At 47.0% G+C, this 72,089-nt stretch overlaps 1 protein-coding gene and 2 non-coding genes across 3 annotated transcripts; 2 read left to right on the top strand and 1 right to left on the bottom strand.

Annotated features, from left to right (window-relative positions):
* Positions 1 to 19,099: 19,099 nt before the first annotated feature.
* On the bottom strand, positions 19,100 to 64,719 carry LOC147085253 (CD180 antigen-like). The gene is made up of 3 exons (XM_085979138.1): positions 64,710 to 64,719; positions 20,363 to 20,970; positions 19,100 to 19,765 (listed from the first exon to the last, which is right to left on the bottom strand). Exons 1-3 carry the CDS (start codon positions 64,717 to 64,719, stop codon positions 19,100 to 19,102), a joined length of 1,284 nt encoding a protein of 427 aa, XP_085835264.1.
* On the top strand, positions 34,323 to 34,404 carry trnas-cga (transfer RNA serine (anticodon CGA)). Its single transcript has one exon. It is a non-coding gene; the product is annotated as a tRNA-Ser (tRNA).
* On the top strand, positions 37,313 to 37,387 carry trnai-aau (transfer RNA isoleucine (anticodon AAU)). The gene has a single exon. It is a non-coding gene; the product is annotated as a tRNA-Ile (tRNA).
* Positions 64,720 to 72,089: the final 7,370 nt, after the last annotated feature.

The raw sequence follows: 72,089 nt of genomic DNA, 5'->3' as shown, positions 1-72,089 counted from the left end.
GGGCAAAGGGACCTGAAAGTCCTTTTGGCCAGCCCTCAGCCAGCAGCATTGGGACAGTCATGAGCATCAAATGGCCATTCGGCACTCTACACTTTGGCCAAGCTATTCCACCATGGGAGGCAGTGCACACTACATCAGGGCTTCACTCTGTCCAAGCTATTCCACCATGGGAGGCAGTGCTCACTACATCAGGGCTTCACTCTGTCCAAGCTATTCCACCATGGGAGGCAGTGCTCACTACATCAGGGCTTCACTCTGTCCAAGCTATTCCACCATGGGAGGCAGTGCACACTACATCAGGGCTTCACTGCGCACTTACAGCCCGTCCTTTCTCTTGCAGGCTAAAGTAGCGTTTAATCGCCAGGCCCGTGCCAGGGGTGGCCGCGCCAAGCTGCAGAAGCTCACTCGGCTGGAGGAGCGCGTGTGTGTGCTCATGGGAGCACGTGTGATTGTCCCCACAGCGTGCGGTGTATCCGACCCTCCACTGCCCGGCAATGGTAAGGACCTCGCCTTTTGGCCCTCTCGCGTCGCACTGGCCCATCCGAGCTACCTCCTTTGCCACTGTCCCACCAATGCGCTGAATCCCACCAGTCCTAACTCCCTCGCTGACGCCGTCTCCTCACTCTGAAGCTACTCTTGTGCATTCCTGCTTTCAGCTGGTGACGACCAGGACCCTGAGGCTGCCAGTGACAGCACCTCCAACCAGGAGGAGGAGGAGGAGCAAGCCGGACCTTCGGGGGAACAGTCACGTCCCGCAGGAGAGGAGGAAATGCTCGACACCTCCTCACTGGACGAGTGCCTGGAGGAACTGTCGCAGGGCAATGCAGCTTCTGGGACCAGTGGCGTCCAGCCACCCAGCAGCCGTGCGCGTGGCCCGCGGCCTTCCCCCCAAAGGGGGGAAGGATCAGAGGGGAGTGCTGCTGCTCGGCACACTCGCCGTCACCAACGCGGCAAGGGTCCCCTAGTTCGGCCCCCTCCTCCCCAGCGGGAGAGTCGCGACTCCAGTCCGGACACCTTCACTTCGGAGGAGGTGCGGAAGCTCGATCAGATGGCCGACGACTCGGACCGGCGCCACACGGAGCTCATGAGCGTGGTGGGGCGCATGCCTGAGGCCATCGAGTCGCTGGCGACCAGTGTGCGCGAGTTCGGGGCAGCAACTGCCGCGACTGGCCGCATGCTAACTGATGCCGTCAAGACCCTGGCGGATGTGATGCGCGCGCACACCAGGACCACAGGGCCACTCACTGCTGCCACACGCGCTGTCTCAGGCAGGCATCGCCAGGGCAGGCGCCGCGCTGGACCATCCCAGCAAGCCGGCCGTCGGCTGATTGCTGCGGATCCTGCAGTGCGGGCCCGGCCGAGTGCCACCGCGCCACAGCACCAGCCAGCGCATCCCAGACGCCAGCTGGCCCACATTGCACCATCCGTCGCCGCCATTCCCCCTCTGGGGCGTCAAGGGCAAGCGGCTGCAGCTGATGGTGGCCAGGCTCAGGCGCGCCACTCAGGAGACGGCCCCTCGAGGCCCAAACGCCGTGTAGGCCGCCCCCCAGCGGCATCTGGCGGAAGGGCTTCTGAGCCTCAGGCGCCTTCCCCCAGCCTCGCAGCAGCCACTGGGCAGAGCTTGCGAAGGAGCAGCAGGCAGGGCAGGGGAGGCAAAATGCTGGCCAAGGTCTCGCCCTCGTGGGCCACTCAGTAGAGGGTGTGGCCAGCTTTCCTTTAATATGGCGGTGGCCATCTTTATTTTGCCCATGGTTGTGCTTTTGGAGGGCTTTTTTTTTGCGTTAGGCCGACGTTGAGGCCCGGTTTCAATAAAGGTGGAGTGGCTCCTCCCCAGTTTGTGGGAGTGAGTCGTTTGTTGGGCTTTTTGTGGGGCCCGTTTATTGTTTTTGGGGATTCATGTGGGAAGGGCTTTTCATTTTTGTTTAATAAAAAATTATCTTTATTCATGCAGTCTCCATGGTTGTTCTTCTTCGTGTTTGTTGGCTTCGCCGGCTGAGGGCTTGCGGAGCGGCTGCATTCATCTTCCCTCATGGCCCCTGGCCATTCCCTGACAGGGGGCTTAGAAGTACCGTGTAATAAGGTGGCGTCGTGCGGCCCTTGGCCCTGGTCGCTCCCTCCTGGGAACGTACTCCTGCTCCTCCTCCTCCTCCTCCTCCTCCTCCTCATGCTCCTCCTGCTCCTCCTCCTGAGGTGCTGGTCCAACGTCAGGTGGCAGTGCCTGAGTCCTGCGGATAGCCAGGTTGTGTAGCATGCAGCAAACCACCACAAATTGGGAGACCCGGTCCGGCGAATACTGGAGAGCTCCTCCGGAGCGATCAAGGCAGCGGAACCGCTGCTTGAGGACCCCAATAGTTAGCTCGATGATGTTGCGGGTGGTTTGATGGCTCTCGTTGTAGGCCTCTTCAGCAGCTGTCCTGGGCGCGCGGAGCGGGGTCATGAGCCAGGTGCACAAAGGATAGCCTTTGTCCCCGAGTAGCCATCCTCTTGGGGGAGGCTGTGCCTGGAACATGTCATGCACAGTACTCTGCCGCAGGATAAAGGCATCGTGGCTGCTGCCTGGGAAGCTGGCATTGACTGCCATGATGCGCTGCTTGTGGTCACAGACCAGCTGCACATTCAGAGAATGGTAGCCCTTCCTGTTGCGATACTGCTCGCCATGCTCCAGAGGGGCCCGCAAAGCCACATGCGTACAGTCAATGGCGCCCTGCACCAAGGGGAATTCCCCGAGTCTGGAAAATCCCAATGCGCGCTGATGCTGGCTCTCCAGGGCCATGGGGAAGGAAATGAATTGGCTTCTCCTTCTGAACAGTGCTTCGGTCACCTGGCGGATGCAGCGATGCGCGCCGTACTGGGAGATGTTTGCTATGTCCCCAGCAGCGTATTGGAAGGAGCCGGTGGCATAGAAGTTCAATGCCACTGTCACCTTCACTTCCACCGACAGAGACGTCCTGCACCTGAGCTTTGGCCGCAGATCTCGGCGAAGCAGGTGGCAGATCTCTGCAATCATCCCCTTCCGGAATCGGAGCCTTTTAACACATCGCGCGGCACTCATGTTTAGGTAGGAGCGCTGCTGGCGGTATAGCCTGACTGGGTAAGGCCTACGTGGCCGACGCCTGTAGCCCCCTCTGCCTCTAGCCAGGGCTGCCCCTCTCACAATACGTCTGCGAGCCCTACGGACATGGAGCTGCAGCTCCGCGTTGGCACCCCATGCAACCCCCATCAAATCCTGGCAAACACTCTAATTTCCAAATGGCCACTTGCAGCGCTGTTGCCTGAGTCCAAAAATACCTGGCTCTTGCTGCTTGAAACCAGTTAGCTATCCTCCTTGTTGTGTCTCCAGAAATGCGTGGCACAAGACTGTTTTCTGAAATAATGGATGGCCTTTATACTGGAGAGGACGTTCCCTTTAATTAGCGCCCCCCGGGGCCCGCGCTGGTTGTGTTGCGTTCCTTTTTCCAAACGCTCCGGCCGCCCGCCGCACAATGGGGCGGTCCGACTGAAGTTTGCAATCGGGGCGGCCAAAGGGCGTTGCACGAGGATGTGACGTCATTTTCTGCGCGCGCATCCGGGCGGGCGCTAAACTTTGCGCCGGCGCTAATGGGCAACTTAATTTGGGGCGGGGCGCAAACTGCGCTGCGCCCGGGCGCTACACGCATAGCGCCCGGAAATCACTTCTCTTAAGGCGCTAACTGCTGGCGCAAGCAACTGAAAATCTAGCCCATAGAGTTTTACAGCACAGAAAGAGGCCCTTCGGCCCATCGTGTATGTGCCGCCCATCCATCCCTGTCCAGTCTAATCCCATTTTCCAGCATTTGGTCCATAGCCTTGTATGCAATGGCATTTCAAGTGCTCATCCAAATGGTTCTTGAATGTTGTGAGGGTTCCTGCCTCTACCACTCTTTCAGGCATTGAGTTCCACATTCCAACCACCCTCTGGGTGAAAAAGTTCCTCCTCAAATCCCCTCTAAATCTCCTGCCCCTTAACCTGAATCTATGCCCCCTTGTTATTGACCCCCCCACTAAGGGGAAAAGTTCCTCTTTATCTACCCTATCTATGCCCCTCATCATTTTGTACACCTCAATCAGGTCCCCCCTCAGCCTTCTCTGCTCCAAGGAAAACAACCCCAGCCTGTCCAGCCTCTCTTCATAGCTGAGGCGCTCCATCCCAGGTAACATCCTGGTGAATCTTCGCTGCACCCTCTCCAAAGCAATCACACCCTTCCTATAGTGAGGTGACCAGAACTGCACACAGTACTCCAGCTGTGGCCTCACCAGCGTTTTGTACAGCTCCATCATAACCTCCCTGCTCTTATATTCTATGCCTCGGCTAATGAAGGCAAGTATCCCATATGCCTTTTTAACCACCTTATCTACCTGCTCCGCTGCCTTCAGGGATCTATGTACATGTACACCAAGGTCCCTCTGACCCTCTGTACTTCCTAGGGTCCTACCACTCATTGTGTATTCCCTTGCCTTATTTGTCTGTCCAAAATGCATCACCTCGCACTTTTCAGGGTTAAATTCCATTTGCCACTTTTCCGCCCATCAGACCAACCCGTTTATATCGTCCTGTAGCCGGAGGCTTTCCTCCTCGCAATTTACCACTCCACCAATTTTTGTGTCATCTGCGAACTTACTGATCATACCTTTTACATTCTCATCCAAATCATTTATGTAGATCACGAACAACAAGGGACCCAGCACCGATCCCTGAGGTACCCCACTGGACACAGGCTTCCAGTCACAAAAGCAACCTTCAACCATCACCCTCTGCCTCCTGCCACTCAGCCAGTTTAGGATCCAACGCGCCAAGGCACCCTGGATCCCATGGGCTCTTACCTTCTTAACCAGTCTCCTATGCGGGGCTTTGTCAAAAGCTTTACTGAAGTCCATGTAAACCACATCCACAGCATTTCCCTCATCCACCCCACTAGTCACCCCATCGAAAAATTCGATCAGATTTGTCAGACATGATTTACCCTTGACAAAGCCATGCTGACTATCCCCGATTAATCCTTGCCTCTCCAAGTGGAGATTAATTTTGTCCCTCAGAATTTTTTCCAATAATTTCCCCACCACAGATGTTAGACTCACTGGCCTGTAATTCCCTGGTTTATCCCTGCTACCCTTCTTGAATAATGGTACTACATTAGCTGTTCTCCAGTCCTCTGGTACATCCCCTGTGGCCAGAGAGGTTCTGAAAATTAGTGTCAGAGCCCCTGCAATCTCCTCCTTTGCCTCCCACAGCAGCCTGGGATACATCTCGTCCGGGCCTGGGGATTTATCCACTTTTTGGCCTGCTAAAACCGCTAACACCTCCTCCCTCTCGATGCTAATATGTTCAAGTATGTCACAGTCCCCTTGCCCGATTTCTATGTCTGCATCGTCTTTCTCCATAGTGAACACAGATGCAAAAAATTCATTTAAAACCACGCCTACATCCTCTGGCTCTACACACAGATTGCCACTTTGGTCCCTAATGGGCCCTACCCTTTCCCTGGTTATCCTTTAGCCCTTAATATACTTATAAAACATCTTAGGATTTTCCTTTATTTTGCTCGCCAGTGTTATTTCATGGCCCCTCCTCGCCCCCCTAATTTCTTTTTTAAGTATGCCCCTGCACTTTTTATACTCCTCTAGGGCTTCCTCCGTCTTTAGTCTTTTGTAACTGCCAAAAGCCCCCCTTTTATTTCTAATGCATTTTTGTATATCCCTTGTCATCCAAGGTTCCCTTTGCTTGTTGGTCCCACCCTTGACCTTTACAGGAACATGTTGGCGTTGTACTCTCTCAATTTCCCTTCTGAAAGTCTCCCATTGTTTTGATGTGGATTTTCCTATAAGCAGCTGCTCCCAGTCCACTTTGGCCAGATCCTGCCTTATCATATTAAAATCGGCCTTCCCCCAATTCAGAACCCTTATTTCCGGCCGTCTTTGTCTTTTTCCATGACCACCTTAAATCTCACCGAATTATGGTCACTGTCGCCAAAATGCTCCCCTATTGACACTTCCACGACTTGCCCGGCTACATTCCCCAGAATTAGGTCCAGTACCGCCCCCTCTCTTGTCGGACTTTCTACATGTTGGCTCAAAAAGCTCTCCTGGATGCACTTTAAGAATTCTGCACCCTCTAAGCCTTTCACACTCTGACTGTCCCAATTAATATTGGGGAAGTTGAAATCCCCCACTATTATTACCCTATTATTTTCGCACTTTTCTGAGATTTGCCTACATATCTGTTCCTCTATCTCCCCCTGACTGTTTGGGGGCCGAAAGTACACTCCCAGCAAAGTGCTTGCCCCCTTTTTGTTTTTAAGTTCTACCCATATGGCCTCATTAGAGGAACCCGCTAATATATCATCCCTCCTTACAGCAGTAATTGATTCCTTAATTAGTATTGCAACACCTTGACCAGCAGTTTCGAGGTTCTAACTCCCTGTGGGGACGGGAGCAGGGACTGCAGGGAGGATGAGCAACCTGGCCACAGCACCGTGGAACGGGGGGCCATTCAAGAAGGGGTAGTAACTAGAAATGTTGTAGTGGTGGAGGCTAGTATTATTAGGGGGATAGATAGAGTTCTCTGCAGCCGAGAGCGAGAGTCCCGAAGGCTGTGTTTCCTACCAGGTGCCAGGGTTAAGGACATCTCCTCTGGGCTGGAAAGAAACTTGCAGTGGGAGGGGCTGGATCCAGTTGTCGTGGTCCATGTTGGTACAAACGAAGTAGATAGGACTAGGAAGCCGATTCTGTTAAAGGAGTATGAGCAGCTAGGGGTCAAATTAAAAAACAGAACCTCAAGGGTAATAATCTTTGGATTATTACCTGAGCCACGAGCGAATTTGGCTAGGATAAATAAAATTAGAGAGTTAAATGCGTGGCTCAAAGGCTGGTGTGGGAGAAATGGGTTTTGCTTCCTGGGACACTGGCACCACTACTGGGGCAGGAGGGAGCTGTTCCATTGGGACGGGCTTCAGTTGGCCAGTGCTGGGACTTGAGTCCTGGCGGATCATATAACCAGGGCTGTAAAGAGGGCTTTAAACTAACTAGTGGGGGGGAGTTTCCTAGAGAGCAAACAATAAAAATGACAACAAAGAAGGTCATAGGCTTAGGTAGCAGTGGGGAAATTAAAAACCAGAGCGTGTCAGGAAGGGGCAGAAGGCATGGAGTAAAAGGTGAAGTAATAAAAAGGGCAAAAGCAGGAACTAAGTGTCACAAAACATATTTGAAAGTTCTCTATCTGAATGCACGTAGCATTCGTAACAAAATAGAGGAGTTAATGGCACAAATAATTACATATGGGTATGATCTTGTGGCCATTACAGAAACATGGCTGCAGGGTGACACTGCCTGGGAATTAAACATACCAGGTTATTTAACGATCAGGAAGGACAGGCAGGAAGGACGGGGAGGTGGGGTGGCTATGTTAATAAAGGAAGGAATTACTGTAATACAGAGAAATGATATTGGGTCAAAAGATCAGGATAATGAAACAGTTTGGTTGGAGGTAAGGAATAATAAGGGGGAAAAAACACTCGTGGGCATAGTCTATTGGCCTCTGAACAGTTGCAACTCTGTTGGACGGAGTATCAATCAGGAAATAGTTGAGGCTTGTAATAAGGGAGCATCTATAATTATGGGAGATTTTAACTATCATATTAATTGGACAAATCAAATTGGCAGGGCTGCCTTGAGGCTGAGTTTATTGAGTGCATTAGGGATGGGTTTCTTGAGCAGTATGTAACTGAACCGACCAGGGGGCAAGCAACCTTAGATCTGGTTCTGTGTAACGAGACAGGATTAATTAAAAATGTCCTAGTAAAGGATCCCCTTGGAATGAGTGATCATAACATCGTTGAATTCCATGTTCAATTAGAGGGAAGAGAAGTTTGGATCTCAAAAAAGCGTGCTAAGCTTGAATAAAGGAGACTATGAAGGTATGAGAGCGGAATTGAGTAGAGTGGATTGGGACAATGGATTAAAGGGTAAGACGACACATGATCAGTGGTGTACATTTAACGAGTTATTTTACAACATCCAAAAACAAATATTCCACTGAGAAGAAAAGGGTGTAAAAGAAAAGACAGCCATCCGTGGCTAAGTAAAGCAATTAAGGATAGGATTCGACTAAAAACAAGGGCATATCAGGCAGCCAAATCTAGTGGGACGATAGAGGATTGGGAAAACTTTAAAAGACAGCAAAAAATAACAAAAAGATTGATTAAGAAAGGGAAGATAGATTATGAAAGTAAATTAGCAAAAAATATAAAAACAATTAGTAAGAGTTTTTATAGTTATATAAAAAGAAAAAGGGTAGCTAAAGTAAATAATGGTCCCTTAGAGGATGAGACCGGGAAATTAATGGTGGGAAATATGGAGATGGCAAAAACACTGAATGAATATTTTGTATCAGTCTTTACAGTAGAAGACACTAAGAATATCCCAACACTGGACTAACAGGGGGCTATAGGGGAGGAGGAGCTAAACATGATCAAAATCACTAAGGAAGTGCTACTCGGTAAATTAATGGGACTCAAATCGGATAATCACGTGGACCTGATGGCTTACATCCGAGGGTCTTGAGGGAAGTGGCGGTAGGGATTGTGGATGCATTGGTAATAATTTTCCAAAACTCCCTGAACTCAGCAAAGTTCCCAGCAGACTGGAAAACTGCTAATGTAACGCCCTTATTTAAAAAGGGCTGTAGACAGAAGGCTGGAAACTATAGAGTGGTTAGCTTCACATCTGTGGCAGGTAAAATATTGGAGTCCATTATTAAGGAGACAGTAAAAGGACATTTGGATAATCATAATTTAATAGGACAAATTCAGCATGGTTTTATGAAGGGGAAGTCATGTTTGACAAATTTGCTGGAGTTCTTTGAGGAAGTAACATATAGGGTGGATAAAGGGGAACCAGTGGACGTAGTGTATTTAGACTTCCAAAAGGCATTTGACAAGGTGCCACACAAAAGATTATTGCTTAAGATAAAAAATCACGGGATGGGGGTAATATTCTGGCATGGATAGAGGATTGGCTATCTAACAGAAGGCAGAGAGTTGGGTTAAATGGTTCATTCTCGGACTGGCAATCAGTAACTAGTGGTGTTCCACAGGGGTCAGTGCTGGGTCCCGAACTCTTTACAATCTATGTTAACGATTTGGAGGAGGGGACTGACTGTAATATATCAAAGTTTGCAGATGATACTAAGATGGGAGGGAAAGTAGTGAGTGAGGAGAACATAAAAAACCTGCAAGGGGACAGAGACAGGCTAAATAAGTGGGCAGAGATTTGGCAGATGAAATACAATACTGGAAAGTGTGAGGTTATGCACTTTGGCAGGAAAAATCGTAGAGCAAGTTATTATCTTAATGGCAAGAAACTGGAAAGTACTGAAGTACAAAGGGATCTGGGGGTCCTGGTGCACGAAACACAAAAGGTTAGTATGCAGGTCCTGCAAGTGATTAAGAAGGCCAATGGAATGTTGGCTTTCATTGCTAGGGGGATAGAATATAGAAATAGGGAGGTATTGTTTCAGTTGTACAAGGTATTGGTGAGACTGCACCTGGAATACTGCATACAGTTTTGGTGTCCATACTTAAGAAAAGACATACTTGCGCTCGAGTCAGTACAAAGAAGGTTCACTCGGTTAATTCCGGGGATGAGGGGATGGACATATGAGGAGAGGTTGAGTAGATTAGGACTCTACACATTGCAGTTCGGAAGAATGAGATGCGATCTTATTGAAACATATAAGATTGTGAAGGGGTTGGATCGGGTGGATGCGGGGAGGATGTTCCCGATGATGGGTGAAACTAGAACTAGGGGGCATACTCTTAGAAAATGGGGCTGCTCTTTCAAAACTGAGAAGAGGAGGAACTACTTCCCTCAGAGGGTGGTAGGTCCATGGAATATGCTGCCCCAAAAAGCTGTGGAAGCTACATCATTGCATAAATTTAAAACAGATATAGACAGTTTCCTAGAAGTAAAGGGTATAACGGTTAGGGGGAGCGGGCAGGAATTTGGACATGAGTCTAGGTTCGGAACGGTCATGGCCCTGTGGGTAGCGGAGCGGGCCCAGGGGCCGTGTAGCCTGATCCTGCTCCTATTTCGTGTGTCTAATTCTGTTAGATTCAGGAGATAGTTCTGTGATAGTAGATTGGCGGTTAGGATCAGATCAACCATGATCTTATTGAATTGTGGAGCAGGCTCGAGGGGCCGGTTGGCCTACTCCTGCTCCTATTTCTTATGTTGTTATGTAAAACGGCCCCAGAAAATCACAAATGACATCCTCTGTGACTTTTACCTTGGTGAACTGTTTTTCCTCGTCCATCTCAACCAGACTGCAGTCTTTGACACGGTTGACCACTCCATCCTCCTCCAACGACTCCCCACTGTTGTCCAGCGGGGTGGGACTGCCCTCTCCTGGTACTACCCTTACCTATGTAATTGGAGCTGGTGAATCGCCTGTAATGGCTTCCCATCCCACTCCCGCACCGTCACCTCAGGTGTCCCCCAAGGATCTATCCTTGGCCCCCTGCTAGTTCTCATCTACATGCTGCCCCTCGGAGAAATCATCCGAAAATACATCATCCTTTTCCACATGTATGCTGATATCACCACCACCTCTCTCGACCACTCCACTGCCTATGATTTGTCACGTTGATATCCAGTTCTGTATGTGGAGGAACTTTCTCCTGTTAAATATTGGGGGGAAAAAAGCCTTTGTCTTCGGTCCCCGCCGCACACTCTCTTCACTAGCTACAGAAGCCAGCTCTCCCCCTGGCCACTGACTGAGGCTGATCCACACTCTTCGCAGCCTCAGTGTCCTATTCAAGCCGACGGTGAACTTCCAACCACAATCTAACATCACCCAACTCTGCCCCCACCTCAGCTTATCTGCTGCTGGAACCCTCATCCATGCCTTTGTTACGTCTAGACTCGCCTATTCCAATGCTCTCCTGGTCGGCCTCTCATCTTCCACCCTCTGTAAAATGCAGCTGTTGTCCGTATCCTGACTGGCACCAAATCCCGTTCAACCATCACCCCCTGCACTCGATGATTTACGTTGGCTCTCCGTCTGGCATCTCCTCGATTTTAGAATTATCTTTCTTATATTCAAATCCCTCTTATCTCCCTATCTCTGTAACTAGCTCCAGTCCTCTGACTCTAGCAAACCTACACGCTGCAGGCCTTTCTTCATCCCACTATTGGCGGCCGTGCCTTCAACCACCTAGGGCCCACACTCTGGGATCCCCTACGCCCCTACACCACCCGTTCCTCCTCTAAAACCCAACGCTTTGAACCCAGCCTTCTGTCACCCCTCCTCATATCTACTTCGACTGGGCACTGATCTAATTTGCCTGTTTACTGCCTGGGGTCGTTTCGTTGTGTTCAAACCGTTGCAGAAATCGAAGTTCTTATTGTAGAGCCGTGGTGATTCTGGGCGGATCTCGAAGTGAGGGTGGGTATTTTGCCCTTGCAGCGCATTCCTATGCAGAGCTAGGCAGATAGCTAACAACTTGATATCTTCCCATAAAAATCACAAGGCTTGACTTTTCTTGTAAACTTTACTGAAAGATTCTTATCGTGCAACTGAAATACAATACAGAAATGGAAGCACACATTAGTACACAAGCACATAACTGATACGCATACACAAATTTAGGTACGCCTGAGCAACACAGTACATTTGGCATGTAACTTAACAAAATACGTGGAAACACAGCTTACTGTGAATGTACATTTAGCAAACTGAAAGGCATTCTCTTACATTCACCTAAAGGAAGGCAGCACAGTGGGTGATCAGGATATCGATAAGCAGGTTATTAGCCAAATTAACAGTGTGTGAATTATTGGTGAGCGGTTTAAGATTGATGACATTATTGATGATTCCTTCCATCACTTTACTATGGATTGGGAGTGGAATGATCGGGCAATGATTTATTCATTTTATGTGGATTGGACATACCCGGGTAATCCGCCATGTTGTAGGGTAGATGAACCCCTGCCCTTCTGACTCAGAGGCAAGTGTGCTACCCACTAGCCACGGTTGACACTTGAGGTAATTTATTCAACAACGGATGAAGCGGTAAATGACTAGTCTGGATATAACACACCCGTGTGTCCTTATCATAGAATCATCGAAATTTACAGCTCAAGAGGAGGCCATTCGGCTCATCCTGTCTGTGCCAGGCGACAAGAGCTATCCAATCTAATCCCACATTCCAGCTCTTGGTCCGTAGCCCTGTAGGTTATGGCACTTCAGGTGCATATCCAAGCACTTTTTAATGGTGATGAGGGTTTCTGCCTCGACCACCTTTTGAGGCAGTGAGTTCCAGATTCTGGGTGAAAATATTTCACCTCAGCTCCCCTCTCAACCTCCGACCAGTTACTTTAAAACTATGCCCCCTGGTTATTGACCCTTCTGCTAAGGGAAATAAATCCTTCCTGTCCAATCTATCTAGGCCCCTCATAATTTTATACAGCTCAATTAGGTCTCCGTTCGGCCTCCTCTGTTCCAATGAAACCAACCCCAGCCTATCCAATCGTTCCTCATAGCTAAAATTCCCCAGCCCAGGCAAAATCCTGGTAAATCTCCTCCACACCTTTCATAGTGCAATCACACCCTTCCTTTAATGTGGTGACCTGAACTGCACACAGTATTCTCGCTATGGCCTAACTAATGTTTTATACAGTTCAAGCATAACCTCCCTGCTCTTATATTCTATGCCTCGGCTAATAACGGAAAGTATGCCCTATGCCTTCTTAACCACCTTATCTACCTGTCCTGCTACTTTCAGGGATATGTGGACCTGCTCTCCAAGGTCCCTCTGATCTTCTGTACTTCTCAGTGTCCTACCATTTAATGTGTATCCCTTTGCATTGTTAGCACTCCCCAAATGCATTACCTCACACTTCTCCGAATTGAATTGCATTTGTCTCTGTTCTGCCCACGTGACCAGTCCATTGATAAATTCCTGCAGCCTGAAGCCTTGTACTGCCCACTCTCCTGTCCAGCATCTCGAAAGGGATACGGCACAATTCAAACACTGAACAATTTTATAAATATCGAGGCAGGGCCTCTTGTGACTGCGAGCTGTGCGTGAGCCACGCTGTAACACTCCCGTCCCGAGATCCCATTGGATCATCGCTGGTCTCCTGCTGTCACTCCGGCAGAAAGCCCAGCGACACTGACGGGGATTGGATGGAGAGACCAGCGGGTGGGACTTCCAAACTGGAACGATGGGAACGTGTTTAAGAATGCCCCAAGGTTTATTACGCTTGTGGCATACGATGTCTGGATTGAGTCAGTTGTGGCTAAATGGGTCGGAATCTCGTTTCTGAGTCAGACGGTTGTGGGTTCATAGTCCCACTTCAGAGACTTAAACATAAAAATCCAGGCTGACACTGCCAGTGCAGTACAGAGGGAGGGCTGCACTGTCGGAGGGGCGTTACTGAGGGAGCACTGCACTGTTGGAGGGGCGGTTCTGAGGGAGTGCCGCAATGTTGTAGGGGTGGATCTGAAGGAGCGCTGCACTGTCGGAGGGGCAGTACTGAGGGAGCACTGCACTGTCAGGGGGGCTGTGCTAAGCGATTGCCACACTGTCGGAGGGGCAGTACTGAGGGAGTGCTGCAATGTCGGAGGGGCTGTACTGAGGGGCTGCTGCACTGTCGGATGGGCAATAACATGGGAGCGCTGCACTGTTAGAAGGAGACTACTGAGGGAGTGCTGCAATGTCATAGGGGCAGTACAGAGGGAGCGATGCACTTTCAGACGGGCAGTACAGAGGGAGCGCTGCATTGTTGGAGGGGCCGTACTGAGGGAGCGCTGCACTCTTGGAGGGGCAGTACTGAGGGAGCACTGCCTTTTCGGAGGCGATACTGAGGGAGTGTTTCACTGTTGGAGGGGCAGTACTGACGGAACTCTGCACTGTCGGATGGGAAGTAGTACTGAGAGAGCGCTGCACTGTCGAACGGAATGTACTGAGTGAGCGCTGCACTATCGGAGTTGCAGTACTGAGCGTGCACTGCACTGTTGGGGGGTCAGTACTGAGGGATAGCCACACTGTTGGAGTGGCAGTACTGAGGGTGCGCCGCACATCTGGAGGGCCAGTACTGAGGGAGCACTGCACTATTGGGTCAGTACTGAGGGAGCGCTTCAATGTCGGAGGGTCAGCACTGAGGGAGTGCCGCACTGTCGGAGGGTCAGTGCTGAGGGAGCGCTGCAGTGTCGGAGTGTCAGTACTGAGGGAGCGCTGCACTGTTGGAAGTGCAGGACTGAGGGAGCGCAGCACTCTCGGAGGGGCAGGACTGTGGGAGTGCCGCACAGTTGGAGGGTCAGTACTGATGGAGCGCTGCACTATCGGAGGTGAAGTACTGAGGAACCACTGCACCGTCGGAAGTGAGGGAGTGCCGCACCGTAGGAGGTGCCGTCTTTCGGATGAGACATTTAACTGAGGCATTAGTCTGCTCTCTCAGGTGGATGTAAACAATCCCATGGCCACTATTCGAAAGAGATTAGGGTCATTCTCCCTGGTGTCCTGGGCCAATATTCATCCCTCAATCAACATGACTAAAAAACAGATTAACTGGCCATATCACATTGCTGTTAGTGGGAGCTAGTTGTGCACGAACTGTCTTCCGTGTGTCCTACATTACAACAGTGACTGCATTTCAAAAAGTACTTCATTGGCTGTGAAGAGTTTTGGAAGTCCTGAGGTGGTGAAAGGTGGTATAGAAATGCAAGTCTTTTAAAATGTTTTTGTAACATAGTGATGGGTGTGTGGATTTCAGTATCATATTCCTCATTGTCAGTCAATGCTGCTACCCACTGGTGTCCGATAGACAGAGCAGTGCTATAAATGTACAGGAGCTGAGGGCACTGGTTCTCTCCTGCCTCTGTCAGCAGTGACAGTGCCCGCTTAATCATTGCCTTGGGCTCATTTATCTTCTGCAGTCTCGGCAGCCTTTCCTCCGTTCTTTGGACCCCATAGATGTGGATGCCGGGCTGGTGAGCTGCCGTCCAATTGCTCGGTCCTCGATGGGCTGTATGTTCTTATTCTGTAGCTGACTCTCTGTGCATCAGTCTGGAGGGCCATTTTCCAGGGCTGGGCGGGTGACAGCTCACAACCGTCTGAGGAAAGCGCTGGGGCTGACAGCATGCTTCATTCCACAGAGAACCGCGGTTATCGGGCATTACCTGTAATCACCGTCCAACCAGGGGTATCCGGGTATCACCTGTAATCACTGTTCCACCAGGGGTAACTGGGCATTACCTGTAATCACCATCACACCAGGGGTATCTGGGCATTACATGCAATCACTGTCCCACCAGGAGTATCTGGGTATTAACTGTCTTCATTGTCCCACCAGGGGTATCTGGTCATTAGCTGTAATGACTCTCCCACCAGGATTATCTGGGCATTACCAGTAATCACCTTCACACCAGTGGTATCTGGGCATTACCAGTAATCACGGTCTAACAAGGGGTATCCGGGCATTATCTGTAATCACTGTCCCACCAGGGGTATCTGTGCATTACCTGTAATCACTGTCCCACCAGGGGTAACTGGGCATTACCTGTAATCACCATTCCACCAGGAGTATCTGGGCATTACCTGTAATCACCGTCCCACCAGGGGTAACTGGGCATTACCTGCAATCACTGTCCCAGCAGTGGTACCTGGGCATTAACTATATTCACTGTCCCACCAGGGTTATCTGAGCATTAGCTGTAATGACTCTCCCACCAGGATTATCCGGGCATTACCAGTAATCACCTTCAAACCAGTGGTATGTGGGCATTAACAGTAATCACAGTCCAACAAGGGGTATCCGGGCATTACCTTCAATCACTGTCCCACCAAGGGTATCTGTGCATTACCTGTAATCACCTTCCCACCAGGGGCATCTGGGCATGACCTGTAATCGCCGTCCCACCAGTGGTATCTTGGCATTACCTTTATATAACGTCCCACCAGGGGTATCCGGGCATTACCTGTAATCAATGTCCCACCAGGGGTATCTGGGAATTACCTGGAATCCCCTTCACACCAGGGGAATCTGGTCATTTTCTGTAATCACTGTCCCAGCAGTGGTATCGGGCTTTACCTGTAATCACCTTCAAACCAGTGGTATCCAGGCATTACCTGTAGTCAGCAACACATCAGGGGTATCTGGGCGTTTCCTATAATCACCGTCCAACCAGGGGTATCTGGGATTTACCAGTAATCACTGTCACACCAGGAGTATCTGGGCATTACCTGTAATCACCGTCACACCAGGTGTATCCTGGCATTACCAGTAATCACTGTCCCACCAGGGTTATCTGGGCATTACCTGTAATCACCTTCACACCAGGCGTCTCCGGGCCTTAACAGCAATCACTGATACACCAGGGGTATCTGGGCATTACCTGTAATCACAGTCCCACCAGGGTTATCTGGGAATTACCTGTAATCACTGTCCCAACAGGGGTGTCTGGACATTTCCAGTATTCACCGTCCCACCAGCGCTATACGGGCATTAACTGTAATCAACGTCCAACCAGTGGTATCCGGGATTTGCCTGTATTCGCTGTCCCACCAGGGGTTTCTGGGCATTGCCTATAATCACCTTCAGACGAGTGGTATCCAGGCATTACCTGTAAGCACCGTCCCAACAGGGGTATCTGGGCCTTACCTGTAATGACAGTCCCACCAGGGGTATCCGGCATTACCTTTAATCACTGTCCCACCAGGGTTATCTCGGCATTACCTGTAAGCACTGTCCCACCAGGGGTATGTGGGCATTACCTGTAATCACTGCCCCACCAGGGGTATCTGGGCATTACCTCTAAGCACTGTCACACCAGGGGTATCTGGGCATTACATGTAATCACCGTCCCACAATGAGTATCCGGGCATTACCTGTAATCACCGTCCCACCAGGGGTATCCTTGCATTACCAGTAATCATTGTCCCACCAGGGGTGGGTGGGCATTACCTGTAATCACGTTCCGGCCAGGTATTTTCTGGAATTACCTGCAATGGATAGCACCAGGGCTATCCTGTCATGGGAGCAAGTATTTATCAAAATTAGCAGGTAATATGAAAGGTTTGTTAGCTAGATTTATCACACTGGCCAATCCTGAGGCCACTGGGAATGTCACTGAGATGTACTGTTGGGCTCCAGTGTGGACAGTCTTGTGCTGTGGATTAATGTCCACCAGTGTCAAATTACCACGGACCGAGGAGTCGTTCACGCCATCAGCCTGGCCCAGATTCAAGCAGATGTTGGATGGAAAGACGACAGTGAGCCGACTTGCGGGGCCAGATGATTAAGGCTTTACTCTGTGCTTACATTGTGTGTCTGTACCTTTGCCTTATCCTGGGTCAATAGCAGCAATGACAGGATTAACGATGAGGAGGGACTTTGTCAGAGGTGGAAGGAAGCTCGTGGCAGCGGGTTCCGAGATGAGTGGGAGCCCTGCCATTAGAAACAAAGGGGATTTGAGGAACTAGGGCCAAGAAATCGGACATGGCCCGAAAACTTGCGGAGTCATGGCTCAGCACTACTTATCTGTGTCTGGACAAAGTACTCTAAGTAGCACGCAAACTTCATGCTGGGTGCTCTTTTACATGATTATAGTGCAGATCTCTGCACTAAATCCGCTGCTCATTGGTTTACCGCTCAACAGATGGGCCAATATCGGGTGCAGTTTAACTGCAAGTCATGTTTGGCCTCTGCTTTCTCCACTACTTAAATGGGAGGTTCTTTAATGCAGCAGCACCTAATTATCATTCCATTTGTAGCGCCACTTGGAAGGTCTCGCTATATCAGAGTGCTCTCCTGCAACCTCAGCTTGCTGACACCCACGCTCAGACTGCTGCCACCAGTATCGAACGGGGATTGCAGGGTGTCACAGCCGCCCAGCCATCTGGTCTCCAACAGATTGCTAGGAATGTTGAGGCACCGTCCCGGGGGGAGAAGCAGTGGGTCTGGGGAGCAGGAACCTGCTGCCCTCTCTCAGGATGACAGCATTCCTACTTCCACCTCTGCCACTCTACCATTGCCATTGCTGCTGCCTGTCAGCCAGCCTAGGCTGCTGCCGCCCATGCCGAGGTGGTGCAGTCTCAGCCAGGCCTAGGGCCAGAGCTGCTCGAGGTCGTCCTGCAAAGCCATTTGCAGTCACCCCACTGAAAGTCAGCAGCCTTCCCCCGGCCATTCTGCAGCCACTGGGGGAATTGTTCACAATTAACACAGGGCGGTAGGTTGAGCGGCGCACTCCAAAACACGTCAGAAGTGCGGCAGCCACCATATTTCCCCGAATCGTGCCTTAAGAGCCTGCGGTAAGACTGCGGATTTCTAGGCCTCGAAGCTTAACATCCAGCAGCGGGATTCCCCTCCTTGGCCCAGTTGGAGCCTTTAATCGCTTTTCTCACTTGAACCAAAACAAGTTTTGAGTTTCTATATCTGATGGCCACTGGATGTCAGTCTTCTTTTTCATGACCTTTCTCATCTTGTGGTAGGTTGAGAGTTCAGCATCTGGAAACTTCTCCAAGAAGATCAGGATGATGATATCTTTCAGCTCGTCGAAGAGCCTGTAGCTCGCTAGCTGCAGTTCCGTGGAGCACCACTCGCTGTACAGGTAGTTGCGGCTCATCACACAGATGGTCTTCCTGCTCTGGTAGATGCTGTCCACGATGTTGTCGATGATATATTTGCCCAGCTCAAAATCTCTGTGGTGGAGGCAGAGTTTGAAGCTTTGAGGTCCTCTCGTTTCCAGGTTTGGCACCAACACTTGCAGAACCCAGTCTTCGTCCTGAGAAATATTGGAGATAAATGCATCATACCTATAGGACTGCTGACTCTCTCCTCTCCCTCTGTGGTCATTCAACCACGATCGAAAAATAGATAACCCATACTTGATGAGCCAGTACCTTTTGCTGTAGATTATAGGGATGAACATGAACAAGATCAAGACCGGCACAGTTATATGGAACATGATCTGGTCAATGTCCAAGTAACAAACTCGAGCATCAAACTTGCACAAGTATTCGGTTGGCCGATCTGCACAGGCTTGGTTGTAAAAATAGATAACCTGCACCCTGGGGTTGGACAGGGATCAGATTTGGAACCAACTGATGTCACAGGTGCAGGAGAAAGGGTTCTTCCGTAGATTCAGGTAGGTCAGGGAGGGTAGGTGTTCTGCAACCGTGCTTTTGATGATCTGAATGGCGTTCTTCCCCACGAACAATATCCTGAGGTTGGAAAGGTTTCCAAATATGCCAAGAGACATGGATTGGAGGCCGACATTTTCAAGGTTGAGTCTCTTTAGACTCTGGAGTTTCTTGAAAATCCCTGGATTCAGACTGTGGGTCCCGTTGCAAGCATCGGGCATGGAGAGGATTCTCAAATTGATCAGGTCTTCAAATCCGTCTTTGGACAGTGACATTTTATTCTCTCCTATATACAGGTCTCTTAAAGAGATGAATCCATTGAAAAACTTTGGAGGAATAATGTTGATGCCGTAGGTTTGCTGGGCTTGTAGCTTGAGAATGTAAATCTTTGTGAGGTTAACAAAGGGAGATGCTGCAATCAGGACAGTGTTGTACCTGATCCGATTACTGTCCAAGTCCAACACTCCTAATGATGGGAGGATGTCGAAGATCTCCCTGCTGATACGGGTTATACAGTTCCTATCGAGATAAAGCTTGGTCAGGTTGTGTAATCCACAGAAAGACTGGCTGGTGAGGCTTCGAATTTTGTTCCCTCCCACGTCCAATGTGTCCTGATTATTGAGATTTGCAAACACCTTGCTGAAAAGAATTGAGATCCTGTTGTTTCTGAGATTGAGATTCCTGAGACTCCCAAGGCTGCTGAAGGTGCGTTCATAGATGTCAGTTATGAGGTTGTTGTCGAGTCGGAGCTGCTGCAAGTTGGTGAGGTTAGAAAAGGCAGCCTTATTGATGACAGGAATGTTGTTAATGTTCAGCTTTAGGCCGGAGATAGGGAGCATAAGAGAAGGCGAGACTATAAATGGCAAAAATCCTGTTGTAGCGAAAGGTTAGAAGCGACAGCTTGGGAAAAAATGCGACTGCCTTCCTGTCCTTGTAACAGGAAGGTAACTTGTTGATTCTGTTGTGCTCGATAATGAAAGAAACAGTTTGCTTGCTTTTCGATGCAAATTCAAAGCACTCCACAGATGTGAGGAGATTGTATGATAAATCCCAGCTGGTGATGGGTGGGCACTGGGATAGGGAATGGGCAGTGCGGATTGAGATCTGATTGTCCTGCAGGACCAGGCGGTTCATAATCCTGTGACCCAGATAGTGGCACAGGTTGGACAACTGACTCTGGTTGTGCAGCCTTAACCAAGATATTGAACATTCTGTAGATCCAGGTTTGCAGATTTGAGAAAATCGGTGATATTTAAGGGGTTGTTCTTGATGATCAAACACGAGATGTTCCTCAGGTAAACTTTAGAAAATTTCAAAGCATCGGTGAGTTTGTTATTGGACAGATCCAACTTGAGAAGGTTGCTGAGGAAGTCTCGTTGGCTGTCAAAGGTTGTGAGAGAGTTGTTAGAGAGGGAGAGGTTTCGGAGGGAGGGCGGAAGGGTGGTGCGATGTTGCAGGGAGGCGAGTTGATTGTTGCCCAGATCCAGGATCATCAGATTACTGAGCCCAGAGACAGCGCTCACCAGATGGGAGAAATTCTGAAATTTATTGGAGCTTAAGACAAGTGTTTGAAGATTTTCCAACGCAGCGAAGGCTTTGGGTTCAACTGTGATCAAGAAGTTGTGATGGAGCAGGAGGTGATCTAACTTTCCAAGTTCTTGGAAGCCCGAAGAGTTCAGACGAGAGATACTGCTGTAGGACAGGTTGCGTGTCAGTAGGCTGGTGAGGTTACTGAACACACCGCAGCAAACACTCTCAATCCGATTGTAATCCAGCCGCAGGGTGAGCAGCTTGGACAGGCTGCGGAAGCTGCTCGCTTTCAGTTGGGTGAGCCAGTTGTGGGAGATGTTCAAGTGCACGGTGCTGGCTGGGAGGTCGGACACGGCACTAGAGACCTGTGTCAGGAAGCGGCGGACGCACTGAAAGGTACCATTGTGGTTCGCATCCTGCATGCAGTTATTGAAACTGTACCCGGGGACAGTGGGCACCAACACATTGCAGGAGAGGGCACAGAGAAGTAGCAGCCAGTCAACGCTCAGTCTCAACATCACAGCATCCTTCTTCCATCCGAGGGTTCAGATGTTTTGCAGGACCTCTCTCAAGAAAAATTCCGTGGGTGTGAGATGTTTTTTCTCTGTCGCTGCCAGAACAGCCTGTAAAGTCAGAGATGGTTTACATTGTCAGTTTAGTCGAAATTAAGCAAATCAGTTAACCTGCTGCCACGGATACTCTGTTCTCCACTGCTCTGAAAAGCCATTCCCATGTTTAATATCTGTGATATGCGGAAGGCTCATTTCTGTCCAGATATTACCAGCTCCCTGAAGACCCGTTACTCTTCTGAACACCTCACGCTCTCGCATACCTCTCCCATTCCATCATCACCTGTGGCTCTCCCAGGCCACGGCTACTTTCTCCTTAAGATTTGCTTCCTCTTTGTATTGAAGTGCCAAAGGCCCCAGTCCCTGATGACTGTGTTCTCGAATACTGAGGGAAGACAGAGAGGAGATAACAGAGGCTTTGAGGACAATGCTCCAATCACCCTGTGTACAGTACTGATCCCCATATTACAAAAAAGATATAGAGGCGCTGAAGAAGCTGCACAAAAGGTTTGTACCAGAACTGAGAGGTTTCAACTATCAGGAAAGATTAAACAGGCTGGGGCTCTTTAGAAAAGAGACTGAGAGGTGACCTGATAGAGGGCTTTAAAATTATGAAGGGGTTCGATATGGTAGGCAGAGAGAAAATATTTCTAGTTGTGGGAGGAGACCAAAACTGGGGGCCATATATATGAGATAGTCACTAATTAATCCAATAGGGAATTCAGGAGAAAGTTCTTTACCCAGAGAGTGGTGAGAATGTGGAACAAGGAGAGTTTGAGGCGAATGTCATTTGAGGGGAAGCTAGATAAGGACCTGAGGGAGAAAGGAATAGAAGGATGTGGTGATAGTGTGAGATGAAGTAGGGTGGGAGGAGGCTCGTGTGGAGCATAAACGCTGGCATGGACTGGTCGAGCCGAATGGCCGGTGTCTGTGATGTAATATTCTATCTAAGCCTTGGATATGGAAGTTGTGCCACATGCCTGCTGTTGCCAATATAACAACTCTCTTCAATCAGAGTGAAAGGGATAAATCAAATAACTACAGACCACTCAGCCCATCATTGGTGGTGGGTGAGCTCCCAGAGAAAGAAAAAAGAAAGACTTGCGTTTCTACAGCGCCTTTCATGACCTCAGGACTTCCCAACGCTTTAGCACCAATGAAGTGTAGTCACTGTTGTAATGTAGAAAATGTGGTAGCTAATTTGTGCACAGCAAGCTCCCACAAACAGCAGTGTGATAATGACCAGATAAATTGTTTTAGTTGTGTTGATTAAGGGATAAGTATTGGGCCAGGGCCCAGGGGAGAACTCTCCTACTCTTCTTCGAAATAGTGCCTTAGGATTTTAACGCCCACCTGAGAGGACAGACACGGCCTCGGTTTAACATCTCATCTGAAAGACTGTGCCTCCGACAGTGCAGCACACTCTGTCTACTGCATTGGAGTGTCAGCCTGAATTTTTATGCTCAAGTCACTGGAGTGTGGAGAGCGAGAGTGACTCAGGGCAAGGGTGCTTCCCACTGAGCCACGGCTGACACATAGGGTCTGATGAAAGGGAGGAACTGAAAGAAATCAGTATTTGTAGGGAAATGGTGTTAGGGAAATTGACGAGATTGAAGGCCGATAAATTCCCAGGGGCCGATAATCTACATCCTAGGGTACTTAAGGAAGTGGCCCTAGAAATAATAGATGCTTTGCTGAACATCTACCAACATTCGATGGAATCTGGAACAGTACCCATGGATTGGAGGGTAGCTAATGTTACCCTACTATTCAAAAAAGGTGGTAGAGAGAAAACGAGGAATTGCAGACTGGTAAACCTGACATCGGTAGTGGGGAAAATGCGAGAGTCCATTATAAATATGTAATAGCAGAGCACTTGGAAAAGAGTGACAGGATCGGACAAAGTCAACATGGATTAACAAAAGGTAAATCGTGCTTGACTAATCAACTGGAATTTTTTGAGGATGTAACTGGTAAAATAGATAAGGGAGAACCAGTGGATGTGGTGTATTTCGACTTTAAAAAGGCTTTCGATAAGGTCCCGCATAAGAGATTAGTGTGTAAAGTTAAGGCGCATGGGATTTGGGGCAAGGTATTGACTTGGATAGAGAACTGGTTGGCAGACAGAAGGCAAAGAGTTGGAATAAATGAGTCTGCTTCTGAGCGGCAGGAAGTGACTAGTGGGGCACTGGGGGCACTAGGGGGGGAGGAACTAAATACGATTAAAATCACTAAGGAAGTGGTACTTGGTAAAATAATGGGACTTAAGCCGGATAAATCCCCTGGACCTGATGGCTTGCAACCTAGGGCCTTGAGGGAAGTAACGGTAGGAATTGTGGATGCATTGGTAATAATTTTCCAAAACTCACTGGACTCAGCAAAGGTCCCGGCAGATTGGAAAACTGCTAATGTAACACCCTTATTTAAAAAGGGTAGTAGGCAGAATGCTGAATACTATAGACCTGTTAGCCTAACATCTGTGGTTGGTAAAATGTTAGACTCCATTATTAAGGAGACAGTAACGGGACATTTGGATAAACATAATTTAATAGGACAAACTCAGCATGGTTTCATGAAGGGGAAGTCATGTTTGACAAATTTGCTTGAGTTTTTTGAGGAAGTAACATACAGGGTGGATAAAGGGGAACCAGTGGACGTAGTGCATTTAGACTTCCAAAAGGCATTTGACAAGGTGCCACACAAAAGATTATTGCTCAAGATAAAAAATCATGGGATTGGGGGTAATATTCTGGCGTGGGTGGAGGATTGGCTCTCTAACAGAAAGCAGAGAGTTGGGATAAATGGTTCGTTCTCAGATTGGCAACCAGTAACTAGTGGTGTTCCGCAGGGGTCAGTGCTGGGTCCCCAACTCTTTACAATCTATATTAACGATTTGGAGGAGGGGACCGAGTGTAACATATCAAAGTTTGCATATGATACAAAGATGGGACGGAAAGTACTGAGTGAGGAGGACATAAAAACCTGCAAAGGGACATAGACAGGCTAAGTAAGTGGGCAGAGATTTGGCAGATGGAATACAATACTGGAAAGTGTGAGGTTATGCACTTTGGCAGGAAAAGTCATAGAGCAAGTTATTATCTTAATGGCAAGAAACTGGAAAGTACTGTAGTACAAAGGGATCTGGGGGTCCTGGTGCACGAAACTCAAAAAGTTAGTATGCAGGTGCAGCAAGTGATTAAGAAGGCCATTGGAATGTTGGCTTTTATTGATGGAATATAAAAACAGAGAGGTATTGCTGCAGTTGTACAAGGTATTGGTGAGACCGCACCTGGAATACTGCATACAGTTTTGGTGTCCATACTTAAGAAAATACATACTTGCTCTCGAGTCAGTACAAAGAAGGTTCACTCGGTTAATCCCGGGGATGAAGGGGGGGTCATATGAGGAGAGGTTGAGTAGATTGGGACTCTACTCATTGGAGTTCAGAAGAATGAGAGGCGATCTTATTGAAACATATAAGATTGTGAAGGGGCTTGATCGGGTGGATGCAGTGAGGATGTTCCCAATGATGGGTGAAACTAGAACTAGGGGGCATAATCTTAAAATAAGGCGCTGCTCATTCAAAACTGAGATGAGGAGAAACTTCTTCACTCAGAGGGTGGTAGGTTTGTGGAATTTGCTGCCCCAGAAAGCTGTGGAAGCTACATCATTAAATAAATTTAAAACAGAAATAGATAGTTTCCTAGAAGTAAAGGGAATTAATGGTTACGGGGAGTGGGCAGGAAATTGGACATGAGTCTAGGTTCGGAATGGTCATGGCCCTGTGGGTAGTGGAGTGGGCCCAGGGGCCGTGTAGCCTTGTTCTGCTCCTACTGTGTTCTAATTCAGTGTTAGATTTCAGGAGATGTTCCTGGCTGGGGTGGAGATCGCCCTTACAGAAGGTAAGTACTGTAGAAAATATAGGGACAGAGTGATCTCCTGGAAGAATTTCGATCGCCTCGATGGGTCGGAGAGGAATTTCCCAGATTTTTTTCTCCCAAATTGGCCATTGGGTCTTTAACTGGTTTTTCGCCTCTCCTGGGAGATCACATGGGTTCGGGTGGATGCAGAGTGATAGAAGATTTGAGGTTAGGATCAGATCAGCCATGATCTTATTGAATGGTGGAGCAGGCTCGAGGGGCCGATTGGCCTACTCCTGCTCCTATTTCTTATGTTCTTATGTTCTTATGTTCACTGCAGGGATCGGTCCTTGGACCCCAGCTATTCACAATGTATATTAATGATCTAGACAAGGGAACTAGATGTAATATCTCCAAGTTTGTAGATGACACAAAGCTGGGTGGGCGTGTGTGCCGAGGATGCCGAGAAACTCCAGTATGATTTCGACAGGTTGGATGATTGGGCAGAAGCATGGCAGATGCAATATTACGTGGATAAATGCGAGGTTATCAACTTTGGTGTCAAAAACAGAAAGGCAGATTATTATCTGAATAGCAATAGATTGGGAGAAGGGGAAGTGCATCGAGACCTGGGTGTCCTTGTCCAGCAGTCGCTGAAGGTAAGCATGCAGGTGCAGCAGGCAGTTCAGAAGGCCAATGGTATGTTGGCCTTCGTAGCGAGAGTGTTTCAGTACAGGAACAAGGATGTCTTGCTGCAGTTGTACAGGGCCTTGGTGAGACCACATCTTGAGTATTGTGTGCAGTTTTGGTCGCCTTATCTGAGGAAGGATGTTCTTGCCATGGAAGGAGTTCAGCGAAGATTCACCAGGCTGATACCTGGGATGGCAGGAATGACGTATGAGGAGAGATTGGGTCGATTGGGCTTATATTCACTGGAGTTTAGAAGAATGAGAGAGGATCTCATTGCAACTTATAAAATTCTGACAGGACTGGACAGTCCAGATGCAGGAAGGATGTTCTCGATGGTTGGGGAGTCCAGAACCAGGGGTCAGCGTCTAAGGATAAGGGGTAAGCCATTTTGGACAGAAATGAGGAGGAATTTCTTCACCCAGAGAGTGGTGAATCTGTGGAATTCTGTACCACAGAAGGCAGTCGAGGCCAATTCATTAAATCTATTCAAGAAGGAGTTGGATATATTTCTTAAGGCTAAAGGGATCAACGGGTATGGGGAGAAAGCAGGGACCGGGTACTGTATTTGAATGATCAGCCATGATCGCATTGAATGGCGGAGCAGGCTCGAGGGACGGAATGGCCTACTCCTGCTCCTATCTTCTATGTTTCTATGTTTCTATGACCTTATATGGGATAAAATTAATACTCAACTAGAAACCGTTCTAGAAACCAGGAAGCTGGTTAAAAGACAGAAGCAGAGTGCAGTAGTTATTGGATGGTTTTTTGACTGGACGATGTAAAGAGTGGGCCCCCCTGCATCACTGCTGCGACCGTTGCCCTTCTTGCTATTTCAACAATCTGGACTTGGGTACAGGAGGCAGACGTATCGACATTTGCTGCTAACCCGAAAAAGAGGGAGCCTGGGCAGCTGTGAAGGAACCGTCAGTGAACATTTAGAGAAGAATATGGAGAGGAAGTATATAGCAAATGGTGTGTTAAAAGCTGTCGAGGAGTCCCCAACAATAGATATTTACTGAGCAGAGGAGACCATTCGGCCCAATGTGTTAATTCTGGGTCTTTGCCACAGCAATACTAAACTAAACCCACTGACCCACTATCTCCATGTAGACCTGTATCAATCGCAGACTAATCCCACTCTCCTGCTCTCTCTCCAGAGTCCTGTAACAATCCCAAACGAATCCCACTGTCCCGCTCTCACCCCATAGCCCTGTATCAATCCCAAACTAATCCCATTGCCCCACTCTCTCCCGAAAGCCCTGTGACAAGCCCAAACGTACTCCACTGACCTGCTATCTTCCCATAGACCTGCACCAATCCCCAAACTAATCCCACTGCCCCGCTCACACCCGATAGACCTGTATCAATCACAAACTAATCCCACTGCCCCGCTCTCACCCCATAGCCCTGAATCAATCCCAAACTAATCACACTGCCCCACTCACACCCCATAGACCTGTATCAATCCCAAATAAATCCCAGTGCCCCACTCTCTCCCCATAGCCCTGCGCCGGCACTTTTGAAAGAGCTATGCAATGAATTTCATTCACCTGCCCTTTCCCCATAGCCCTGTAATATTTTTGCTTCAAGTATTTATTCAACTTCCTTTTGAAAGTTACTATTGAATCTGCTTCCACCGCCCTTTCAGGCAGCGCATTCCAGATCACAACAACTTGCTGCTTAAAAAAAATGTTTCCTCATGTCACCTCTGGTTCTTTTGCAAATCACCATAAATCTGTGTTCTCTGGTTACCGAACCTTCTGCCAGTGGAAACACTTTCTTGCTATTTACGCTCTCAAAACTATTCATTATTTTGAAAATCTCTATCAAATCTCCTCTTAACCCTCTCTGCTCTAAGGAGAACAACCCCAGCTTCTCCTGTCTCTCCACATAATTGAATTCCCTCATCCCTGGTACCATTCTGGTAAATCTCCTCTGCACCCTCTCTAAGACCTTGACATCCTGTGTTGACTTTAATAACATAGCACTGGTTTGACACGTTCCTGTGAAAGGTCATTGATCATTTAGAGATCGTAAATCTCACCTGCTTGCTGCTGGGGTTTGCCGATGTTGAGCTGAGACTGTAAGTGCAATGGATTTGAAATGACTATCAGAGGGGATGTGGTTTAGACGTCACATGAATGAAATGGCAGTTTCATCTTAAGAAGGAGAAGTGTAAGTGAAGGCCGTCCACGAGGAGGCTGGATTGGCTCGTGTGTGTCATGGGCTGTGGTAACCCACTGTCCAAACTGCCTACTGTGGGCAGCAGCATCTGTAACAGCTGGGAGCCCCTTTCTGTATCTTTACAACTTCCCTTCTCCACCTCTGCCCTCCTGCTGAAACCCATCACAACTGGTCCTCTGCTCAGCCATTGCCCACAGCCAGCAGGGCGAGTGGACAAGAAGCCAGGCTCATTCACCCTCTCCCTAACACAGGGCCACTGACATCAATTGTAACTGCTGCCCAGGCTCAGGTCAGCTCCCTCAGCACAGGCCGGGAATGGAGCCTGGAGCTTTCCAAATGCAAGGAAGTAAGAAACAAATACTGGCCAGGAAAGTCTCAGCAACTTCGAGAAATCTGTGCGTTTGTTTGATTGAAACCAAAACGGCTTCAAACCCGAGGATACTTCACACAGGTGGAGAAATTCAGTTCACTTTTTCGACACAATTCAAAGCAGCAGAAGCAATGAACACGTTGAAACCGGCAAATATGAACACATATATCACTAAGCAACATTAGAATAGGGAGCATATGGCACAGAAAAGGAAGAAATGAAAGAAAGAAAGAAAGTACAAGGTCTTGGGGGTTTATGCACTGGCACTGTTTTTCTTTCTGTGCCGGGGCAGCAGAGGGCACAATCGGAACATCAGCCACATCAGTGCCTGAAATATGTTTCAATCGGAACAGGAGGAGGCCATTCAGCCCCTCGAGCCTGTCAAACCGGAACTGGAGGAGGCCATTCAGCCCTCGAGTCTGTCAAACCAGAACAGGAGGAGGCCATTCAGCCTCTTGAGCCTGTCAAACTGGACAGGAGGAGGCCATTCAGTCCCTCAAGCCCGTTACACTGGAATAGGAGGCCATTCAGCTTCTCGAGCCTGTTACACAGGAGGAGGCCATTCAGCCCCTCGAGCCTGTTACACAGGAACAGGAGGAGGCCATTCAGCCCCTCGAGCCTGTTACACAGGAACAGGAGGAGCTCATTCAGCCCCTCGAGCCTGTTACACAGGAACAGGTGGAGGCCATTCATTCCCTTGACCCAGTTCCACAGGAACAGCTAATTTATTATTAATGTTTCATGTGATGTGTTTGCTCTGAAATAAATTGTTAAAAGTTTTAACATGCATTGGCCGGGAATTGAACCCAGGTCTCCAGCGTGGCAGGTGAGAATTCTACTCCTGAACCACCAATGCTCCCATTAGCAATAATTTCCATTTTCCGGTAGCTACAATTTATTTTTGACTTTTGTTAACGGAAGCGAGGACACTGCGGTAAAATAAAAAGCGAAATGCAGCAGATGCTGGATCTGAAATTGTTCAATAAATGTTGGAAACACTCCACAGGTCAGGGAACATCTGTGGACAGAAAAACACAGGGTTAACCTTTCAGGTCCATGAGCTCTCGGTAGAACCATGATTTTGCAACTTTATCGGTCCCGTGTGAGATTCCTTCTTAACTTTTTAAACTTTTAAACTGCTCAAAAATTACAAAATTAAGAAATTAACCTGCCCCCGAAAAAGAAATGGCCCGTACAGAAATCGAACACACGACCTTGGCATTATTAACACCACACTTTAATCAACTGAGCTAACCGGCCCATCCATAAAGCTTCCCTATAGTACCATCCCTGTTTCCGGTCTTTGCCAGCTAAGTCACTGTCTTTGAAGGCTGTAAAAGAAAGACTTGCATTTCTACAGGCCTTTCACGATATCAGGACATCCCAACGTGCTTTACAGCCAATGAATATTTTTTTAACTGTTTTGCATCTGTGACAGGTAGATTGGTCAGGAGGTGGTCAAGTAGGTGTTCCCCTCGTGTTGGTTCCCTCACCACCTGCTGCAGGCCCAGACTGGCAGCCATGTCCTTCAGGACTCGACCAGCTCGGTCAGCAGTGCTGCTACCGAGCCACTCTTGGTGATGGGCATTGAGGTCCCCACCCAGAGTACATTCTCTGCCCTTGCTGCCTTCAGTGCTTCTTCCAAGTGGTGTTCAACATGGAGGATTAATGATTCATCAGCTGAGGGAGGGTGGTAGGTGTTAATCAGCAGGAGGTTACCTTGCCCATGATTGACCTGATGTCCTGAGACTTCATGGGGTCCGGAGTCAATGTTGAGGACTCGCAGGGCCTCCCCTCCCGACTGTAAACATTGTGCCACCTGGTGGATCTGTCCTGCTGTTGGGACTGTATACCCACCTCCTGTTCCTCTGTAACAGGCTTGAAGGTCTGAATGGAATCCTCCTATTTCTATTGAACATATTTGAGGGGCTGAGTGGCCTCCTCCTATTCCTGTGTAACAGACTCAAGGGGCTGAATGGCCTCCTCCTGTTCCTGTGTAACAGACTCAAGGGGCCAAATGGCCTCCTCCTGTTCCTGTGCATTAGGTTCGAGGGGCTGAATGGACTCCTCCTGTTCCTGTGTAACAGGCTCGAGGGGCTAAATGGCCTCCTCCTGTTCATGAATAACAGGCTGGAGTCGCTGAATGGCCTCCTCCTGTTTTTGCATAACAGCATCGAGGGGCTTATTGGCCTCCTCCTGTTCCTGTGTAACAGGCTCGGGGGGCTGAATGACCTCATGCTGTTCATGTATAAGAAGCTTAACAGTGTGTATAGGCACCTCCTGATCCTGTATAACAGGCTCGAGGGGCTGAATGGACTCCTCCTGTTCCTGTATAATAGGCTCAAGGGGCTGAATGGATTCCTGTACCTGTGTAAGAGGCTCGAGGAGCTGAATGGCCTCATCCTTCTCATGAATAACAGGCTTCAGGGGCTGAATGGCCTCCTCCTGTTCCTGTCTAACAGACTCGAGGGGCTGAATGGACTCCTCCTGTTCCTGTATAACAGACTCGAAGGGCTGAATGGCCTCCTTCTCTTCATGTATAACAGGCTTGAAGGGCTGAAAGGCCTCCTCCTATTCCTGTGTATCAGGCTTGAGGGGCTGAATGGCTTCCTCCTTTTCCTGTATAACTGGCTCGACAGGCTGAATAGCCTCCTCCTGTTTCCGGCGCTGAATGGCCTCCTCTTGTTCCCATCTAACAGGCTCGAGGGGCTGAATGGCCTCCTCCTGTTCCAGTGATACAGACTCGAGGGGCTGATTGGCCTCCTCCAGTTCCTGTATAATAGGCTTGAGGGGCTGAATGGCCTCTTCCTTTTCCTGTGTAACAGGCTTGAGGGGCTGAACGGCTTCCTCCTTTTCCTGCATAACAGACTTAACAGGCTGAATAGCCTCCGCCTGTTCCTGAGTAAAAGGGTCATTGGACTGAATGGCATTCTCCTGTACCCGTGTCAAAGGGCCTTGGGACTGAATGGCCTCCTCATGTTCCTTTGTTAAAGGGTCATGGAATTGAATGGCATGCTCCTGTTCCTATGTAAAAGGGTAATGGAACTGAATGGCATGCTCCTGTTCTTTTGTAAATGGGCCATGGGAATGAACGGCCTCCTCCTGTTCCTATGTAAAAGGGTAATGAGACTGAATGGCGTCCCTATGTAAAAGGCAGCACGGTGGCATAGTCGTTAGCACTGTTGCCGCACAGCACCAGGGACCCGGGTTCGAATCCGGCCTCGGGCGACTATCTGCGTGGAGTTTGCACATTCTCCCAGTGTTTCCGTGGGTTTTCTCCGGGTGCTCCAATTTCCTCCCACAGTCCAAAGATGTGCGAGCTAGGTTGATTGGCTAGGATAAATTGACCCTTAGTGTTAGGGGGATTAAATACGTGGGGTTGCGGGGATAGGGTGGGATATGTGTCGGTGCAAGTTCGATGGGCCAAAAATGGCCTCTATCTGCACTGTGGGATTTCTGTGCTTCTGTGACTGAATGGCCTGCTCCTGGTCCTATGTAAAACGGCCATGGGACTGAATGGCCTCCTGTTCCTATGTAAATGGGCCATGGGACTGAATGGCCTCCTCCTGCTCCTGTGTAACAGAGTCAGGGTTTGAGAGGACTTAGAGGGAAAGTGTCGGGGTGGCAGTTTCCCTTCTCTGAATTAGCGATTTACTGCAAAATGTACCGTCGGTGGAGGAAACACCGAACCCTGACCCAAAATCGGACTCAAACCCACAATCTGTCATACAACTAGAAGTCCATTGCGCCACAGAGCTAATTACATAGAACTGCATTACAAAAGCAAAATAGTGTTGATGCTGGAAATCTGAAATCTGAAATATAAACAGATGAAATGCTGCAAACACACTGCAGGTCAGGCAGCATTCCATGTCTGTTTAAAAGGGATCTACTTTCAGCCCCTGGTCATTCTGTGTCTGTTTATAAAGGGATGTGCTGTCAGTCCCGGATCTTTCTGTATCTGATTAAAACGGGTGTTACATAAGATTATAGAGTCTGCCCCACAGAAACAGTCCAGTTGCACGAACTGGTCTCCAAACGAGGCTCCTCCTTCTCTATTTCTCCTCACCCCCACCAAAAAAAACTAGAATCAGTAATGGTAACCATGAAACTATCGGATTGTCGTAAAAACCCATCTGGTTCAGAATCACAGAAACCCCACAGTGCAGATAGAGGCCATTTCGGCCCATCGAGCCTGCACTGACACATATCCCACCCCTACACCAACCCCACCCTATCCCCATGTATTTAATCCCCCCGAACACTAAGGGCCAATTTATTATAGCCAATCAACCTAACCTGCACATTTTTGGACTGTGGGAGGAAACCGGAGCACCCGGAGAAAACCCACGCAAACACAGGGAGAATATACAAACTCCACACAGACAGTCACCCGAGGTCCGGATTCGAACCCAGGTCCCTCGCACTGTGAGGCAACAGTGCTAACCACTATGCCACCATGCTGCCCGTTCACTAATGTCTTTCAGGGAAAGAAATCTGCCGTCCTTACCTGGTCTGGCCTTTGTGTGACTCCAGTCCCATAGCAATGTGGTTGACTCTTAACTGCCCTCTGAAATGGCCTAGCAAGCCAGTCAGTTGTAACAAACCGCTACGAAACAAAACAATAAAAATGAAACTGTACTGGCCTCCTCCCGAGGTCCCCACCATCACAGAAGCCAGTCTTCAGCCAATTCCATTCACTCCACATGATATCAAGAAAAGGCTGAGCACACTGGTAACAGCAATGGCTCTGGGCCCTGACAACACACCGGCTATCATTCTGAAGACTTGTGCTCCAGCCAAGCTGTTCTAGTTCAGCTACAACACTGGCATCTATCCAACAATGTGGAAGACTGCCCAGGTATGTCCTGTCCACATAAAGCAGCACATATCCAATCTAGCCAATTACCGCCCCATCAGTCTACCCTCTACTCTCAATCATCAGCAAAGTGATGGAAGGTGTCATCCACAGTGTCGTAAAGTGACACTTACTGACCAATAGCCTGCTCATTGATGCCCGGTTTGGGTTCTGCCAAGAGCACTCGGCTCCCGACTTCATTAAAACCTTGGCCCAACATGAACAAAGGAGCTGACCATCAACATCCTGGGGGTTACCATTGACCATAAATACTGTGACAACAAGAGAAGGTCAGAGGCGAGGCATTCTGCGTCGGGTGTCTCACCTCCTGACTTCCCAAAGACTTTCTACCATCTACAAGGCACAAGTAAGGAGTGTGATGGAATACTCTCCACTTGCCTGGATGAGTGCAGCTCCAACAACACTCAAGAAGTTCGACACCATCCAGGACAATGCAGCCTGCTTGATTGGCACCCCATCCACCACCTTAAACATTCACTCCCTCCACCACCGGCGCACCGTGGCTGCAGTGCGTACCATCTACAAGATGCACTGCAGCAACTCACCAAGGCTTCTTCAGCAGCACCTGCCAAACACGCAACCTCGTCCACCGAGAAGGACAAGCACAGCAGGCGCATGGGAACACCCCCACCTCCAAGTTCCCCTGCAAGTCACACACCATTCTGACTTAGAAGTATATTGCCGATCCTTCATCGTTGCTGGGTCAAAATCCTGGATCTCCCTCCCTAACAGCACTGTGGGAGTACCATCACCACACGGACTGCAGCGGTTCAAGAAGGCGGCTCACCACCACCTTCTCAAGGATCAATTATGGATGGGCATTTAATGCTGGCCTTGCCAGCGCACCCACATCCCATAAACGAATTTTAAAAAATCGTAACAGCATATCCTTCTATTCCTTTCTCCCTTCCTCTTAAATGCATCTGTAGTATTCGCCTCAACTAATGCATTCTCAGTGCTCTTTGGGCAAAGAAGTTAATCCTGAATTCCCTGATGGATTTATCGGTGAGTATTTGTGACCTGTCTTCTCTGAGCTAGTTCCTGACTCACTCACAGTCGGAAGCATTTTCTCACTGTTAATTTGCAGCTGCGATGGCCGAGTGGTTAAGGCGTTGGACTCGAAATCTAATGGGGTTTCCCTGCGCAGGTTCGAACCCTGCTCGCAGCGAATTTGAAGCTAATTGTTTATTTTATTTCATCGGCTCCCTGTGGCGATCACTGGCCCCGAAATTGATCAGAATTCCCTCCACTGCACTTTATTACACTGATTAACCCAAAGCTGTTGTTCCAATTGGAACACTAATAATTTATCGGCAACAATTAGATATTGTGGATTTGTTGGGAACTAGTGAGCAATACACACAAAAAGCAGCATCAAAAATACTAATTAATAAAGAGCTCTGCAGTGTCTGGCAGGGAATCACCTTCAGCTACTAAGTGGGAACACGGTTTGGTTTTATAAAACTGAACACGAATTAAAAGTGTGTAAAAAGACCGCGGCAGAACTCGAACCTACAATCTTCTGGTAACCTGAGGATTAAGTAGTGGTTTGTAGATCAGCGACATCTGTGGACAGAGAAACACAGGGTCAACCTTCCAGTTCCTTGAACTCTCGGCAGAACTTTGCTTCAAAGTATTACAGCTCCAATCTTTTCAGTAAATAGCAAAATTAAGAAACTACCCACACCATTAAAAACTAAATGGCCCATACGGGAATCGAACCCACGACCTTGGCGTTAGCTAGAAGCACGCTCAAACCTACTGAGCTAACCAGCCTAACTTCATTCCTTTTACTATTAAATTCAATTTATGTTGAGTTTTGGTTTTTGTCAGTTGACTTCGAAGGCTGTAAAAGAAAGACTCTGATTTCAACAGCGCCTTTCACATCAGGATGTCTCAAAATGCTTTACAGCCAATGAAGTTGTAGTCACTGTTGTAATGTAGGAAAAACAGCAGCAGCCAATTTGTGCACAGCAAGCTCCCACAAAGTGATAATCGAAGATAACCTGTTTTAGTGATGGTGATTTGCGGATAAATATTGGTTACAGGACATCGGGGTAAACCTCATCACCCCCTGCTCTTCTTCCAATCGTGCCATGGGATCTTTAATGTCCACCCGAGAAGGCAGAGGGGGCCTCAGTTTTGGAGTTGTATTCCACCACAATATGTAACCTTATGGACCGGCATATCTCTCACACTACCATCAGCATCAAGACAGGGGAACAACCCTGGTTCAATGAGGAGTGGAGAAGAGCATTTCAGGAGCAGCACCAGGCGTACCTAAAATGAGGTGCCAACCTCATGAAGCTACAACACAGGACTACACACATTCTAAGCTGTGGAAACAGCATGTGTAGGCAGTGCTAAGCGATCCAACAACCAACGGATCAGATCAATGCTCTGCAAACCTGTCACATCCAGTCGTGACTATTATAATTAATTTAATTTGTTCCTAGGATTTGGGCATCGCTGGCAAGGCCAGCATTAATTGCCCATCCCTAATTGCCCTTAAGAAGGTGGTAGTGAGAAGCCCTCTTGACCCGCTGCAGTCAATGAGGTGAAGGTGCTCCAATAGTACTGTTCGGGAGGGATTTCCAGGATTTTGATCTAGCGACGATGAAGTTATGGTGATATATTTTCACGTCTGGATGGTGTGTAACTTGGAGGGGAACTTGGAGGTGATGGTGTTCCCATGCACCTGCTGCCCTTATAAGAACATAAGAACATAAGAAATAGGAGCAGGAGCCCCTCGAGCCTGCTTCACCATTCAATAAGTTCATGGCTGATCTGATCTTGGCCTTGACTCCACTTTTCTGCCTGTTCCCCCTTAACCTTTGACTCTCCGATAGTTCAACAATCTGTCTATCTCAGCCTTGAATATAATCAATGATTCAGGCTCCACAGCTCTCTGGGGTAGATAATTCCAAAGATTCACAACCCTCTGAGAGAAGAAATTCCTCCTCATCTGCGTCTTAAATGGCCAAACCCTTATTCTGAAACTATGCCACCTGATTCTAGATTCCCCCATGAGGGAAAACACCCTCTCAGCATCTACCCTGTCGAGCCCTCTCAGAATCTTATATGTTTCAATGAGATCACCTCTCATTCTTCGAACCCCCAATGAGTATAGGCCCAACCTGCTCAACCTTTCCTCATAAGACAATCCCTTCACCCCAGGAATCAACCTAGAGAACCTTCTCTGAACTGTCTCCAATGCAAGTATATCCCTCCTTAAATAAGGAGAACAAAAATGTATGCAGTACTCTAGGCGTGACCTCACCTGTACAGTTGTAGCAAGACTTCCCTACTTTTATACTCCATGCCCCTTGCAATTAAGGCCAACATTCCATTTGCCTACTTAATTACAGCATGCTAACTTTTTGTGTTTCATGTACGAGGACACCCAGATCCCTCTTAACCGCAGCATTCTGTAGTCTCTCTCCATTTCAATAATATTTTGCTTTTCTATGCCCTCCATGGCCTGGCCCCTCCCTATCTCTGTAATCTCCTTCAGCCCCACAACCCCCTGAGATATCTGCGCTCCTCTAATCCTGCCCTCTTGAGCATCCCTGATTATAATCGCTCAACCTTTCTGTTGCCCTAAGCTTTGGAATTCCCTGCCGAAACCTGTCCACCTCTCTTTCCTCCTTTAAGACGCTCCTTATAACCTATCTCTTTGACCAAGCTTTTGGTCACCTGCCCTAATTTCTCCTTATGTGGATTGGTGTCAAATGTTTTGTCTGAAAATACTCCTGTGCAGCGCCTTGGGACATTTTACTACGTTAATGGTGCTATATAAATGCAAGTTTTTGTTGGTAATGGTGGTAGCTGATTCGGTGTTGGTCATGCATTTGAATGTGAAGGGGCGGTGGTTAGACTTTCGCTTGTTGGAGCTGGCCATTGCCTGGCACTTGTGTTGGCTGTTATCATGTGTGGCACACAGTGACATATGTACAGTATTTGCCGATAGGATAGTGTATGATTGACAACTGCAGGTGTGTGCTGAAAGATTAGTACAGGAAATTGTCAGCTAGAGCCTAGAAAATATAAGCTTATACACATGAGTAAAACCTGATGGCTGGTTAGCTCAGTTGGATAGAGCGTGGTGCTAATAACGCTCAAGGTCGCGGGTTCGATCCCCGTACCGGCCATTTGATTTTTGGTAGAGAGGTTAGTTTCTTGATTTTGTTATTTGTTGAAAAGTTTGGATGGAAACTCACACGGGACCTGCAATACTTTGAAGGAAAGCTGGAAATCCTGAGTTATGACCTGCGGAGCGTTTCCAACATTAAATGAACAATTCCAGATCCATCGGGATTTCTCGTATTTAAATCAGTGAACGGTTCACAGCCGCTGATTGGTTTGGAGTGCAAAGAATTGAACTGAAATAAACACAATCCCGGGGTTTAATCACTCATTATTAACATACCACCAGAAACAGACCATTCGGTCCAACCAGTCCATGCCGCCGTTTATGCTTCACTCGAGCCTCCTCCAGTCTTTCCTCATCTAAATCTATCAGCATAACCCTCTATTCACTTCTCCCTCATTTGCTTACCTAGCCTCCCTTTAAATGCATCTAAACTATTCGCTTCAACCACTCCCTGTGGTAGCGAGTTCCACATTCTCACCACTCTCTGGGTAAAGAAGTTTCTGCTGAATTCCCGATTGGATTTCTTGCTGACTATCTTATATTGATGGCCTCCAGTTCTGCTCTTCTCCACAAGTGGAAACATTCTCTCTGTATTCACTCTGTAAAAACCTTTCATAATTTTAAAGATCTCTATTAGCTCACTTCTCAGCCTTTTTTCAAGAGAAAAGGGACCCAGCCTGTTAATCCTTTCCTGATAAGTAAACCTTCGCATTTCTGGTTTCATCCTTGTAAATCTTCTCTGTAGCCTTGGTCTAACCAAGGTTTGTTACTAGTTTAGCATAATTTCCCTACTTTTCAATTGTATCCCTCTAGAAATAAACCGTAGTGCTTGGTTGCTTTATATATGGCCTTGTTAACCTGTGTAACAACTTTCAGTGATTTGTGTATTTGTACTCCGAGATCCCTTTGTTCCTCTACCCCACCGAGACTCGCACCCTCCAAGAAATAAGTGACCTCCATATTCTTCCTAACATAATGAAATACTTGTGGAACACCACTACACACCTTCTGCCGCTGTGAATAAACTACCCGGTAGTCGGACTATCTGCCTTCTCTCCTTAAGCCAGCCAGCAATCCATTCCGCTACTTCTCGCCTGACTCTGAATTCTCTGACGTTGTTCATCAGTCTATTATGGGGTACATTATCGAAGGCCTTCTGAAAATCCAGATAAATTACATCTACTGCATTACCATTGTCTACTCTCTCTGTTGGTTTGGAGTGCAAAGAATGGGACTGAAATGACATCGGCCATCTCCAGTTCCCTGCTCCCCTCACCCACTCCAACCTAACTCCCTCTGAACTTGCAGCACTCCGTTCTCTCCGATCCAACCCTAACATTGTTATTAAACCTACTGACAAAGGTGGTGCTGTTGTTGTTTGGAGAACAATCCTCTACCATCCGGAGGCAGAACGCCAACTCTCTGACAGCTCCTCCTACCTCCCCCTGGACCATGACCCCACTACTGAACATCAAGCAATAGTTTCCAAGACTGTCACTGACCTCATCTCCTCTGGAGATCTTCCCCCAATGGCCGCCAATCTCTCAGTTCATCAACACTTCACTGCCCACTTCTACATCCTTCCCAAGATCCACAAACAGGACTGCCGTGGTTGACCAATTGTTGCAAGCTGTTCTTGCTCCACAGAACTAATTTCTTCCCATCTTCACTCTCTTTTTTCTCGACTTGTCCAGTCCCTTCCCACCTACATGCACGATTCTTCCAACACCCTCCGTACTTTAACAGTTTCCAGTTTCCTGGCCCCAAACGTCTCCTTTCCACTCTGGATGTCCATTCCCTCTACACCTCCATCCACCACCAGAACAGCCTTAAGCGGCTCCACTTCTTCCTTGAACAGAGGCCCCACCAGTCCCCATCCACCAACGCCTTTGTCCACCTGGCTGCACTTGTTCTCACATTGTACAACTTCTCCTTTGATTCCACTCACTTCCTCCAAATTAAAGGTGTTGCTATAGGTACCTGCATGGGCCCTAGCTATGCCTGCCTTTTTGTGGGATATGTGGAACATTCTTTGTTCAAGTCCTACTCAGGTCCCCTTCCTCACCTCTTTTTCCGGTACATCGATGATTGTATTGATGCTGTTTCCTGCTCTCGCCCTGAACTAGATAATTTCTTTCACTTTGCCTCCAATTTCCACCCTTCCCTCACCTTCACATGGTCCATCTCCGAATCTTCCCTTCCCTTCCTCGACTTCTCTGTCTCCATTTGTGGGGATAGGCTATCGACCAACATCCACTATAAGCCCACTGACTCCCACAGCTACCTGGACCACACTTCCTCACACCACGCTTGCTGTAAGGGCTCATAGAAACATAGAAACATAGAGACATAGAAGGTCGGAGCAGGAGTAGGCCATTCAGCCGCTCGAGCCTGCTCCACCATTCAATGAGATCATGGCTGATCATCCAAATTCAGGACCCTGTCCCTGCCTTCTCCCCATATCCCTTGATCCCTTTAGCCTTAAGAAATAAATCTAACTCCTTCTTGAATATATTTAATTAATTTGCCTCCACTGACTTCTGTGGTAGAGAATTCCACAGGTTCACCACTCTTTGGATGAAGTCATTCCTCCTCATCTCTGTCCTAAATGGCTTACCCCTTATCCTTAAGCTGTGACCCCTGGTTCTGGAATCCCTTGCCATCGGGAACATCCTTACTGCATCTAGTCTGTCTAGTCCTGTTAGTATTTTATAAGTATCAATGAGATCACCTCTCATTCTTCTAAACTCCAGTGAGTATAAGACCCAATCTCTCCTCATATGTCATTCCTGCCATCTAAGGTATCAGTCTGGTGAATCTTCACTGCTCTCATTCCATGGCAAGAACATCCTTACTCAGATAAGGTGACCAAAACTGCACACAATGCTCAAGATGTGGTCTCACCAAGGCCCTGTACCACTGCAGCAAGACATCCTTGCTCCTGTACTCGATCCCTCTCGCTACGAAGGCCAACATACCATTTGCCTTCCTAACCGCCTGCTGCACCTGCATGCTTACCTTCAGCGACTAGTGCACAAGGACACCCAGGTCTAGTTGCACTTCCCCTTCTCCCAATCTATTGACGTTCAGAGAATAATCTGCCTTCCTGTTTTTGCCACCAAAGTGGACAACCTCGCATTTATCCACATTATACTGCATCGGACATGCTTCTTCCCAATCACCCAACCTGTCCAAATCATACTGGAGTTTCTCGGCATCCTCCTCACAGCACACATGCCCACCCAGCTTTGTGTCATCTGTAAACTTGGAGATATTACATCTAGTTCTCTCATCTAGATCATTAATATATATTGTGAATAACTGGGGTCCTAGCACCAATCCCTGCGATACCCCACTAGTCACTGCCTGCCACTCGGATAAAGACACGTTTATTCCAACTCTTTGCTTCCTGTCTGCCAACCAGTTATCTATCTAAGTCAGTACCTTGCCCCCAATCCCATGTGCCTTAACTTTACACGCTAATCTCTTGTGCGGGACCTTCTCAAAAGCCTTCTGAATGTCCAAATACACCACATCCACATAGAATTTCCCCCACTACCGATGACAGGCTTACCGGTCTATAATTCCCCGCTTTCTCTCTTCCACCTTTTTTGAATAGTGCGGTAACATTAGCTACCCTCCAATCCATGGGAACTGTTCCAGAGTCTATCGAATTTTGGAAGATGACCAGCAATGCATCTACTATTTCAAGGGCCACTTCCTTCAGTACACTAGGATGTAGATTATCAGTCCCTGGGGATTTATCCATTCCATTCTATTCCATTATCCCAGTTTCTCTGTCTCTGTTGCATCTGTTCTGATGAGGCCACCTTCCATACCAGTGCTTCCGGTATGTCTTCCATTTTCCTCAACTGAGGATCCCCCTCTACCATGGTTGACATGACACTCGACCGAGTCTGTTCCATTTCCCACACTACTGCTCTCACCCCTTCCGCTCACTCCCAGAAACATAATAGGGTTCCCCCCTTGTCCTCACCTTTCACCCCACCCGCCTCCACTTTCAACGGATCATCCTGCGCCATTTCCACCACCTCCAGCATGATCCCACCACCAAACACATCTTCCCCTCCTCCCTTTCAGCATTTCGAAGGGACCGCTCTCTCCATGACAGCCTGGTCCACTCCTCTATCACCCCAACACCCCTTCTCCTTCGCTCGGCACCATCCCATGCAAGTGTTGGAGATGCAACACCTGCCCTTTTAACTCCTTCCTTCCCATCGCCCAGGGCACCAAACACTCCTTCCAGGTGATTCGGCGATTACATGTACTTCTTACAATTTAGTTACTGTATTCGCTGAATCTACATTGTGACACCAAATGCAGATTGGGTGACCGCTTTGCAGAACAGTCGGCAAGTGTGACCCCGAGCTTCCGGTCGCCTGTCACTATAATTATCTGCTCCACTCCCTCTCTGATCTCTCCTTCCTTGGCCTGTTGCACTGTTCCAATGAAGCTTTAAGTAAGCTCGAGGAACAGCACCTCATCTTTCTATTAGGCACTTTACAGCCTTCTGGACTTAAACACCGAGTTCAACAATTTCCGTCTATAAATTGGCCCCTGTATTTCTTTTATTTTCTTAATTGGTTCTCATGTTTCCTCACATGACAGTTGTTAATTTTTCTGCCATAATCATTCACACCTCATCTTGAGCCATCTGTTATTCGTTAACTTGTCCTATTACCTCTCCTATTGCCTTGCACCATCATCCCTTTTGTCAGTCAATCTCTCCTGCCTTCCATTCTATCACAGACATTCCTTTTGTTCTTACCTTGCCTCCACCCACCCCTGCTTAAAAATCCCTCTTCACTAACCTTTTCCAGTTCTGACGAAGGGTTCGACCTGAAAGGTTAACTCTGTTTCTCCCTCACTCGATGCTGCCTGACCTGCTGAGTGTTTCCAGAATTCTCTGTTGTCATTGAAATGAACACAGCGACGGAGTTTAATCACTCATTATTATGTTTTGTTTAGGTTATATTTGTGTGGCCGCGTGGCCTAATGGGTAAGGCGTTTGACTTCGGTATTAAATTCAATGATGCTATCAGAAAATTGCAGGTTCGAGTTCTGCCACGGTCATTTGACACACTTTTTAATTCGTGTTCAACTTTAGAAAACCAAACCGCGTTTCCACTCTTTTCCTTCCAAACAATACAGGGTTCTTTACTAAATGGAATTTTTACGTGTTGTCTTATGTGTAAATTTCTCACTGATCTTTGCAAATAGTTTCAAACAAATCCACAATTTCTAATTGATGACAAATTAGTGTTTCCAATTGGAACAACAACTTTGGGTTAATCATTGTAATAACGTGCAGTGGAGGGAATTCTGATCAGTTTCGGGGCCAGTGATCTCCACAGTGAACCGATGAAATAAAATAAAGAATTTGCAGTAGAATTGCTGCGAACAGGGTTCGAACCTGCGCGGGGAAACCTTGTTGAGAATTACAAGTTCAACACCTTAACCACTTGGCCATCGTAGCTGCGCAAATATAACCTTTCAACAGTGAAATGACCTGTGCAAACTATTAGACAACTGCCCTGCACAATATAAATGGAACGAAGTTGTGTGACAGCTGTGCAGAGGCCTGGTTAGGCCACTGTGTACAATTCTGCGCACTGCACCTTCGAAAGGATATATTGACCTTCGAGGATGTGCGTTGCAGATTCACGAGTGTGTTACCAGGGCACCAAGGGTTAGGCTATGAGCAGAGATAAAATAATGTAGGCTTTATTTCCCTGGAATATTGAAGATTAAGGGCAGAGATCATAGAAATACAGAAATTTACGCCAGAGAAGGAGGCCATTCGGCCCATCGTGTCTTTGCCGGACGAAAAAGAGATATTTTGCCTGATCCCACTTTCCAGCTCTGGGTCCGTAGCCCTGTAGGTTGCAGCACTTCAAGTACATATCCATAGTACTTTCTATTAATGTGATCGGTAGTGACTTCCAGATCAGCTCCACTCGCTGTGTGAAAATAGTTCTTGTCAACTCCTCTTTAATCCTTTTTACCAGTTACTTTAAATCTACGCCCCTGATCATTGACATTTCTGCTAAGGGAAATAGGTCCTTCCTATCCACTGTTTCTTGGCCCCTCAGAATTTTATGCACCTCAATTATGTCTTCCCCCCAACTCCTCTGCTCCAAAGAAAACAACCCAACCCTATCCAATCATTACTTATAGCTAAAATTTTCCAGTCCTGGCAACATCCTAGTAAATCTCCTCTGTACCCTCTCTAGTGCAATCACATCTTTCCTGTACTGTGGTGACCAAAGCTGTCTGCAGTACTCTAGCTGTGGCCTAACTAGTGTTTTATACAGTTCAAGCATAACAACACTGTTCTTGAATTCTATGCCTTGGCTAATAGAAACATAGAAACATATAAGATAGGAGCAGGGGTAGGCCATTCGGCCCCTCGAGCCTGCTCCAGCATTCAATGAGATCATGGCTGATCATTCAAATTCAGTACCCGGATCCTGATACTCTCCCCATAACCGTTGATCCCTTTAGCCTTAAGAAATATATCCAACTCCTTCTTGAATATATGTAATGAATTGGCCTCTGCTGCCTTCCGTGGCAGAGAATTCCACAGGTTCACCACTCGCTGGATGAAGAAATTCCTCCTCATTTCAGTCCTAAATGGCTTACCCCTTATCCTTAGACTGTGACCCCTGGTTCTGGACTCCCCATTCTTCGGGAACATCCTTCCTTCATCCAGTCTGTCCAGTCCTGTCAGAATTTTATCAGTTTCAATGAAATCCCCTCTCATTCTTCTAAACGCCAGTGAGTATAAACCCAATCGATCCAATCTCTCCTCATATATCATTCCTGCCATCCCAGCTATATACCTGGTGAATCTTTGCAGAACTCCTTCCATGGCAACAACATCCTTCCTCAGATAAGGCGACCAAAACTGCACACAATACTCAAGATGTGGTCTCACCAAGGCCCTGTACAACAGCAGCAAGACCTCCTTTTTCCTGTACTCAAACCCTCTCGCTATGAAGGTCAACATACCATTTGCCTTCTTAACCGCCTGCCGCCTAATAAAGGAAAGTATTTCCTAGGACTCTTTAACCAATAATAAAAACAGAAAATGCTGGAAATATTCAGCAGGCAATCATAAGGTCAGAATTGGGAATGTTCGCTGATGATCGCACACTGTTCAGCACCATTCGAGACTCATCAGATACTGACGCAGTCCGTGTCTGTATGCAGCAAGGCCTGGACAATATTCAGACTTGGGCAGACAAGTGGCAAGTAACATTCGCACCACACCAGTGCCAGGCAATGGCCATCTCCAGCAAGCGAGACTCTAACCATCTCCCCTTGACATTCAATGGCATTAACATCGCTGAATCCCCCACTATCAACCTCCTGGGGGTTACCATTGATCAGAAACTGTACTGGACAAGCCATATAAATACTGTGGCTACAAGAGCAGGCCAGAGGCTGGGAATTCTGCGGCGAGTGTCTCACCTCCTGACTCCCCAAAGCCTTTCCACAATCTACAAGGCACAAGTCAGGAGCGTGATGGAATACTCTCCACTTGCCTGGATGAGTGCAGCTCCAACAACACTCAAGAAGCTCGACACCATTCAGGCTAAAGCAGCCCGCTTGATTGGCACCCCAGCCACCACCTTCAACATTCACTCCCTCCACCACCGGCGCACCGTGGCTGCAGTGTTTACCATCTACAAGATGCACTGCAGCAACTCGCCAAAGCTACTCCAACAGCACCTTCCAAACCCGCGACCTCTACCACTTAGAAGGACAAGGGTAGCAGACGCATGGGAACATCACCACCTACAAGTTCCCCTCCAAGCCACACACCATCCTGACTTGGACCTTTATCGCCGTTCCTTCACTGTCGCTGGGCCAAAATCCTGGAACTCCCTTCCTAACAGCATTGTGGGTGTACCTACACCATATGGACTGCAGCGGTTCAAGAAGGCGGCTCACCACCATCTTCTCAAGGGCAATTAGGGATGGGCACTAAATGCAGGCCTAGCCAGCGATGCCCACATCCCATCAATGAATATTTTTTTTTTTTAATTCTGAAATAATGACCACCTTATCTACCTGCACTGCTACCTTCATGGACCTGTGGACATGCACTCCAATGTCCCTCTGTTTTTAATGCTTCTCGATATCGTATCATTTATTGTGTATTCCTTTGTCCTGTTAGCCCTCTCCTAATGCATTACCTCTCACTTCTACGAATTAAATTGCATTTGCCGCTTTTCTGCCCACCTGACCAATTCATTGATAACTTCCTGCAGTCTGGAGCTTTGTTCCTCACTAACAACTACACCGACAATTTTTATATAACATCTGCAAACTTCTTAATCGTACATTGAGTTCTAAATCAGTGATACATAACACAAAAAGCACGGGACCTAGTACTGAACCCTTCCAAATCCCACTGAACAGCCTTCCAGTCACAAAAACACCCATCGACCACTACCCTTTGCTTCCAACTTGTCACTTTCCTTGGATCCTTTGGGCGTTTACCTGTCTTACCAGTCTGCCATGTGGGCAGATTCTGATTTTTAGGATATTGAACGTAATTGATAGGGTAGACAGAGGGAAACGTTTTCCGCTGAAGCGAGGGATGGGGGATGGGGGTGGGTGGGGGCAGGTGTGGGGGACGGTGGGGTAGGTAGAGTCTAGGTCAAGAGGACCTTACCTTAAAATAGGAACCAGGCCGTTCAAGAGAGAAATTAGGAAACATTTCTTCATACAAAGATAGGTCGTACTATGGAACTCCCTCCCACAAAAGACAGTTGTTGCTAGATCATTTAATGATTGTATATCTGAGATCGATAGACTTTTGCTAGACCAGGGTATTAGGGGAAAATAATAGACCTGTTAACAAAAATTGCTATTAATATAAGTATACTTTAAAAATGATGGCGAATGTGACCCACCTGGTGGGTTAATAGGCACGGTGCATGTAAGCAAGTCTGCAGTGTAAGTAAAGGCGAGTGTGCGCCCTGGTGGTTGAATATGCAAGGTGCATGTTAGATAGTCTGTTTCTTTAAAGAGAACGGAAGTCTGCCTGTGGTTCATCAATTCAGGAAGTTCCTAACCATCAGATTTTTTGGACTGAATGTTGCAAGCGACTTGCTTGTCCCAGTAATAAAGTGATTCATTCTGTGTGTGTTTAAAAGGGATCAACTGTCAGTCCGGTTTCATTCTGTGTCTGTTTAAAAGGGATGTGCTGTCAGTCCCGGGTCGTTCTGTGTCTGTTTAAAAGGGATGTGCTGTCAGTCCCGGATCATTCTGTGTCTGTTTAAAAGGGATGTACTGTCAGTCCCGGGTCATTCTGTGTCTGTTTAAAAGGGATGTACTGTCAGTCCCGGATCACTCTGTGTCTGTTTAAACGGGATGTGCTCTTTGTACAGATGATGTCAGTCCCGGGCCATTTCAAAATCATGAGCGGTCTAGTCAGAGCAGATAATGGCTCGAACGTCCAAATGGCCTAGTTCTGCTACTATTTCTTATGTTCTTATGTCAGAAGGGTCGAGAGCCGAATGACACAGATTTAATGTGATTTGCAGAAGATCCATAGGCGACACGTGAAAAACTTTTTTACGCAGTGAGTGGTTAGTAACTGGAAAGGGTGGTGGAGGCAGATTCAATCATAGCCTTCAAAAGGGAATTGTATCAGTACCTGAATGAGCAAAAATTGCAGAGCTACGGGGCACAGGCAGGTGTGCGGGTGGGACTAGCTGAAGTGCTCGTACAGAGAGCCATCACGGGCTTGATGGACCGAATGGCCTCCTTCTGTGCTGTAACCATTCGATGATTTTATGATCATACTGTATCTGTCCCTGTTTCAAAGAGATGTATTTTCAGCTGCGATATCTGATTGGTTGAAGTTCAATTTGAATGAGGCGCGATGGTTTAAAACCTGTTCGAAGTGGATCTGTTCATTAATTTGAAATATCAAACCCCTTCATAATTTAAAAGAATTTTAAAGGTCACCTCTCAGCCTCCTGTTTCCATAGAAAAGAACGCCAGCCTGTTCAGACTTTCTTGATATTTATACCCTCTCAGTTCTGGTATCATCCTTCTCAATCTTCTTTGCACTTCGCCAGTTCTCTATAGTTTTTTGTAAAATGGAGACCAGAACTGTGCACAGTATTCTAAGTGCCGTCTAACCATGGTTCTAAATAAAATTAACATAAACTCGCTGCTTATGAATGGACAAGTTTACCCGTGCTGTGTGCTGTTTGCTGCCGGACTTTAGGAGAGATAGACAGAGAGAGAGAGAGAGAGAGAGAGAAAGACGGAGAGAGCGAGAGAGAGCGAGAGAGAGAGAGAGCAAGTTAGAGAGAGAGTGAAAGAGGGAGAGAGCAAGAGAGAGAGAGAGACAGAGAGACTGAGAGAGAGAGACAGAGAGAGAGACAGAGATAGAGAGACAGAGACAGAGAGAGAGAAAGAGAGATAGAGACATACAGAGAGAGAGAGAGAGACAGAGAGAGAGAGGCAGACAGAGAGAGAGAGAGAGGGAGCGAGACAGAGAGAGAGAGCGACAGAGAGACAGGGAGAGAGCGACAGAGAGAGAGACAGAGACAGAGAGAGAGACAGACAGAGAGAGAGAGAGACAGAGCCAGAGAGAAAGAGGGAGAAAAACCTTGACAATGTACAGACTTCGTGAACATAGCCTGGCGATCGAAAAAGATAGACACAGGCAGACCCGGCTACAAAGAGAGGACACGATATGCTCTCACTGCAGTCAGGGAGTGGTGGAGACAGAGATGCACTTCCTCACAGCTTGTAGAAAATATCAGGGCATAAGGGAGAATTTCGACCCAAAATTCACAAAAATATGCCCGGAATTCAGAAATTTGAATGACGACCAAAAACTCCCATACCTACTCGGGGAAGAGAGAAATTGTGTAACTTTAGCGGCACTTTATGTTACAGCTTGCCATAAACAGAGGGACAACCACTAAATATAAGAAAAGAGTATATACAAATTATATGAATGTACATTTATACACTCAGGGGTATATCTGTTTATACACTGTATGGATAGATCTGTATTTTCGTTTACAACCATGAATGTTTTTCGATGCTTTGGCAACATAAGATGTACCTTGTCATGCCAATAAAGCGATTTGAATTGAATTGAATTGACTTGAACAGAGAGAGAGAGAGACAGAGAGAGAGAGAGAGAGAGAGAGAGAGAGAGACAGAGAGAGAGAGACAGAGAGAAGGTCATCATTTTGCTCAGGGTTCGCTGGAGAAATGGTGCAGCAAAACCACGTGATTTGGGATTGATGGGATTAATTTACATGTCAAGTTCAATCATACTATCACAGTGTGAGACAGCGCAGAGAGAGGCCATTTGGCCCATTGTTCCTGTGACGGTTCTTTGGTGGTGTTATCCAGTTAGTAATACTCCCCTGCTCTTTCCCCATAGCCATGTACATTTTCCCGTCAAGTATTTATCCAATTCCCTTTGGAAAGTTACTATTGAATCTGCTTCCACCACCCATTCCAGATCATAACAACTCACTGCTTAAAAATATATTTCCACATGTCGCCTCTCGTTCTTTTGCCAATCACCTTAAATCTTTGTCCTCTGGTTACCAACACTTCTACCACTGGAAACAATTGCTCCACATTTACTCTATCAAATCCTTCATGATTTTGAACACCTCTTAATCATCTCTGCTCTAAGAAGAACAATCACTAATAAGGGGGAGGGTGGGCTCAGGTAAGGGCGAGTTTATAATCCAAAGAGAAAAGTCAAGGCTGCAGAACAGAGCAGCGATTGGGGTAAAATCAAACAGATTCTGTAAGGAAGGGACCGAGAGTTTAAATGCTGTACTAGGGCAGTACTGCCGAAGACAACATTAGGGTAAAATAATTAGAAGTTATAACTAATGTCGCATGAAACAGTCATTCCACAACAGATGAATTAATGGCACAAATAGAAATAATTGGCTTTGATCCAGTAGCAATTACTGAGACGTGGTTTTAGGGTAGCCAAGGTAGGGAGCAAAATATTCTAGGTTTCTTGACTTTTAGAAACGTTAGGCAAAATGGAAAAGGAGGCGGGCAGCCAGATAATAAAGGGTGAGATAAAGCCAGTCGTGTGAAAGTCCCAGAAAATCAGTATGTAAAATCAGTATGGGCGGAGCTCAGGAATAACAAATGGTAGAAAGCAGTGGTGGGAGTAGTTTAAAGCCACCCTAACAGTAATCATGATGTTGGACAGATTTTACATCAGGAAATTAGAGGAGCATGGAACAAGGGTAAGGCAATAATCATAGGAGACATTACTGTTCATGTAAACTGGACAAAGAAAATTGACAGAAGTAGCATAGCGGACGACTTCATTTCATTCGAGACAGTTTTGTACAACAATATTTCACGGAAAGAACTAGGGAACAGGTTAATTTAGATCTTGTATTGTGCAATAAGACAGAGTTAATTAGTAACCTTATCATAAAGGATCCTCTGGAGAAGATTGGTCATAATATGATAGAATTTCATATTACGTTTGTGAATGATGCCGTTAAGTCAGAAACTAGGGGCTTAAATTTAAACAAAGTGAATTACGGTGTTATATAGGGCGAGTTGGCTAAGGTAGATTGTGGAATTAGATTACAATATATAACGGTATATAAGCAATGGCAAACATTTAAAGAAAGAATTCAGAATTCTCAACGAACATACATTCCCTTGAGGAATAAAAACGACACTGGAAAAGTGGTACAAGCATGGCTAACTGGAGAAGTTCGTGATAGTATTAGATTAAAAAAAGAGGTTTACAATGTTACAAAAAATAGTAGTGAGCCTGAGGATTGGGCATGTTTTGAAAATCAGCAAAAGATGACCAAGTGATTGATAAAAAGGGAGAAAATAGAATTAGAGTATATTAGCAAGAAATTTAAAACAGATTGTAAGAGCTTTAAGTGTGTAAAAAGGAAGAGATAAGTGAAATTAAAGGTGTGTCCATTAGAGAAAGAGACAGGATAAATTATAATGTGGAATAAGGAAATGGCATGACGTGGATCAAAACTATTGTATCTGTCATTGCAGTAGAAGACAGAAAGAACATAGCTCAAGTTATGTGGAACCAAGAGTTTAATTAGATCGAGGAACTTAATGTAATTAATATTCGTGAAGTAAAAGTCCTGGAGAAATTAAAGGGACAAAAAGCCGAAAAATGCCCGGGACTTGCTGGCCAAAATCCTTTTGTTTTAAACCAGGTGGCTGCAGAGATTTGTTTTGGTTTTGATCTTCCAGAATCCCCTAGATTCTAGAACAGTCCCCGTGGACTGGAAGGTGTCAAATGTTATCCCGCTGTTCAAGAAAGGAGGGAGAGAGAAAAAAGAGAACATTAGGCCAGTTAGCCTGACATCAGTAGTAGGGAAAATGCTGGAATCCATTATTAAGGACGTGGTAGGAGGGCACATGGAAAATCAGAAAAAATTAGGCGGAACCAACACTGTTTTATGAAAGAGAAATCGTGTTTCACAAAGCAATCAGAATTGGTTGAGGGTTTACCTATCAGGGTAGACAAGGGGGAACCAGTGGATGTAGTGTTTTTGGATTTTCAGAAGGCGTTCAATAAGGAGCCACTCAACAAGTTGTTACACAAGATTAGTGCTCATTGGATTGGGGGTAATATGGTAGCGTGGATTTCCTGCCCCACAAGAGGGGAGAACACACTGGATCAAGTCTACACGAGCATTGTAGATGCTTATAAGGCCATTCCCTGCCCCCACCTTGGGAAGTCTGACCACCTCTCCCTGTTTCCAGCCCCGGCATACAAACCGCTCAGCAAAAGAGTGAAATCATCAGTAAGATCAGTGAAAGTGTGGCCAGAGGGGGCAGTCTCGGAGCTTCAGGATTGCTTCGAACGCACTGATTGGAGCATGTTTGTCCATAATGACATCGAGGAATACGCATCCACAGTGCTACTCTACATTAATAGTTGCGTCGAGGTTGCCACGACCCATAAAAATATCGGGACATACCCCAACCAGAAACTCTGAATGAACAGGGAGGTCCGCTCGCTGTTGAAAGCACGCAACGCAGCATTTAAATCTGGCGACACCACGGCTTACAGTGCAGCTAGGACCAACCTAAAAAAGGGTATCAGGACGGCCAAAAGGAAACAGACACTGTGGATAGAGGATCATTTCCACAACAACTCGGACCCCCAGCGCATGTGGCTAGGCATCCAGTCAGTCACTGACTACAAGAGTAAAAACACCTGCACCCCGGTCAGCGATGCCTCCCTTCCGGAGGAGCTTAACAACTTCTACGCTCGCTTTGACAGGGACAACAGGGAGCTGGATACCAAAGCCTTGCCACCTCTGGAAAACCAGGTGCTCACTCTGTCGACCTCCGACGTAACGGGTGTTCTACACGGAGTGAACACGCGTAAGGCTGCTGGACCTGATTGCATCCCTGGACGGGTACTCAAGGAATGTGCTGATCAGCTGGTTGATGTCTTCACCGCCATCTTCAATCTGTCATTGGCCGAGGCAGTAGTCCCTACATGCTTCAAGACCGCTACCATTATTCCTGTGCCAAAGCAAACGGCTGTGACGTGTCTGAACGACTATCGACCTGTCGCACTCACACCCATCATAATGAAGTATTTCGAGAGACTGGTCCTGGCTCACATCAAAGCCAGTGTTCCCGCCTCTCTTGACCAACACCAGTTTGCCTATCGTGCAAACAGATCAATGGAGGATGCAATCACAACTGCTCTACATTCTGCACTGAAGCACTTACACGGTAAAGAGACCTACATCAGAATGCTGTTCATAGACTACAGCTCAGCATTCAACACTATCGTCCCCAATAATCTGGCCAACAAACTCCACACTCTTGGCCTGAACACTTCCCTCTGCAACTGGACTCTGGACTTCCTAACAAACAGACCCCAGTCTGTCAAATTAGGTAACCACACTCCCCCCCCTGACCCTGAACACGGGGGCCCCACAGGGATGTGTGCTGAGCCCCCTCCTCTACTCCCTCTTCAAACACGGCTGTGTGGCTGTTCATGGTTCCAACACCATCATCAAGTTTGCGGATGATACCACAGTGGTAGGCCAGATCACCAACAACGATGAGTCAGCCTACAGGGAGGAGGTCCAGCATCTCATGAAGTGCTGCGCTGATAACAACCTGGCCCTCAACATCAAGAAAACCAAATAAATCATTGTGGACTTCAGGAAGTCTAAAGGCGGAAGTAACACCCCCATCCACATCCATGGGGCTGTGGTGGAAAGGGTGGACAGCTTTAAAATCCTCGGAGTCCACATCACGGAAGACCTCTCCTGGTCCCTCAATACCTCCTCTCTGGTGAAGAAGGCCCAGCAGCGCCTATATTTCCTAAGGAGGCTGAAAGGATGTAACCTGTCACCCCTGATCCTCTCTAACTTTTACCGCTGCACAACAGAGAGCATCCTGACGAACTGTATCACAGTATTGTATGGCAGCTGTAGCTACTATGACTGGAAAGCCCTGCAGCGGGTAGTCAAAACTGCCCAACGCATTACCGGCACCCGGCTACCGACCATAGAGCACATATACCAGAAACGCTGTTTACGGAGGTCATGGACCATCATCAAAGATCCTACCCACCCCAGCCACAGTCTGTTCACCCTCCTGCCATCTGGGAGACGCAACAGATTCATTCGCACCCGAACGACCAGATTTAGGAACAGCTTCTTTCCCAGGGCTGTCATCCTACTAAACTCCACAAATAAACTCTAAAGCCTGCACATCTGCCAATGCACTTTATTATGTTTATGTTAATGTATTACAAGCCAGTTGAATGTTGAATGTTTAAATGTCTTAATCTAAATGTACATTCTCAGGAGCCACAAGCCTACAGTTCGTTGTACTGCACTTGTGCACAAACAATGACAATAAAGTTGACTATTATTATTATTATTATGATTGGTTATCGGACGGAAAGCAGAGAGCAGGAATAAACGGGTGATTTTTGCAATGGCAGGTTTTTGACTGGTGGAGTGCTGAAAGTTCAGTGCTTGACCCTACGCCATTTACAATCTATATCAATGACTTAGATGAGGGGACGAGTGTAATATTTTCAAGATTGCTGATGGTACATAAGAACATAAGAATAGGAGCAGGAGTAGGCCATACGGCCCCTCCGGCCTGCTCCGCCATTCAATAGGATCATGGCTGATCCGAATCTAGACTCACGTCCACTTCCCTGCCCTCCCCCCGTAACCCCTAATTCCCTTATCTGCTAGGAAACTGTCTATCTCCATTTTAAATTTATTTAATTTTGCAGCTTCCGCAGCTCTCTGGGGTAGCAAATTCCATAGATTTACTACCCTCTGAGTGAGGAAGTTTCTCCTCATCTCAGTTTTGAAAGGGCAGCCCCTTATACTTAGATTATGCCCCCTAGTTCTAATCGCACCTATCAGTGGAAACATCCTCACCGCATCCACCCGCTCAAGCCCCCTCACAATCTTATACGTTTTGATAAGATTGCATCTCATTCTTCAGAACTCCAATGAGTAAAGTCCCAACCGACTCAACCTTTCCTCATATGTCAACCCCCTCATCTCTGGAATCAACCGAGTGAACCTTCTCTGAACCGCCTCGAGAGCAAGTATATATTTTCTTAAATATGGAAACCAAAACTGAACGCAGTATTCCAGGTGTGGCCTCACCAATACCCTGTATAACTGCAGCAAGGCTTCCCTGTTTTTTTACTCCATCCCCCTTGCAATAAAAGCCAAGATTCCATTGGCCTTCCTGATCACCTGCTGCACCTGCATAATAACTTTTTTATGTTTCATGCACCAGGACACCCAGATCCCTTTCTACTGTAGCACTTTGCAGTTTCTCTCCATTTAGATAAGAACTTGCTCTTTGATTTTTTCTGCCAAAGTGCATAACCTCACACTTTCCAACATTATATTGCATCTGCCAAATCTCTGCCCACTCACTTAGGCTGTCTATTTCCTTTCGCAGGTTTTTTATGTCCTCCTCACTCACTGCTTTCCCTCCCATCTTTGTATCGTCGGCAAACTTGGATATGTTGCACTCGGTCCCGTCCTCCAAATCGTTAATATAGATTGTAAAGAGTTGGGGTCCCAGCACTGACCCCTGCGGAACACCATTTGTTACTGATTGCCAGCCCGAGAATGAATCATTTATCCCAACACTTTGTTTTCTGTTAGATAGCCAATCTTCCACCCATGCCAGTATATTAACCCAATCCCGTGATTTCTTATCTTGATCGGTAATCTTTTGTGTGGAGCATTGTCAAATGCCTTTTGGAAGTTCAAATACACGACTTCCACTGGTTCCCCTTTATCCACACTGTATGTTACATCCTCAAAGAATTCGAGCAAATTTGTCAAACATGACTTCCCCTTCATAAAACCATGCTGACTCTGTCCTATTTAATTATGTTTATCGAAATGCTCTGTTACTGTTTCCTTAATAATGGACTCCAACATTTTTCCAACCACAGATGTTAGGCTAACTGGTCTATAGCTTTCAGCTTTTTGTCTACTTCCCTTCTTAAATAAGGGTTTACATTAGTTAATTGGACAAGGATGCTGCGAGGAGAACGCAAATAGGCTGCAAGGGAATATAGACTGGTTAAGTGAGTGGGCAAGAAGTTGTCAGATGAAGTATAATGTGGGGAAGTGTGAAGTTATCCACTTTGCTATGAAGATTGGAAATACAGAAGACTTTTTTTAATGGTGAGAATGTAGTGAGTTTTCGGATTCAGAGGTACTTGGATGTCCTTCTAAACGAATCACAGTACGTTAACATTCAGGTACAGCAAGCAATTAGGAACGTAAATGGGATTTTAGCCTTTAGAACAAGGGGGTTGCAGTATGAGAGTAAGGATGCCTTGCTGCAATTATTTAGGGCTTTGCTGAGAACACATCTGGAGTACTATGTACACTTTTTGTTAACCTTACCGAAGGAAGGATATAGTTGCCTTGGAGGGGGTGGAATGAATTTTCACTAGATTGATTTCTGTGAAGAGAGGGCTGGAGTTTAGAAGAATGACAGATGATCTCATTGAAATGTGTATAATTCTTAAAGGGCTTGACAGCGTAGATGCTGAGCGGCTGTTTGCCCTGATTGGAGAGTTAAGAACTAGGGGGCAGAGTCTCAGGATAAGGGTTCGGCCATTTTGGACTGAGATGGGGAGAAATCTTTTCACCCAGAGGGTTTTGAATCGTTAGAATTCTCTAACCCAGAGGGCTGAGGATGTTCAGTCAATGAGTATATTCAAGACTGACATCGATAGATTTTAGGGAACTAAGGGAAGCATGGGATAGTGGGATAGGGCAGGAAAGTGGCATTGATGTATAAGTTCAGCCATAATCTTATTGAATGTCGGTGCAGGCTGCACAGAGCATATCGTCTACTCCTGATTCAATTTATTATAGAAATATAGAAACATAGAAGATAGGAGCAGGAGTAAGCCATTCGGCCCTTCGAGCCTGCTCCGCCATTCAATGAGACCATGGCTGATCATCCAAATTCAGTACCCTGTCCCTGCCTTCTCCCCATATCCCTTGATACCTTTAGCCTTAAGAAATATATCCAACTCTTTCTTGAATATACTTAATGAACTGGCCTACAATGCCTTCTCTGGCAGAGAATTCCATAGGTTCACCACTCTCTGGGTGAAGAAATTCCTCCTCATTTCAGTCCTAAATGGCTTACCCCTTATCGTTAGTCTATGACCCCTGGATCTGGACTCCCCGGCCATCAGAAACATCCTTCCTGCATCTGGTCTGCCCAGGCCTGACAGAATTTTATAGGTTTCGATGAGATCCCCTCTCAATCTTCTAAACTCCAGTGAGTATAAGCCCAATCAAGACAATCTCTCCTCATACGTCATTCCTGCCATCCCAGGTATCAGCCTGGTGAATCTTCGCTGCACTTCTTCCATGGCAAGAACCCTCCTCAGGTAAGGCGACCAAAACTGCACACAATACTCAAGGTGTGGTCTCACCAAGGCCCTGTACAACTGCAGCAAGACATCCTTGTTCTTGTACTCGAACCCTCTTGCTAGGAAGGCCAACATACCGTTTGCCTTCTTAACCGCCTGCTGCACCTGCATGCTTACCTTCAGCGACTGGTGCACAAGAACACCCAGGTCTCTTTGCACTTCCCCTTCTCCCAGTCTATTGCCATTTAAATAATAATCTGCCTTCCTGTTTTTGCCACCAAAGTGGATAACCTCACATTTATCCACGTTATATTGCATTTGCCATGTTTCTGCCCAGTCACCCAACATGTCCAAATCGTACTGGAGTTTCACGACATCCTTCTGTTCCGTGACTCAGAGCACACCAATTTTCAACAGGCACGGGATGATCCGGGACTGAGAGCTAACCCATTTTAAGAAGGCAGAGAATGATCGAGAATGACAGAAAACCCGTGTCAAGCAGCTTCAGAATGTTCCGTGACTGACAGGAAACACCTTTAAATCAGACACGGAATGATCAAAGAATGAATCACTTAATGTGACCTGAGACAAAGAAGTCGTTTGCAGCTGACAATCAAAACACATTTGGAAGGAACATTCTACATTTACTGAACCAGAAACAGCCTTCAGCCGTCAATCAACCCTGCCCCGCCCACACCACCCAGAGAATTCAGAGAGACAGAGACTGTCAGAGAATTCCAGCATTCAGTGCTGACCCTATTAAACTCACCAGCTCCTCACACAGAACCCTGCTGTCATAAACACTGAGCATTTTTACTGAACCCCTTAAAATACAGTCTTTAAATTGACAAAAACCTCAAATTTCATCACAATTCGGCTGAATGGCAGAAAAGTTAATAAAGTTTTCACCATCACTCGGTAACCCCGTTAGACAGTCATTCCGCCCATAGAATAAATTATCTGCTGTAAGAATTGCTCATTTTGTCCCTCTGAGTTGAATTATTTCAGTTTCAGGAACTTAATGTCTTCATAAACACTTTATTAAAAAATAAATAAATAACTATCAAACACAAGCACGTTAACGGTTGAAGGCATCGCACTTTCTGCATTAAACCACCAGAGGGTGCTCTTGCATTCGCACTTATCCTGCAGACCGGCTAACGTGCACCGGGCACCTTAGACCAGCAGGGGCGCACATTCGTGGTTACTTTTACTGCGGACCGGCGAACGTGCAATGTGCGCATTAGACCAGCAGGGGGCGCACATTTGCATTTACATATACAGCGGGCCCGCTAAATTACACTGTGCGCATTAGACCAGCAGGGGGCCTCGCACTCTCCATTACCTTACTGCAGACCTGCTAACATGCACCGGGTACCTTAGATCAGCAGGAGGCGCACTCTTGCCGTTACCTATACTGCAGACCTGCTAACATGCACCGGGCACCTTAGACCAGCAGCGGGCGCACGCTCGCCATTACTTTTACTGCAGACCGGCTAACGTGCACTGTGCGCATTAGACCAGCAGTGGGCGCAAACTCGCCGCTACTTATAATGCAGTCCTGTTAATATGCACTGCGCACCTTAGACCAGCAGGGGGCGCACAATCGCCGTTAGCTTATAATGCAGTCCTGTTAACATGCACCACGCACCTTAGACCAGCAGGAGGCGCTCTCTTGCCGTTACTTTTACCACAGACCTGCTAACATGCACCATGCACGTTCGGTCAGCAGGAGGGGCACGCTGCCGTTACTTATACTGCAGACTGGCTAATATACACCGTGCGCAAAAGACCAGCAGGGGGCGCACACTTGCTGTTACACATAATGCAGGCCTGTTAACATGCACCGTGCAATTTAGACCTGCAGGGGGTGCGCACACATGCCGTTACTTGTATTAAACAAAGAAACATAGAAGATAGCAGCAGGAGCTAGGCCATTCGGCCAAACGAGCCTGCTCCACCATTCAATGAGATCATGGCTGATCATCCAAACTCTGTACCCTGCCCCTGCCTTCTCCCCTTATCCCTTGATCCCTTTAGCCTTATGAAATATATCTAACTCCTTCTTGAATATATTTCGTGAATTGGCCTCAACTGCCTTCTGTGGTAGTGAATTCCACAGGTTCACCACTCTCTGGGTGAAGAAATTCCTCCACATCTCTGTCCTTAATGGCTAACCCCTTAACTTTAGACTGTGACCCCTGGTACTGGAGTCCCACGCTATCGGGAACATCCGTCCTGCATCTAGTCTGTCCAGTCCTGGTAGAATTTTATAAGTTTCAATGAGATCTCCTCGCATTCTTCTAAACTCCAGCGAGTATAAGCCCAATTGACCCAATCTCTCCTCAAACATCATTCCTGCCATCCCATTATTCAGCCTGGTGAATCTTCGCTGCACTCCCTCCATGGCAAGATCATCCTTCCTCAGATAATGCGACCCAAACTTCACACAGTACTCAAGTTGTGGCCTCACCAATTCCCTATACAGTTGTAGCAGGACTGCCCTGCTTTTTATCTCCAACAACTTTGCAATAAAGGCAAACATTCCATTTGCCTTTTTGACTCCTTGCTGTACCTGCATGCTAACTTTTTTGTGCTTCATGCACAAGGACACCCAGGTCCCTCTGAACTGTAGCATTTTGTAATCTCTCCATTTAAATAATAATTCGTTTTTTTATTTTTCCTGCCAAAGTGGATCACCTCGCACTTTCCCCGTTATTGTCCATCTGCCAAATGTTTGTCCACTCATTTAGCCTGTCTATATCCCTTTGCATATTCTTTGAGTCCTTTGCACAACTTGCTTTCCCACCCACCCAGAAACTTGGCTACATTACACTTGGTCCCTTCATCCAAGTCGTTAATGTAGATTGTAAATAGTTGAGGCCCCAGCACCGATCCCTGTGGCACTCAACTAGTTAACTTTCACTAATCGGATTTGACCTATTTATCCCGACTCTCTGCTTTCTGTTAGTTAGCCAATTCTCTATCCATGCTAATATATTACGCCCAAATCCGTGAGGTCTTATCATATGCAGAAACCTTTTATGTGGCACCTTATCGATTGCCTTCTGGAAATCCAAATACACCTCATCCATTGGCTCACGTTTGTCCATCCTTCTCGTCACATCCTCAAAGAACTCCAGCAAAGTTGTTAAACGTGATTTCCCTTTCATAAAACCATACTGACTCTGCTTGACTGCATTATGATTTTCCAAAATAGCCTGCTACTGCTTCCTTAACGAAGGACTCCTGCCTTTTCCCAACGACAGCTGTTAGGGTAACTGGTCTATAGATTGCTGATTTCTGCCCCATACGGGCTGTCGTAAATCGCGACTTCTACAAGAAGTAACTCAGGAAGTACTACTGGACGGCCAGCTGAGGGCGCTGTCCGAGAAGTATAAATGCTCGGGCGTGGGCCCAACTTGGCCAGAGACAATCTGGAGACAGAAAGCAAGTGACTGCTAACTAGAACTCCATGTTTTGTTACAAGTCGATTAAAGCCTTGCTTTATGTTCAGCCAAGTGCGTAGTCAGTCTTTATTACGTCAATTTAATCGACTAGTTATCATCTCCACGCTTTGGGTGATTTGGAACAACCAGCTGCAACTCAAACCACAGAAAAGAACTTGGCCAAGAAACTGATCCATCATGGAAAAACTCCTTAGACCCGCTCGTCTCGACCTGTACCCGAATGCACCTGCGGCAGCGAAGGTATGGAAGAATTGGTTTCGTACCTTTAGCAACTTTCTTGAAGAATGTGGGGTGGATGCCCCTAATAAGTTACGAATGCTTATTAACTATGTATCCCCTCATGTGTATGATTATATTGAGGACTGTATAGACTACGGCGCTGCTATCTAAATTTTACAGCAGCTATATGTCAAGTCCCCAAATGAAATCTATACCCGACACCTACTGACCACAACTCGGCAGCAGCCTGGGAATCACTCGATGAATTGCTCCAGAAACTCCACAGGCTCAGCAAAGATTGTAACCTTAAAGTGGTTACAGCTGAACAGTATCAAGAGGAACTAATCCGCGATTCCTTTATCAAAGGGTTTGCGTCCCCTTTTATATCTCAGCATCTGCTGAAAAATAAAACCCTCAATTTACAGGCTGCTTATGAGCAGCCGTGTTCCCTGGACTTGGCCAAGAAGAATGCAGACACTTATCACCCACCACGTGCACGGGCGGCGGCTATCACCTGTAATAAGTCTTTCGATATGTCTCGGGTGGATGCCCCCGCTGATGATTGTGGTGTATGTGCCGTTAAGAGCCCCTGTGTACTGTAATGCCGGTTGTGGCCACTCGGGCTATATAAGCCTGTATAGTGTCTTGTATCTTTTAGTTCACCTCCAGACTTTGCTCAGTAAACACCTGTTAAACCAACTCCAGCATTCCGTGTCTTCATTAACACACGGATACAACAATGATGACTCTACTCTAACGGACGATGACCCTACCCAAGAGGCCTTTGCTGATGACGACCCCGCCCTAGCAGCATCCTGGCAATCAGGAAGAAAGTGTTTCTTTTGTGGAGGTACGTTCCATTACAGAAAATTTGCCTGGCTCGTAATGCGACCTGTAAACATTACAGCAAGAAAGGACACTTTTCCAAGGTATGCCAGTCACGGGCCTATGCTAACAAGAAAGGCCACTCCTCTAAAGTATACCGGTCGAGAGATCCTGTTAGCTTCACAGCTGCTATCTATGGAGCTGCTCCTCCCCCAAGAACCACTGCTAAGGCTACAGCTGCCAAAGGGAAAATCACCCCTCCTCCCATCACTGCTGTTTTTCCCCAAATTTTGTCCCATGCAGCCACGATGTTTTAATTAAATGGGCACACTCTAAGCGTGCTAATTGACTCCTGCAGCTCTGAAAGCTTCATTATTAAGCGGGCTGTCAGCAGGTTAAAACTGCGCATTTATCCCTTGGACAGGGAGATTGCAATGGCTCTGACGACTCTGACCACCATTTCTTCTGGCTTCTGTCTTGGCAACCTCATCCTTAATGGTCGCACGTATCCCTCCACCCGGCTCGGAGTACTCGAAAACTTATGTAGCGATGTGCTTCTGGGACAGGACTTCCAGAAGCAGCACAAAAGACTCACTTTTCAGTTTGGAGGGTCGAAGCTGGAGCTTACCATTTCTAAGGTGCCGTTTTGTGCGCTCTCGGCGGCCTTACTCGGTGAACCCTCCCTGTTTGCCAATCTCTCCCCCCGCTGTAAACCCATAGCCACCAAATCATGGCGCTTTAGCCAAGACGACTGGGCATTTATCGAGGCAGAAATCTCTCACCTTTTAACTGACGGTATTATTGAGCCGTGTTCATCCCCCTGGCGGGCTCAAGTCGTCATTGTGAAAAACCCTTTAAAACAACATAAGAAACGTCTGTGTATTGATTATGCGCAGACTATTAATTAATGTACCGATCTGGATGCCTACCCGCTACCACGCATAGATGATATGGTCAACAACCTTGCCAAATACAAGGTATTTTCAACCTTTGATTTAAAGAGCACGTACCATCAGGTACTGCTGAAAGACTCGGACAAAAATTATACGGCCTTTGAGGCCAATGGTCGGCTTTATCAGTTTTGTCGCCTTCCATTTGGGGTCACCAATGAGGTGGCCATCTTCCAACGGGCAATGGATGGCCTAATCCGGCAAGAGAACTTGCCAGATAGCTTTCCGTATTTAGACAATATCACTATTGCCGGCCATGATCAAAAGGAGCATGACGCCAATCTTCAGAGATTTTTTGACGTTCTCCGCCGTCGTCAGTTAACATTAAACGAATGCAAATCAGTGAAATCGGTGCCATCAGTGAACATTCTCGGCTACTGGGTGGGCAACGGTGTTATTAAACCGGACCCAGAGCGACTTTGACCATTTCAGGAGCTCCCTCCCCCTAGAAATCTCGTCTCTCTTCGTCGGGCACTTGGCATGTTTGTTTATTACGCAAAGTGGATACTTCACTTCTCTGATAAAATACAGCCGCTGCTTCATGCAATGTCTTTTCCATTAGAAACAATGGCTATTTCTGCCTTCAACCTCCTCAAACGATAGCTAGAGAAAGCCACGCCTCGCTCCATTGATGAAAACCTTCCTTTTGTGGTCGAATGCGATGCTTCCGAGGTTGTGATCTCAGCTACCTTGAATCAAGGTGGCTGGCTCGTGACATTCCTATCCAGAACCTTACAGGTAGCGAGCTCCATTACCGCCCCCCCCCCCGTTGAGGAGGAGGCTACAGCCATCATTGAGGCTGTACGCCAAAGGAGTTATTTTCTTGCTCAGTGTCATTTCATGCTCATAACTGACCAGCGCTCCGTGGCCTTCATGTTGGATAACTGGAAGCGCACAAAATCAAAAATAATAAAATTCAACTCTGGAGGATGTAGCTGGCCGCCTTTGGATATACTATCCTTTACCGACCCGGCAAACAAAATGTGGCCCCAGATACCTTCACACGGGCATTTTGCTCTTCAATGTCAACGTCGACTCTGGCGGATCTGCATATGGACTTATGCCATCCTGGCGTTACCCGTATGTTGCACTTTCTGCACTCCAAAAATCTACCATTCTCAATGGAGGACGTAAGGAAAATATTCTTCTCCTGTAGGATATGTACAGAATTGAAACCACAATTCTTCCGCCCATCAGATGACTTAATCATACATGCAATGCAGCCCATGCAGAGGCTCAGCATAGATTTAAAGGGCCATTTCCTTCGTCGACGCGGAAAACCTACCTACTTACGATGGTAGCCGAGTATTCACGCTTTCCCTTTGCCTTCCCCTGTCCTAATATGCTTACCTCTACGGTAATTAAATGCCTCGATCAGGTCTTTTCACTTTGCAGGATGGCCAATTTTATCCACACAAATCAGGGTCCCTCCTTTATGTCGAGTGAACTTAAAAGTTATCTCTCCCAACGGGGAATCACCTCGAGTAAGATGACACCATATCACCCAATCGGCAATGGACAGGTTGACTGATACAATGCCATCATCTGCAACGCTGTCCGTCTGGCACTGTAGTCATGCAACCTACCAGACCAGCAGTGGGAAACTGTGCTCCCCGACGTGTTACACTCTATCAGGTCTCTTCTCTCCACATCCACTAATATCACACCTCATGAGCGATTCTTCAAGTTCTGGCGTCGCTCTACATATGGGACATCTCTACCATCATGGTTGTTGGCTCCAGGCCCTGTGCTACTCCGGAGGTTTGTCCGGTCGGCCAAGAAGGACCCTCTCATTGACGAGGTGGAGTTAATGGAGGTAAACCCCACGTATGCACACGTGCGGTATACTGATGGCCGGGAGTCAACCGTCTCGCTCAGAGATCTGGCTCCCTGCCCAACCGGTCACACGGGCCGGAATGATGTAGGATCCCATGACGATGATGTCAACACTCTGCACCCCTATGAAGATGAAGCCCTACCTGGGGCATCGAGGGATCTGCCAGCAGTGCTACTGGACCAACTCAGGCAGTTGAACGCTCCCCGTAGGATGCCCACCCGAAATCAGGACTCCGGACAATCTCCAGCTACGACCAAGGATGAGGCCAACTCTGCGCCTGTGGAGATCTGCACCCAGAGTTATGATAGTCCCAGGCCTCCACAGACACGGTCCGGGGAGACGTGCCTTCTGGTCACAAGCAGAAAGCAAAACGACTACGGCTATTTTTGGACCGCCTAGTCCGTTAAAGGAAGTCTGGACTTCCAAACCTTTTAGGGAGGAAGAAGGTCATAAATCGCAACTTCTACAAGAAGTAATTGAGGAAGTACTACTGAACAGCCAGCTGAGGGCGCTGCCCGAGGAGTGTAAATACTCAGGCGTGGGCCCAACTTGGCAGAGATAGTCTGGAAACAGGAAGCTAGTGTCTACTAACTAGACCTCCATGTTTTGTTACAAGTCGATTAAAGCCTTGCTTTATGTCCAGCCAAGTGTGTAGTGAGTCCTTATTACGTCACATATCTTTCAGCCAATGTCCCAAACTCCTCCATCACAATCCCATATTATGTCCTGTCCCACCAGCAGGACAGACCCGGCACAGTGGTATACAGTCAGGAAGGGGTGGCCCTTGAGTCAAGACCACATGAAGTCTCATGGCTTCAGGTCAAGCATGGTCAAGGAAGCCTGCTGCTGATTACCACCGACCGCCCTCCCTCAGCTGATGAATCAGTACTCCTCCATGTGGAACACCACTTGGAAGAAGCGCTGGGAGAAGCAAGGGCACAAAATGTACTCTCTGGGTGGGGGACATCATAGTCCAACACTAAGAGTGGCACGGTAACACCACTACTGACCGAACTACCTGCAACAGGAGGTGAGAGAGCCAACATGCGGGAACCACTTACTTGAACTCATCCTCGCCAATCGACCTGTCTCAGATGCATCTGTCCAGGACATTATTGGTAGCAGTGAACACTGCACACTCATTTTGGAGATGAAGTCCCGACTTCACGTTAAGGGCACCCTGCATCTTGTTGTGTGGCACTACCACCGTGCTAAATGAGAAATATTCACAACAGATCTAGCAGCTCAAAACTGGGCATCCATAAGTCACAGTGGGCCATCAGCAGTAGCAGAATTATGTTTCACCACAATCTGTAAAATTCTGGTGCGTTATATCCCTCACTCTATCAATCCAGAGGACCGTGGTTCAATAGTGTAGAAGAGCATGCCAGGACCAGAACCAGGAATACCTAAAGGTGAGGTGCCAACATGGGGAAGCTGCAACACAGGACGAAAGAGAGGAAACAGCATACTATAGACAGGGCTAAGCGATCCCACAATCAATGGATCAGATCAAAGTTCTGTAGTCCTGTTACATTAGGTCGTGAATGGTGGTGGACTATTAAACAACTAACGGGAGCAGTAGGCTCCAGGAATATCCCCGTCTTCAATGATGGTGGAGCACAGCACGTGAGTGCAAAAGACAAGGCTGAAGCGTTTGCAAACTTCTTCAGCCAGAAATGCTCAATGGATGATCCATATCGGCCTACACCTGAGGTCAGCACCATCACAGAAGCCAGTTTGCAGCCAATTCGATTCACTCCACGTGATATAAAGAAACGTTTGAGCGCACTGGATACAGCAAAGGCTATGTGCCCCAACAACTCCACGGGAATCGTGCTGAAGTCATGTGCTCCAGAACTAGCCGCACCTCTAGCCAAGCTGTTCCAGGACAGCTACAACACTGGCATCTATGCGACAATGTGGAAAACCGCCCAGGCAAGTCCTGTCCACAAAAGCAGGAAAAATCCAACCCGGTAAATCACTGCCCCGTCAGTCTACTTTCAATCATCAGTGATGGAAGATGTCTTCGACATTGCTATCAAGCGGCACTTACTCACCAATAACCTGCTCACTGATGTCCAGTTTGTGTTCCACCAAGATCACTCGGCTCCTGACCTCATTACAAACTTGATCCAAACATGGACAAAGGAGCTGAATTCCAGAGGGGAGGTGAGATTGACTGCCCTTCACATCAAGGCATCAATGAGCCCTAGTGAAATTGAAGTCAATGGGAATCGCGGGAAAAAGCTCCACTGGCTGGACCCATACCTAGCACAAAGGTTGTGCTGGTTCAAGGTCTATCATCAAAGCCCCAGAACATCGTTGCAGGAGTTCCTCAGGGCAGTGTCCTAAGCCCAAACATCTTCAGCTGCTTCATCAATGATCTTCCCTCCAACATTAAGTCAGAAAAGGGGATGTTAGCTGATGACTGCACAACCCCTTGGATAATGAAGTTGTCCCTTCCCAGATGCAACAAGACCTGGACGACGTTCAGGCTTGGGCTGATAAGTGCCAGGCAACATTTGCACTGCAGAAGTGTCAGCAAATGACTATCTCCAACAATCGAGAGTCTAACCACCTCCGAAGGAAATTCAATGGCATTACCATCGCCGAGTCCCACTCCATCAACATCTTGCGGATCACCATTGACCAGAAACTTAACTGAACCAGCCACATAAATAATGTGGCAACAAGAGTATGTCAGAGGCTTGGCATTCTGTGGCGAGTGTCTCACCACCTGACTCCTCAAATCCTTTCCACCATCTACAAGGCGCAAGTAAGGAGTTTGATGGAATACTCTCCACTTGCCGGGATGAGTGCAGCTCCAACAACACTCAAGAAGCTCGACTTGATTGGCATTCCATCCACCACATTGAACATTCAATCCCTCCACCAGCAGCGTACCATGGCTGCAGTGTGTCCCATCTACAAGATACACTGCAGTAACTTGCCAATCCTTCTTCGGAAGCACGTCCCAAACACGCGGTCTCTTCCACCCAGAAGGACAAGGGCAGCAGGTGCATCGGAACACCACCACCTCCAAGTTCCCCTCCAACTCACACACTATTTTGACATAGAAGTATATCGCCGATCCTTCATTGTCGCTGGTTGAAAATCCTGGAACTCCCTCCCAAACAGCACTGTGGCAGTGCCTTCACCACAAGCGCTACAGCAGTTCAAGAAGGCGGCTCACCACCACCTTCTCAAGGGCAATTAGGGATGGGCAATAAATGCTGGCTTTGCCAGCGATGGGCACATCCCATTCACGAATTATAAAATAGAAACAAGAGCTATGCAATGAAGTTTACCAATTGTAGAAAGCTACTTTAGAAGAAACCTCCACTTGTTCATTGATAAATGCACACAAAATACATTGATTGTGATAATGTACACTTTCTATTTGGAATACATGTTTGAATTAGTAGATTAACAATTGAGGGTAAAATGAAGTTTGTTTCCCGCTATTTAATTAGGAAGTAAGTAAAATAATTGTACCCTTTTCGTGATAAAGAGCAGGGATTATTATTGTGGAGAATGTTTGAGAGAAAAAATATTGGAAGCGAAATTTGTAAATTAACATTTTTACATCAACATAAGAGTAACATAAGAACATAAGAGCATAAGAAGTAGGAGCAGGAGTAGGCCAATCGGCCCATCGAGCCTGCTCCACTATTCAATAAGATCATGGCTGATCTGATCCCAACCTAAAATCTTCTATCACTCTCCATCCCACCTGAACCCATGTGATCTCCCGGGAGAGGCGAAAAACCAGATAAAAAATCCAATGGCCAATTTGGGAGAAAAAATCTGGGAAATTCCTCTCCGACCCATCTAGGCGATCGAAACTCGTCCAGGAGATCACTCTGTCCCTATATTTTCTACAGTACTTGCCTTCTGTAAAGGCGATCACCACCCCAGCCAGGAACAGGAATAAAACCAACTCCTGAAATCTAACACAGAATTAGAACACAAGAAGTAGGAGCAGAAACAGGCTACACGGGCCCTGGGCCCGCTCCACTACCCACAGGGCCATGACCATTCCGAAACTAGACTCATGTCTAATTTCCTGCCAGCTCCCCATAACCCTTAATTCCCTTTACTTCTAGGAAACTATCTACTTCTGTTTTAAATTTATTTAATGATGTAGCTTCCACAGCTTTCTGGGGCAGCAAATTCCTCAAACCTACCACCCTCTGATTCTAAGATTATGCCCCCTAGTTCTAGTTTCACCCATCATTGGGAACATCCTCACCGCATCCCCCCGATCAAGCCCCTTCACAATCCTATATGATTCAATAAGATCCTCTCTCAATCTTCTGAACTGCAATGAGTAGAGTCCCAATCTATTCAATCTATCCTCATATGACCAGCCCTTCATCCCCGGGATTAACCGAGTGAACCTTCTTTGTACTGACTCGAGAGCAAGTATGTCTTTTCTTATGTATGGACATCAAAACTGTAAGCAGTATTCCAGGTGCCGTCTCAGCAATACATCCCTGTTTTTATATTCTATCCCCCTAGCAATAAAAGCCAACATTCCATTGGCCTTCTTGATCACCTGCTGCACCTGCATACTAACTTTTTGAGTTTCGTGCACCAGGACCCCCAGATCCCTTTGTACTACAGTACTTTCCAGTTTCTTGCCATTAAGATAATAACTTGCTCTGTGATTTTTCCTGCCAAAGTGCATAACCTCACACTTTCCAGTACTGTATTTCATCTGCCAACTCTCTGCCCACTTACTTAGCCTGTTTATGTCCCTTTGCAGGTTTTTTTATGTCCTCCTCACGCACTACTCATCGAAACTTATAAAAATCTGACAGGTCTGGACAAACTAGATGCAGGTAGAATGTTCCCGATGGTCGGAGAGTCCAGAACCAGGGGTCATAGTCTAAGGAAAAGGGGTAAGCCATTTAGGACAGAGATGAGGAAGAATTTCTTCACCCAGAGAGTGGTGAACCTGTGGAATTCTCTACCACAGAAGGCGGTTGAGGCCAAGTCTTTAAATATGTTCAAGAAGGAGTTAGATATATTTCTTAGAGCTAAAGGTATCAAGGGATATGGGGAGAAGGCAGGTACGGGGTACTGAGTTTTGATGATCAGCCATGATCTCATTGAATGGCGGAGCTGGCTCGAGGGGCCGAATGGCCTACTCCTGCTCCTATCTTCTTTGTCTCTGTGTTTCTATGTTTACTGTCCCTCCCATCTTTGTATCATCTGCAAACTTTGATATGTTACACTCGGTCCCCTCCTCCAAATTGTTAGTATAGATTGTAAAGAGTTGGGGAGCCAGCACTGACCCCTGCGGAACACCACTAGTTACTAATTGCCAGTCTGAGAATGAACCATTTATCCCAACTTTCTGCTTTCTGTTAGAGAGCCAATCCTCCACCCACGCCAGAATATTACCCCCAATCCCGTGATTTGTTATATTGAGCAATAATATTTTGTGTGGCAACTTGCCAAATGCCTTTTGGAAGTCTAAATACACTACGTCCACTGGTTCCCCTTTATCCACCCTGTATGTTACTTCCTCAAAGAACTCAAGCAAATTTGTCAAACATGACTTCCCCTTCATGAAACCATGCTGAGTTTGTCCTATTAAATTATGTTTATCCAAATGTCCCGTTACTGTCTACTTAATAATGGACTCTAACATTTTACCAACCACAGATGTTAGGCTAACAGGTCAATAGTTTCCAGCCTGCTGCCTACTACCCTTTTTAAATAAGGGTGTTACATTAGCAGTTTTCCAATCTGCCGGGACCTTTGCTGAGTCCAGGGAGTTTTGGAAAATTATTACCAAAGCATCCACGATCCCTACCGCCACTTCCCTCAAGACCCTAGGATGTAAGCTATCAGGTCCAGGGGATTTATCCGCCTTGAGTCCCATTATTTTACCAGGTACCACTTCCTTAGTGATTTTAATCGTATTTAGCTCCTCCCCCCCTAGAGCCCCCTGTTTGTCCAGTGTTGGGATATTCTTAGTGTCCTCTACCGTAAAGACTGATACAAAATATTTGTTCAGCATTTTTGCCATCTCCATGTTTCCCACCATTAATTTCCCGGTCTCATCCTCTAAGGGACCAACATTTACTTTAGCCATCCTGTTTCTTTTTATATAACTGTAGAAACTTTTGCTATTTGTTTTTATATTTTTTGCTAATTAACTTTCATAATCTATCTTCCCTTTCTTAATCAATCTTTTAGTTATTTTTTGCTGTCTTTTAAAGACTTCCCAATCTTCTAACCTCCCATTAGGTTTGGCTACCTTACATGCCCTTGTTTTTAGTCGGATACTATCCTTAATTACTTTACTTAGCCACGGATGGCTCTGTTTTCTTTTACACCCTTTCTTCCTCAGTGGAATATATTTTTTTGGATGTTGTAAAATAACTCCTTAAATGTACACCACTTATCATGTACCGTCTTATCCTTTAACCTATTTTTGCAGTCCACTCTAATCAATTCCGCTCTCGTACCTTCATAGTCTCCTTTATTCAAGCTTAGCACGCTTGTTTGAGACCCAACCTGCGCACCCTCTAATTGAATATGGAATTCTACCATGTTATGGTCACTCATTCCAAGGGGATCCTTTACTGGGACATTTTTAATTAATCCTGTCTCATTACACAGGACAAAATCTAAGTTTGCTTGCCCCCTGGTCGGTTCAGTTACATACTGCTCAAGAAACCCATCCCTAATACACTCAATGAACTCATCCTCAAGGCTGCTCTGCCCAATTTGATTTGTCCAGTTAATATGATAGTTAAAATCCCCCATAATTATAGCTGTTCCCTAATTACAAGCCTCAACTATTTCCTGATTAATACTTCGTCCAACAGAGTTGCAACTGTTCAGAGGCCTTTAGACTATGCCCACTAGTGTTTTTTTCCCACTAATTATTCCTTATCTCCACCCAAACTGTTTCACTATCCTGCTACTTTGACCCAATATCATTTTTCTGTATTACAGTGATTCCTTCCTTTATTAACATAGCCACCCCACCTCCCCTTTCTTCCTGCCCGTCCTTCCTGATTGTTAAATACCCTGGTATGTCTAATTCCCAGTCATGGACACCCTGCAGCCATGTTTCTGTAATGGCCACAAGATCATACCCATATGTAGTTATTTGTGCCTTTAACTCATTCATTTTGTTACGAATGCTACGTGCATTCAGATAAAGAACTTTCAAATATGTTTTGTGACACTTAGTTCCTGTTTTTCCCCCTTTTACTACTTTACCGTTTACTCCATACCTTCTGTCCCTTCCTGACACGTTCTGTTTTTTAATTCCCCCACTGCTACCTTAGTCTATGACCTTCTCCGTTGTCATTTCTATTATTTGCTCTGTAGAAACGTCTCCCCCACTAATTAGTATAAAGCCCTCTCTACAGCCCTAGTTATATGATTCGCCAGGACTCTAGTCCCAGCACTGGCCAAGTTGAGTCCGTCCCAACGGAACAGCTCCCTCCCGTCCCAGCACTGCTGCCAGTGTCCCAAGAAGATCAATTTCCATTTCTCCCACACCCGTCTTTAAGCCACGCATTTAACTATTTAATTTTATTTATCCAAGCTAAATTCGCTCGTGGCTCAGGTAATAACCCAGAGATTATTACCCTTGAGGTTCTGTTTTTTAATTTGATCCCTAGCTGCTCATACTCTTTTAACAGTACCGTCTTCCTTGTCCTATCTACGTCGTTTGTACCAACATGGACCACGACAACTCAATCCTCCCCCTCCCACTCCAAGTTCCTTTCCAGCCCAGAAGAGATGTCCTTAACCCTGGCACCGGGCAGGCAACACAGCCTTCGCGACTCCCGCTTTTGACTGCAGAGAACCCTATCTATCCCCCTAATGAAACTATCCCCTACCACTACAACTTTTCTTTTTACTCCCTCCAGTTGAATGTCCCCAGTACCACGGTGCTGTGGCCAGGTTGCTCATTCTCCCTGCTCCCGCCCCCACAGGGAGTGAGATCCTCGATCCTGCTTGACAAGAGCAAGGGCTGCGGCACATTCAGCACTACCTCCTGGATCCCTGTACCTGCGTCACTCGTAGTCACACCGTCCTATCCCTGACCACGGACTACATCTGCATTAATTCATTTCGTAGGTGTGACCACCTCCTGAAACATAGAGTCCAGGAACTTCTCCCCCTCCCTGATGTTTTGCAGTGTCTGAAGCTCGGTCTCAAGCTCTTTAACATGGAGCTTGAATTGCTCAAGCAGCAAACAGTTATCGCAAATGTAATCACCGTGAGCCTCAATGGGGTCCACCAGCTCCCACATTTCACAACAGTGACACATCACCTGTTCACCCATATCTATGTAATTAATTTAATTTATTATTAGTTATTAAGGCCCTCTGCCCCGATATAGACCATAATATTACACCACTATTTAATACGACTTACCAATTTAAAGGTATAGAACAGAA

Source organism: Somniosus microcephalus, unplaced genomic scaffold, assembly GCF_052327205.1.
Source record: "Somniosus microcephalus isolate GS21.2 unplaced genomic scaffold, FLI_Smic_1.0 unresolved_chr8, whole genome shotgun sequence".
In the NCBI taxonomy this organism is placed as follows: domain Eukaryota; kingdom Metazoa; phylum Chordata; class Chondrichthyes; order Squaliformes; family Somniosidae; genus Somniosus; species Somniosus microcephalus.
This window is presented reverse-complemented; position numbering and strand designations above follow the sequence as displayed.

What these genes read in the sequence shown, in the direction of transcription:
- LOC147085253 (XM_085979138.1), bottom strand. An exon ending in CAAACCTGGATCTACAGAAT is followed by an intron (nt 19,766 to 20,362) that starts GTTCAATATCTT and finishes CTCAATAATCAG; the next exon opens with GACACATTGGACGTGGGAGG.